This window comes from Dipteris shenzhenensis, chromosome 1 (assembly GCF_047967505.1).
Source record: "Dipteris shenzhenensis isolate YYH24624 ecotype China chromosome 1, Dip_SZ_1.0, whole genome shotgun sequence".
In the NCBI taxonomy this organism is placed as follows: domain Eukaryota; kingdom Viridiplantae; phylum Streptophyta; class Polypodiopsida; order Gleicheniales; family Dipteridaceae; genus Dipteris; species Dipteris shenzhenensis.
Window position 1 is genome coordinate 66,730,909 of NC_141596.1, and position 72,089 is coordinate 66,802,997.

The following is a 72,089-nucleotide window of genomic DNA, read 5'->3' on the forward strand; positions in this document are numbered from 1 at the left end:
CATAAATAGGGAGCTGTGGGTCGGTTTTGGTCGGCCAGGGGCAGGTGGCTGAACCGACCAGCAGTCGGCCCTTTCTAGGGCTGCTGGGTCGGTTGGCTGGCCAGGCCCTTGAGGGCTATATAAGGAGGACATTCAGGCCTCATTTCACATCACTTGCAGCAGCAGATCCAGAGCAGAAAGGAGCAGCAGGTAGCCACCCTCTGGACCTACATTCAGGAGGATAGAGAGGTGCTAGCAGGGCTGCAGACTTAGCCAGGAGGCTGCCCACCTAGGCTGGTTTCCAGACAGCAAGGTGGAGTGGATCATTCTAGACAGAAAGTTTACTTACGCTCGAGGTGGAGCACGCGGACTCTAGTCTAGAGATAGCCAGCAGATAGGAGAAGGACTTTGTGGTAAGATCAGAGGACCACACCATTGGTGGGACTGTGGATCTGTCTCTCTTGTATTGTGTCCATAGTTGTGGATGGAAATATATTATTTGGTGGTTTCTCTATCTAGTTTGGTTCATTGTCTATTGATGAGTCTGCACACCTATTGAATGCACATAAGTAAAGAAGTTTGTGATTCCACACCCACACCGCACACTGTGTGAGCTCCTGGGCATTATTTCCGCTGCGTGTACCCTCTGTTGGGTCATTTCTAACAAAAATCTTGTCATGACCTACATATTATTTAGAAGAATCTGAAGAAGGGAATGTTGGTATTGCTATAAGGTTGGACTTTTGAAGACAAATCTCAAACTCACATGGAGTGGACCATAGGTTGATTGAGGTGCATAGCAATGGTATAGTTCAATTGGTTGACTCGCAAGGTCAAGTGATTCCTGAGTTGATTAATGGAAGCCGAGTCAAGCTATACCAGGCTATCATAGTGAGTTTAATACAGTGTGCAATCCACAAGTTCTTAAGAAGGTGCCACATGGCAAAGAATCTTTTTATCGTGCCTCCACTAAGGATAATCATGATAGTAATAGCAAGTTTCTTTTGATCGAGGTGTCTTTCACGGTGCATCTTCTTGAATGAGCTGTTATTGCATGTACAAGAGAGGGGCACTTTGACTTCATACTTCATGTTGGAAAATTTTATCACTTGATCTCTTTGCTTTTTTCCATCCGCCTACACCCTTCCTTATTCGCTGCATTCTACTACTTGCAATCACTCCTTTCTTTGCTTCCAATATGGCTTCGACTCGCCCTAGACATGGAGAGAAACTGGCCAAATGAGCTATCCTTTGCAGCTTATTGATCCTCACACGATCGAGCAACCTCCCACCGCAGTGAAAAGAACTATTTTGCATTCCTGAGGTTCTCTTTAGTGTACTTCATGGTTCTCACTATTGAATCTAGGCAAGTATGTTTGGATAAGTGGTTAACCATTCACAAAAAACTGTCAACTTGCACCAATGCCAATAGGGTCATCAAAGCACACTCTAGTGTCGAGTCCAATGCACTATGACAGGATTTTTGAAGTGAAGAACTTTCATCAATCACAAGGCTATCTGATTATTAGGCTCTCACTGCAAAGATGCAACCCTTCTCAAAGAAAGGAACCTTCTATTAATGCTTGAAAGACTTCAAACAACATAGCAGCTCTGAAGGTGCTGAGTATGGAAAAAACCAAAAAAGGTTGAAAGAAAAGATCGGCTTGTTCCTGAGAAACCCAGCTCATTGCTTAAGGGATCTCTGGTACTGGGGCTAACATCCAGGTGGAGGGACTATACAACCAACAAATCCCTTGTAGAGTGAAGATGTAGAAAACTCTTGTAGGCCAAGCCTTGCAGAATCGAGCACGTGTCTTGATAGTCACCCTAGAGCCAGGGGTCCCACGCTCCCAGGTGGAGCGTAGGGTATAGATGATATCCTGCCAGATGGTGACCAAGGTAGCCGAGGGTGGAATTGGATGCAGTTTCGAACATATTTTGACATCAACTTTAAGCTTAGGCCGAAAGAAGGTTCTTTTGATTAGATCCAAAGTTTATTGTACCCCAGACAGGATGATCGGCACTAGGACTATCATGACATTCAAACAAGATATGATGCCTCGTATCTCTCATCCAAAGTACGCAGAGCTTACCCTTTTGGAAAAGCAAACCAACCAAGAGGGCATTCCTAGCTTGTACTTTATCTAGACACTTTGGAAGAATTCATCTTCGGGATAAAGGCACATGAGAGAGTCATATATGTCTGAATGGGTCTCTATGAAGCAAAGTTGATTCACACTACTAATTCTACTCAAGGCATATGCTATCTTTTTTTTAGAACCCTTTCAAGAACGGATTTCGAATTCAAATTCTTGCATCAACTCTAACCAGTACACTTTCTTGCCCCTTAGGTCAAAAGAGTTGTAGAAATACTTTAGAGAAGATAAACCCCAAAAGTAAAGCCATACAAATAATGTCTCCACTTTTTCAACACATGAATAATATCATATAGAGCTCCTTTTCATGCGTTGGCCACTTGTATTGTGGCTCGGTTAGTTTTCTACTCTCAAAATCTACCAGTATACTAGGCTAGAACAAAAGCTCCTCTACCCACACAATGAGTCTATACTTTGTGTATTTACCCTTCTCCACCCCTTTAGACAAGTTTGATAGGGGATAGTACTATCTTAGCATAATTCTAAATGTGAGTCTTGAAGTTCACAAATCATAAAAAAGATTTGATCTCAATAATTCTCAAAATTGGCCACTTAGACACCTTTTTGACTTTTTCATAGTCTGTATAGATACTCATCTTAGCATGAGTTTGGTTGATCATCCAAAGTTGGATAGACAGACTAAATGGGTCAATCAAAATTTTGAAGACCTCCTAAGATCTTATGTCTCCCTAGGGCAATCTAATTGGGAAGACCATCTTCCTTTGCTCTAATTTGCTTACAACAATGCTAAGCATCCAACAGTCCAAAACAATCCATTCGTACTGATTCTGAATACTAGTCTAGAGCCTATTGGGTAGTTGGCTTACAAATACTCAAGGTGAGCTCAATTGGTGATTGGTTGCAACACCAACAAGATATGTTGTAGTTGGCCAAGGAAAGCATAAAAAGTGCTCAAGATAGAGTACAATTTTATTCTAATTAGAAGCACTCATCTCGAGTTTTCTCAAAAGGTTAGCATGCATTTCTTGAGGATCCCAAAGGATTCTAAAGTAATGCACACTGGCCTTGTGTACAAGGTATAAATTGCTATTGTGGTCCGTTTTTAATACTAAAAAAGATCAATGATGTGCTTACAAGCTGTAATTATTGGAAGGAGTTCAGGTTCATCCAGTCTTTTATGGCAATCGATTGAAAGAGGCTATGAGTTCAAGAGATCACTTGGTTTCTTGTAAAGATTGGAAGATTTATACACTTATGTACCCCATGATCCAAAATGTCTTCAGGATTATAGAGAACAGTCGCTTGTTCAAGAGATACTTGGATGAGGATAACAATTGCGAACATCTTGATTCTCTTCTATACCAATTCCCAAAATTTATGTCTCATACGTTCTCTAAATAAGGGGGGGAGAATGTTATGTCCACACATGGACATAATGTGGCTAGTGTTATGGAGGTAGTTTAGCCTATGGTCAAGTATCCTAACCATGGGACAATTAGGACAAGTTGTACCTTGGTAAACTAAGGGGAGTCCTAGGCTTGAGACACCTAAGACAGCCTACATCTATATAATGAGAGCCATTGCTCGCTTGGGTCATTCTTGGGGGTGAGGCCTCTCGAGAAAGCTAGCTACGTTGAGAGCCTCTTGTGTCTTCCTAACAACATCTTGTGGAGATGGGTCTCTTGAGAATAACTAGCTACGTTGAGAGCCTATCCAAGCATGTTTCTTCTTAACAACATCTGTGCAAATGGGGTTGCATAGTATGGGACACATAGCCTTACTTGGGATGGACTATGGTCGGAGGTTGCTTGACCTCTAGCTCAGGGGTGATCTTGAGGGATCTAGGGTTGGGTGGTGACTCACTAGCCATCACCATATGTGTCCCTATGTTTGTATACAAATGGTAGGTTATGCTTGCAGGTTAGCAAGGAGAGAGTGGAGATACCCAAGCTTGGGGGTTGTTTGAGGCATTGAGAATGCCAAGACAAGAAGCAAGTAGCTCGATTCAAACATGACAAGGGCAAACCACTCCAAAAAACTTTGGATGGAACTAATAGGCCACAAGTCACTATCCCATAGCCCCTTGGAAAGTTAAGAGGCATTTGTGATGGTGTGTCTCGCATCTTTGGTTGAACGTTTGTGCTTTTCTATGCAAGTGGTTGGTGAAGCTTGACTTCTTGGGTATAGATGGCTATTTGCTCAATTAATAGAGTAATTGATAAATGAGTGAAAAGCACTCTCTTTCTAGTTAAAATTTGGAATTTCGATGGAGGTGGATTTTGAACAGGGATGCTGCCTTAGGGGACCACATTTGGTGGTTCAAGACTTGCATGGTCAATGAAAAGCATTTAAGTCGAGTAGATGGCTTAACATAGAAGGCTCATTTGCTCACATGACACATTGGCTCAAGGTCTTAGCTATTGCATGGCATGGCCTCATGTTAAAGCTTGGACTACCATTGTAAACAACTCACCGAGCATGGCATGGCCTCATGTTGAAGCTTGGACTACCATTGTAAACAACTCACCGATTTAGAGGATGTAAGCCAATGGTAGCCCCTTTTGCCAAGGGTATATAGATGTAATGATTAAGCTAATTTAAATTAGGGTGGTTGTTTGCTTGAATAGACATGTTGGAAAGATTTAGAAGGCTAATTACACGGTAGTTGGCCCAAAAAGGGTTTAGCGCATCATTGCTACTAAACAATAACAAATCATTAACATAAACAGAAACAATGATCAGACCAGCTTTTCTAAACTATCGAAATTCTTGCAGGATTAAGAATAAACACATTGTGATATTGTTTTGGAATACTTGGGTGCTCACCTTGCGTGTCATGAATGCTCCAGCGTCATGACGCTGCTTGTATACCGGAAGGAATTAATTGGCATGGTGAACCGGGGCTAGGCCATAAACTGGGGTAGGGATGCCTTCCATGCGGGCCTTGATCAGTGGCGAGATTGGTGCAAGTTGCCGCCATGAAACCAGAGGCCAGACTGTTGTGTGAGCTTCCACATATAGCTCTCATTCCCACGGTCCAGGGTCGTTGGTGGTGCCGGAACCCAATCCCCAGCACTTGCCCACCTTATTGTATGAGGAGGCTAATCTTGGAACTTTTGGCTTATGTGCCAAAAAGTTTCTCCAAATCTTCCCAGGCCTCAAAGGATGCGTCTTTCTCATCTATATGATGAATGAATTCATCACTTTATCCTAAGCCAATAATTTTAAGTGCCTTCTCATCTTTCCCTACCCATATTTCTTCTACTTCTCGTGTGGCTAGTTTCTTCTCTTTGCCATTTGCAATGTTCCAAAGTCCCTTCCTCATGAGAGTGAACTTTACCTTGATCTACCAAGTGTGAAAAGAATTCCCATAGAATTTGTCTAACTTTGTTAAATTGGCCATAGGAGAAGGTCTTACCACCATAAAATGGCAGTGTCTGATCTCTCACAAAATATTTTTCTAATATGGGTGTATGAACAGAAACCTTGAGGTTGAGTATTCAAGAAAATACCCCACTTGCAGGTGGTGAAAATATTCACCATGAAAAAGGTGAATAAATACACTGGAAGTAAAAATAAATATTACTTACCTACAAATTAGATAAAAGTCCATTGAGTTATCACGAAGATCGTGGGTTCAAGTCTTTCCAACTTCGTAAAAATTTTGGTCCCCCCTATTTTAAAGGACTTTTTGCCATGTCGCACTTCATGGTGCTCTATCACAATTGATAGTCTAAAATAGTGGTGTAACCTTCAATAGAGAAGCAGTGATGCTGACCACAAGAGATGGTAGCTTCTCAAGAATCTTGACAACTCATTTTCCTTCAGTATTTGACCCAGCTTGAGCTCCACCAGAATTGCTTGAGAGGCGAAATTCCAAAGAAGCTTGTAATGTTATCCAATAGCATCAACGTAGTGGAGGAGTTAGGTGAAGTGAGATGATTCTAGAGACAAAAAGCAAGCCAGCTACAATGGGCAACCCAATTGACATTCCTTTTCTATCTTGACAGTAGGTTAACACCTTGAAGACACAACAACCATTCATTGCAGAGGTGTGTGGCCTTTATAGCTAAGCTCCTCTTCATAAGAGATTGCAAGCACAAGTAGCATTAACGCATATCCCACTTAGCCAAGAATCTGATACCAGTAATTTGTTAGCAAATGCAATATCCACAGCACAAAATCATTGCAAACCCACAAGAATTGTCAAGCTCTAAACCTAAGCGAACTGCCATAGTGCTATGCACACTTAATCAAGGCTTTTCCAAAAACACCACAAAGGACTATTGCATGGGTAGATGAACGTTGGTTTGCATACAGAATTGAAACAATCAAGCATTGCATGTTGGCTCCTCTTTCATACATTGATACTCTATGCAATTGTGGAAGCATGAGGAATTTGTAGTCTCTCTCTTGGGGAATGTGACGGTAGACTTTCAAAATTTTGAGATGGCAACGCATATGGCAATGCTTATAGTAATGAGCAGGGGCAGCAGAGTCTGGGTAGCTAGAGAATATCCATGGGCTTCACCTTCAATATCCAGTCGTCAAGAAGAGATAGTGATAGCGATAATAGAAAAATAATAAAAGAGTAACAATGTCACTCCCAAGATAGCAAGATTGTGCTCCTTTTGGTATGCTTGCATATGCAAACTCTCTTCCCTACTACAATAACAATGCAGGAGTGGCTACAACCAAACTGAAGTGAGAAGTTAGGCGATGCCAAATATTGGTAGTAAGAGCGATCATCAACAGCTCTCCATGCTCTACTCCATGTGTCATGATAGCAAGGGGAGGGAGGCATTGTAGGATTAGGCTCTGATACCAACTAGAATTGGAAGGTGTAGTAGGAGTTAGATAGCTCGAGGAGGATGGAGATAGGAATCCATAGCTTGTAAGAGTAGATGAAAAAGCATATCTATTACCATGTAGAAGTAGCCTAATATAGATGTTGACCTCATGGGTGAGGACATTGAAGACTTAGTCAACTCTCCACCATCCATTGACTATGACTAATCAAATCTAGATTCACACATATATGCTCACATACACACTCATGTGTCCTGTAGTTCTATCCTAATTAGATCAATTTGACCAACACTTACCAAGATCCTCCTCTTTTATATCCAGCAATCACCTCTCAAGTGGTTCCAAATGCCTCACCGATGACACCAGATGGGAATATGCCATAGGTTCATAATAAAAGACCTAGCATGCATAAGGTCCTAGCACTACTTCTCCCAAGCCATTGTGGAGTCCCCACAATCTGCCTCCAAACGATGTAATACTAGTACTAAAATTTGTGAACAATACTTTTGAGTAGAACATTCCTCCTATATGCTTAATTTGCTAAGGGAATCATAGGATAGCTAGGACTCAGTCATCACCTCTGAGCCCTAGGTTGAAATCGATTGAAACTACCTATATGTTCAAAGGCGTACATATGCTAGTGAGTGCTCGTGAAACAATCTAGTCCTAACTATGGAAGACTTGGGACCCCCAAATCTTCATTATTGTCAGGGATGGCTTGCATGTTGATGTAGTAGCGCTTCAGTCGGTGGCTCCCTGTTTATTGTTGTTGTGAATTGGACTCCATCCAATGTTTCTAGTAGCACAACTCTGATGAGATTCATTTTTTTGACTCTATAGGGTCCTTGACCTAGAAATTTGAGCTTGCCCTTATGGACTTTGGTATTGTACATCAGAACGAGGTCACCTTCCTTGATGTCTTTGTCTTTGAGGTTTCTATCAAGGCATGCCTTCCTTTTTCATTTTTCTGTTGTCATGGCATGGTAGGCAACTAATTTGGTCTCTATATGTTTCTCTAATTGGTAGAGTCTTTCTTTCAATGATGCATGATCTCCCATATGTTCTTGTACTGCTATGCATAGACTAGGTATTACAAATTCCAGTGGGACCACAACTTTAAGGCCGTACACCAATTGAAAAGGTGTATTTCCTGTACTGACCTTGAGTGTGGTTCTATATGCCCATAAGGCTACATTTAGTTTCTCTGCCCAATCAGAATGCTTTGGTTCTACTACCTTGGTGAGGACAATACATAGAAATTTATTGGTGGATTCGGCTTGTCCATTCCCTTGGGGGTAGTAAGATGTGCTCTTTCTATGGATCACCATAAAGCTAGACAAGAGTTCTTGCATGACCTCATTGACAAAATGTGTGCCTCTATCTGACAAAATTTCATTGGGACATCCAAATCGAGTGATCACATTCTCATATAAGAACCTTGCTGTGCTTTTGGCATCTACCTTTCTGATGGCTTTAGCTTCAGCCCACTTAGTAAAGTAATCTGTGGCCATGATGATGTAGCATGCCAATGTTCCTTTTGCTCAGCTGGATGGATGGGACCCACAAAATCAATCCCCCATTTTTTAAAGGATTTTTGTGTAATGACTGTTGTTAGGGGATTAAAGTCTTTGTGTTGTGCTTTATGGTTTAGAAGTTCGTTGGCATACATCACAGCTTTTGACATATTCATAGGCATCTGACCAAAGTATTAGCCACCAGTATTCTACGAGAAGGACTTTTCTTGCTGTTGCTTCCCCTTGGAAATGTCCACTTGCAATGCGAACTACATTAGTTGGCAATGTCATTTGATGGATAATGGTAAGTCCATAGAGCTAGGATTATGCCTTGGATCCAAATAGGCCCAAGATGATTATAAAAGAATGAGGAAAGAGAATGGTGTAAAGAGATTGTGCCTTGAAGCCAAATAGGCCCAAGATGGTTGTAAGGGAATGAGGAAAGAGAGTGGTATAAAAAGATTAGGGTTGTCCCTCCCTTCAAAAAGTGACATGTATAAAAGGCCAAATAGTTGATTTTGGTCTTCACTCATTGGTTGCACACATGGGAATATAAGCTCTCCTTCTCCTCTTTGGAGTTGTCTCTTTTTCCCTCATAGTGCCTTTCATGAATGCCATGTTCTCTTCTCCTCTTCCCTTTTCCTTCTCCTCTTCCCTTTTCCTTCTCCTCCTTCCCTCCCTTCTTCATCCCCTCCCTCTTCTTCTTCTTCTGGATTCATGATTGCAATAAGCCGAGAGTGGCTAGAGTAATATTAGTGGACTGCATTTACATGCATTGATCTCAACCTAGAGTAGCTTAAAGGAGAACTCCATCGGTGTTCTCACAAGATCCCCATGACATGTGAGTCACCACCAGGCTACACATTTTTAGAACTATTGCAAGGGAGTTTCAAGCACACTTTTGCATTGCATTTTCTTCTCTCATTATCCACCCATTGCCCAATGCTGCATATTGTACAGAAAAGCTATTGGCTTTTTGTTTATAGGAAGGTGTGAGTGAAATAGAGGTGTTGAAAGTCATTTGGAGTGATTTTGAAGTGATTTTTGTGTCTTTTAGTGTTCAAAGTTTGTAGAAAGGTAGATCAAGTGATTGCCAAGGTGTGTGTGATAGCAAATCCCAATAAAAACACTAAGAAATTATGCTCTGATTTTTGAGATGGTGTAGAAGGAAAAAACTCTCACTTTTTACAAAACACCCGATTTATCCTTCCAAAGTTTTTTTTTTGGGTTTTTTGCATTGAGTAGGTAGATCGGGTAGTATAGCAGCCCCCACACACAAAATCCTAAACAAAAACTCCAAAAACGAAAGAAATGCTCAAAAGCCAGTCGGTGAAATTGTGTGTCTGTGTGTCGTTGCGTTAAGCTTAACATAGCGAGTCATTAAGTCTCTATGTTACAAAGTCACCGTGTTAAGAAGTCTCCACATTATGAAGTATGCACGTTATGAAGTCTCCGTGTTATCAAGTCACTACGTTACAAAGTCCAGCATTATCAAATCATTGCGTTAAGAAGTCACCGTGTTATCAAGTCATCGCATTAAGCAATCATCACATTATCAAGTCGCCTCGTTAATAAAGTCATCGTGTTATTCAAGCCGCTGCTATATCTAACCCACTACATTATCAAATCATTGCGTTAGGAATAACGCAGTGATAAAAAATTGGCAGTTGGCCAGCTATAGATTTAAACAAAAATGATGAAGTTTACATGCAGATTGCATTGAAACAAACATCAATTTTCAAAAGATTAATGGGGCGCTACCCTTGCACCATGTTGAGATGTTGTCCTTGGACCCTGCAGTGCAAGGAAGCCACAAGGGGTTGCCACCCCTTTACCCTATGTCAAAGAGAAATCAACTTAGAATTGGGGCCTCAACTTTGCTAATCAGCACATGCACTTGAGATTAGAAAGAGTCTAGAACCTAACCCTAGGCTTAAGGATAGTGCCTCAAATACCCTCTTGTTGACCTACACATCTAGCTCTACATCCTTAGGGTCAACGAGCTCAATAGTTGGTTCTTATGCCTTACATAAACCATCACAAGCTAACCTATCTAGATCAAATGAGACCATGAGCCTAGACAGAGACATGGGAGAACCCTCCAAATGATAGAGCCTCACTTGCTCCAAGCACCAGCTTTAATGATCCCCAATCTCCTACCCCTTCTGCAGCAACTAGATTAACGAAAACCTTCTTCAACATGATGGGGAGGCTTGGACTAACTTGTCCAACAGACATGGTGAAACTATTTGCTAGGCAGAATAGAGAGCCGATAGAACCTCCAGTATCAGCCCAGCCATTGGTGTCTAAAGCAATATTTAAGGAAGCCAGTCTCATTGTAACTACTGGCAATGAACTTCCATTATATCCATCATATTTGATGAATGCCAATCATGTAGGGGTGAGTTTGTCTCCAGACTCCCCCAAGAGTTTCAAATGCCAAAACAAAGTGGACAAAGGAGGGGTCTAGAAGATCCACAAGTAAGACTCCCTACATCTGAAGTCCCTTCATTTCCTCACAAGACATAGGAGGTATGCCATACCCAACAGCTAGATCTTATAGGCCTATGCCTGGGGTGAGCTTGCCACTCCCCAAAAGACCTCTAGCCTAGCCTCTTAGGCCCAACCAATCCCAAGTCACAATGCAAATGCCTAGTGGATCAGAGTCCTCTATTCATACATTTGAACAGCAATATGGAACCCTCCATCGAGATAACAAGTTAACAGAGCAAGATCACCAATGTACAAAGCAGGGTCACAATATCCTCAAGCTCTGCCTATTCCACAAATGAGGCAATGAGGATCCTAGTGCAAGCACTAGGAAGGGGGGACACATCTCTAATATTTGCAGGCATAGACCAAAATCCTTTTATAAGTTCACCCATCATGATCTCTAAATTAATCACTTACCTTGTTCTTAGGGGAAGGAGACCTAGTCTCCAGTGTTGAGTGCTTTGAACAGATCTATGAGACATTTGGTGATATAGGGGATCTAGAAAAGGTCAATGCTTTTGGCTTAAGCCTTGATGGGAAAAGTTTGGTAATGGTACAGAGCACTAAATCTAGAGGAGAAAATTAATTGTTGAGACATGTTGCAAAAGTCCTTCATGATGGGATTTGCCCCCAATGGACCCAAGTGGAGTCCAATCAACCAGCTCTATGAGGTAAAGCAAAAAGAGACCGAGTCTCTTTAGTGTTATATTGCTAGAATCAAACATTTGAACTCTCGTTCTGAACCTCATGATTGAAGGAGTGATGCAAAACGAATACCATGCTTCCTCATAGGTTTGTGGGACTGTAAGCTTCATGACCATCATTTTACAATTTCCCACATCATATGAGTTATGCAACAAGATTGTTGTGCTCTTAGATGACAACATGAAAGAAGAGGCCCACATGGAAAATTCATAGGTGGCTTCATCCGATGTGTCCCACACTAGTAAGACCGTTAGTGCGGGTGAAGGGTAACTCCACTCACCCCAATGACATAAGTATAGATGAGGTGGCATCCAACATTTTGAATCGGGTGAGCCAACAACTTAACGGAGGATGGGGTAAGTCCCTAGTCATCCCCACCTATTACCAAGGCATGATAACGTATGGTGTGGGATTTGTACTAGGAACCATCCCACCAATGAGTGCCCTCATCTTAGGGCAAGTGCAACACTCTACTACGCACATTGTGCACGATGGGAGAACCATGATACATCCCACTGTCATCATCCCATGGTCATTCCCCAACCGGAGTACCAACAACAATAGCCACCTCCTACTTTACCCACACTGCCATATCCATCCAACTAGGGACAATTAGCAATACAAGGAGCCAGTCCTACCATCCCAAGGTAATTTAGGGCTCAAAGTCTCCCGTTAGCCCCACCTATATTAGGACCTCAACCATCTGCACCGCGAATCATTCCTATGAACCAAGTCTTAGTGGAGGAACTACCTGGTAATTGGGAAGAACCGGATCATGCCCTTAGTGGAAGTACTCATTCTCAATTCAGTAATACTATGAGCAAGTCCAACTACATAAGTCATTGTGTTATGCAAGATGACCAATACATTCCCATCTACCAAACGGCTCTCTCTCAAAATGCAAGAGATATGAACACCTAAGGAGACTGCCGATTCGATGCTATGCATGTCACGGTCCTCATTCCTTGAAAGACTATCCTTACAAGGACACCCCATCCATCCCAGCTTAAACATACAAGCACCCTTGTGCATTGGGTGTGGAGTTGACCACCTGTATAAGGATTGCTCAATGTGGAGACTAGCATCACCAGCTACTACAACTAAGAATGTGACAGGGTAAATACCCAAACCGTGTCATTGAGAAACAACACCTTGCCGAGGCACAACAATTAGTGTGTGACTGCTAAGCAAAGTTTGAGCAACGTCTCAATACAAACAAGGGGACAAAAACCATCCATCTTGACTACCAAACCTTCAATAGAGCCCCTAAAGACTCTCCCATGATACTCAATCGAATGGCCGAGGAACTATCACAAGGTTCATCGTCAGGACGTTCACTCCTACGGGTAAGATGTTCGAGGAGGACCCTACATGGCACCAAGCAAGAGAAGAGAACAATATGTCCTTTTACAGGTTTGAAGAGCCCCGATCAGTTGGCAATGAACCAATCCCACAACCCGAGATGTAGTCGTACTAGCTGCATTCCTGTCCACTGAGATGAAGATGCCCATCGCAACACTATTACGAGGTAATCCAACTCTATGGAGAGACCTCTTAGATTGGATGAAGGGGCAAATAGTAGCTCTTGAGTCCACTAATCTTGAGATAATCAGACCCTCAGATGACCCCCAACACTTTCCCAAGGTACCCTCAACAAATTGGGCTAGTACTCTGAAAGTGATGACACCAATGCAGTACTTCCCATCTCCTACCAAGGTAAGAGCATGACTACAATCTTGGATGGTGGAACTGGTGTAAGCATAGCCACTAAGTAGTGCTAGACCAAGTGGAAGCGACCTAAAATGGATAGCACAAACCTTGTAGTCAAATTGGCTGATGGAGCAATAGCCCAACTAGGAGGAGTTCTAACAGACATCACAATTAAGACCTTCAGTCTGACATACTGAGTGTGGTTGTTTATAATGGACTTCCCCAACCAACCGGATGGCTATGACATCATATTGGGTAGACCTTTCATGCGAACTGCAAGATTGGTCCACAACTAGAGCTCAAATAGAATATTTTACGTAAGGATGAGCAAGTCATGAGGATGGATCTCCAAACTTGGAAGGCTCACCCTATATCAGGGAATCTATTCATAGCTAAATTTGGCACCACCACTAGGCCAGCATCAATAAATGTATACTAAGCTCTTCATAATAACCTGCTCAATAAGCTTAAACATATTCTCGACAAACTAGTCAGCATTAAAACGATTCTCTCACGCAACATTAAACTAAACGAACTTTGGCTATAGATGATTTTGCGATAAAGAGCTTCTTAATCTATAGACTGTAGATCATCAATCTCTTTTTCCAACTCTTCTATTTCAGCCCTATTCATCCTATAAGATGCTCTACACGAAGGAGAAAAATCTTTATTCTCCGTCTATACTCTACAGACTACAATGAATATGCCTACTCTCTATACACATCCATACACCAGTTTTGGCTGAATGGATAGCATTTACTCTTGGTTCTATGTTCCCCGTAGAGTCCTGGGATGAGGAGGTACAAGCCTCACCCTCCTGCTTGGATGCTTTGCCTTTCCCTTTTACACAATGGTTTTGGCAATTTCGGCTAATAGAGTATGACATTTATGCCATGGATGCGCTGGCTTATGTTTCTTACATCTGAAACACTTACCCTCCTTAATCAGCTTTTTCTTCTCATCATCAGTCATGGAAGGAAATGGTATCCATCCAGGACGTGATTGGATGGTAACATTTTGTACAATAGCTTTTTCCTTTCCTTTGTTGAAGGGTTTACCACGATTCAATTTCCTCTCAGTAATCTCAGCCAATTTAGTGAGGTTTTTCAGTGTGGTTGGGTTGAACATTTCATCTCATACCTTTTCATCCTCACTCTTCTTAGGTAACTCTAAAGAGACTTTCAAAACCTAGTTATAAATTCAGCGTTACTCTCATTATCGAATTGCCTGAACCTTTCCCAACGGAACATCAATTCTTCTGCATGCCTCAGAGGCATGAAAGTGGCCTTAAGCTGCTCCACAAACTTTTACCATTGAAGAATAGGCTCTTTTCCCGTTTGTGATAAGGACCACCACATCAAAGCATCCTTCTGTAGATGCAGTGTGGCAAGAGCAAGTTTCTCATGATCGGTCTTATCTTGATGGACAAAATACAGCTCAAAATGGTGAATCCAATTGAGGATTTTAGCTGCCTCTCTTGCTGCATCATGCTTTGGGAATTCTATTCTCTCTCGAGGTTGAAATTTGGCTCTCTTCAAGGGGTACTTAAATCTCCATCCCCAAAATTCAGCACTCTCTTAGTCCCTAATTTTGTCATAATGGACTATTCAATCATATGGCTAAGCTGAGAAACCAGCTTATCAACAGGAGACTCCTCTCTCCCTCTGGCACTTGAATTATAATACGTGTGTACGAGATTTTGAGTTAAAGACTAAACTCAGAGCCTTGCTCTTAGATGGACTCGTTTCTCCCTTCATTTCTAAAGGAAAACTCCCTATCAAGAGATTCTTGAAGGAGAGATGAAGGTAATTCTATACATGGGTTATCATACTCAATAAATGTATAACTCTCATCTAAATTATCCTCTTCAAGAGGAGCTGATGGTGTTCTCTCCCTATCTCCTTCTAGTAGTGGAGGAAAAAGGATAAGTTATCTATTAAATATCTCTTCCCCTTCCATTCTTTCCTTTTAGTAATACAAGAGAAAATGACTTGCTATAATTTCAAAAAAGGAGTTTATTTTACAACAAAAATGACCTCTTCTTCCTTCTATTTTAGCCTTTCTTCCTTGTTTTTATGCTGTAAACTAGTACACACCGTTTGGGCTACTTGTTTTGAGTGGATTGGAGCTCTAGATACCGTTATAGGGGGTACTTGGTGGGTGGATCACCCCCTTAAAATCTTGTTTCGATCCAACTTTCCATTAGGGAGAACCGGGGGGGCCTCTTTTCCTCACAATTTAAGGGTTTTAAGGATCTATTTGCACTAGGGGCATCACCCCTTAGGACACCCCGTTTCTCGTCCAAAGACCAAAAAATCCAAAGAAAGTCCTTACGTCATGTCTCCAAATTTCAGGTTTTCAAGGACCTGAGGTTTGCAAGCCACCCTCTAACGAGATCATCAGAATTGATGTCAAGGACAACAAAACTACCATCGAGGTCACCTTTCAAAGACCTAGGGGTTTGCAATAGAGCCGACCATAAAAGCTTGTCCTAACATGCAAATTCGCACGACCCTGCGTCCCAATACGCCCACCCTCTCCTTCCGTGTGTCTCTTGGTCGTGCACCCTTCCACTCGCACCTCTTTCGCAAGTGCCACCTCTTCTCGTGCACCCTTTCCATGCGCTCTTTGCTTGCATACACTGGTACTACCCGTTCATCCTTCGTCCCGCACAATTCCGCTCTCTTCCGCCTCCCATCCCGACATGGATTGTTGCTGCTCTAATACCAAATGTGAAGAACTAGACTTGCCAAGAATGCGAATGTGTGCAATGCATGCAGAATTTGAATGCCAATTGGCCCTCCAATGGGGAAGAGTACCCTCGTGAGAGTAATTGTTTCTCTTTTGGACCTACATGCAAGGTGGGAGAGGGATGGTGGATGAATGCAAAGTGAATAGAGAATGCTACATGAGATTCACAATGAAAGGGTAATACTCTTTTCATTAATGTCCCTTGAGATCACTCAAGTTTCATCTTCCCATTTACACCTACCCTTAGCCTATGACCCATGCATCTACCAATCAATGCACCTTAATGCACCCTGCCCTTACTATTGCCCCTAGGATCTAGACATGTGTGTGCACATTTTTATCAATAGAATAAGTGTCATATGTCCAAAATTTGATGCCGTCTAAAGCAATGGCTCCAGCTCGACTAGTTCTATCTACTAAGATGATCTACCGCCATAACAAATAGACTGGTGTCCATCATAAATACAACTACATGTTACACCATTGGCGTATAATATATAATAATGTTCTAATGTCGACTAATCACAGATTAGTGATTTCTCTTGTCATGACATTGGTGACGACGCACCTTGATCTAGTCTATGTGCTGATACACTTGATCTCTATGTTGTGTGGCCTCCTCATGAATGAAAGTCACCAAACGTCTCTGGTCTGAGTGAGACGAGAGATTGCACAAGGTATGAGTTCATCCTTGAAAAGACAGTGGTAACAACCTCGGATCTAATAGTACCATAGTGCATCTGAAAGCAAAATGCTCCTCAAACTCAAATCTTAATCTCCCATAGATCACACAGAGTACAAATGTGGCCCTCTCTATGTATGCCCTCATACCGTCCAATCTAACTGCGTAGTTAGCATGAGGAATATGGAACTGCTTTATCAAAATCCCCTTAAGCTTAGCAAATCGATAAAACCCTTCTGGCAAATTATAAACTTGCTCCAATCAACGATAGTATCTTAACACACTTTAACCAACGCAATACTAAAAGATTACTTTGCGATCTAGCAATGAGCCTCGCACGTTCCAGAATAGAAGGACTGCCTATTTGTGCATAACAGGTCCTAATCCACAGTGAAGCTCTACCAAGCCTTGAGTTGTGCATAGTAGGATTCAGCCTGTCCAAGGATGCACAGTAAGGGGGGTGCAAAAGGGAAATCTTATAAACAGAAACCCGTTAGCCGTTGTCCTTCACAAGTACACTGACCTCCTGCCTCCATTGCCTAGCAGTCAGCTGGGCTGACTTCCATGGCCCAAGCCAAGGGTGTTAGTCCCTTAGCCATGGAGCATATTCAAGGGAACCGGCTCTATCGACATGCTGCTCATGAACTAAACAACAAGAACTATATAACTAGATGAATCCAATAACATTCCCAAACTCATCCTCTAAAAACACAACATAGTGCAGTTTAATCTCTCGATAGTCACTCATAAGATTGAAAACCATAAACTCCATCACGCACAGCATGGACTAGCTACTATGACATCCCCTCAGCGCCCAACACTAAGTGTAGACCATGGTATAAAAATATGCTCTCACATACAAATCCACACCCACACATACTTGAGCATACATTTACACAAAGTCTTCGTATTGAGTTTCAATCGGCACTCCGGAGGTGAAGGGCAGATTCAACCATGACGAAGGCTAGCACTAAAGGAGAAGGCTAATAAAAAAGTAGTCCAAAATCTCTTCATTCAAGCTACAACTGCTTGTGAAGTCTAAACGATTACATTTTAGTCTCTCCCAAACGAGCATCTAAATCTAGTTGATAGGGCAACGCACCATTTAAGATAGAAAGAATTATCGCAAATACCAGCAGGCCGCAACTTGGATGAAAACAAAAAGAACTGACTATGTGCTGTGCCAGTCTATCCAACGAACAGGGACAAGAGCAGCACGTGGCAGATCAAAGCCTGCTCCGATCGACAATAGTAGCAGAAGGAGGGCTGTCTATTGAGCATAACAGGTCCTCATCCACAGTGAATCTCTACACAAGCCTTGAACTGTGCGGAGTAGAATAGCAGCCTGACCAATATGCACAGTAAGGGAGGTGCAAAAGGGGAAGCTGAAAGACAAACCAGTCAGCTGTCCTTCGCAACTACACTGGCCTCCCCTTCTCCATTGCCTAACGCTAGGCCGAATGAGAGAATTTTGTTGCTCCAGTAGCACAGCTCCACCGGCCTTAACATTGTACCTTGCTTGTATCAAAGGGGAAAAAGCGCCCCTCTTTTAACTCTTCATAAGAAAATAAGTACACAGTTTTGAGGGAAGTACATGTTCTGGCATTCCATGTATAATTAACCTCATAATTAAGGCTGAAAGTCAGAAACTAAGGTCACAAATTACTTAGCACAGTAATCATAACAATGTCTCTATCAAGCAGTACATCGCTATGCATGTGCAAAAAAGTAGCTTTTCATACTCTCTATCATCTCTTTCAAAACAGTTTGTAGCTTCAAAATGCTTTTTTGTCTGGACTACTCACATGCATGGTTTAGAAATACAATGAGGGGTATTTGCACAGTTTGAGGAGCTGTTTAATGCCTCTTTAAACACATTGTGTGATGTGACAGGTTACTTTTACAACTATACTCTCACGTGCCCTTTGTTGACGTTGACAAGAAAGCAAGATCCAATTGCAGAACTCTGGGAAACCAAAAGAGTAAACTCTTCCCCGGAGAAGTCTTCATCATCAGGGTCCATGCTCAGTAGACAACTGCTTTAAAAAGGCTTCTTTGATGGAGATATGCAGTTTTGTGGGCTATCAGAAATGAATCCAAGGTGTAATGCATCGACCTTAAGTTATCAGAAATGAATCCAAGATCTAATGCATCAACCTTAAGCTAAATCAAGTGTACTTTCCACCAAATGTATCAGTCATACCAAGAGTGAGCAATATTTCTCCAACTTGCGATAACTATTACCTGTGCATGTGTATGCCAAGCTTGTGCATTGAAAGGTTAGGATGCACATTCTTCTTTTGGAAGAGAATAAATTTTAACATTCCTGGACCTAGCTTCAGTTGCCTTGTACAGCATATTGTAATGAATACTCATCTATGAAGAAAGGCCTGAAGGAGTCCATGAACAACTATGGGACTTCATTGGGGAAAGTCTATTCTGCGGTAAGAGAAGGCACACCATTGCACAGTTGCCACCACATAAATAAAACTTGTGGTCCATAGTAATTGTATTTTGAAAGCTGTCAGTTTCATGTGGCAACATTTGCAAGTAGCATTGCAGACCTTCAATGCCCCGATTATATCTCTGATCTGATCAAACAAAAGTGGTGCAATTATAAAATGATGATAATTTCTTCCCTGGTAAGACAGTGGGAAAGAAAAGGTGCTTGGCCCTTGGGACCAGACATGCCCTGATCATCCTTAATTGATAACCCTCCTTTTGGATTACCAAAGCTAAACCAATTGATGAAGATTCTGCATTTGAAAACATAAAATTCTCACTTTTTCACCTGCTTTGCCACAATGTTCATGAGTCTATGATGTTGGGCTTCATCACACTGATCACCCCACTCATACAAAAATTGGATGGAAATGACTGCCGTCAACTTCTGTGTTCTTGCGCTCAACAAGTAGAAGAGGAACTCTGTTTCAGAGTATCTAGAGGTGCTACAAGACACTCATCTTTACCGATATTCAAACCCATAATTTGTGTAGTGCTCTTATTCATAAAGAACGCTGAAGAGAAAAATGTGGTGGATACCAAATCCCGCTGACCTGAAAGCATGAATCCCCATGAGTAATAATAACTCTTGTTTACTTCAGCAACTTTGCAGTTTTCTGTTTAGTGGCATGGCTCACCCTGTCGATCAAGCCTGATCGATTGTGTCCTCATTTGCAATAATAAGGTAGTCAACCACTATCGGCGCCCATATCCATGCAGTTGATGCTGAGAACCTGGTTTTCCACGAACCATTGGAGAAGCTTTAGCTCGCTTTGGCCCTCCTTTTGGCAAGTCTTGTAGCTCCATCACTTGTATAGTGCGCTGACGTTTTGCTGCCAAACAACATTCTGAATTACTAGAGCAGCAGATAGAACAATGGTAGCCTATATAACTAGATGAGTCCACCAAACTCATCCTCTTAAAACACAACATAGTGCAGTTTCAATCTCATGACAGTCACTCATAAGGTTGAAAACCATAAGCTCTATCATGCATAGCATGGACTAGCTACTATAACATCCCCACTGACATCATCAGCGCCCAACAGTGGGTGTAGGCCGTAGTATAAACATATGCGCTAACAAATACAAATCCACACACTCACCTACTTGAGCATCCATTTATACAAAGTCTTCGACTGAGTTTCTGTCGCCACTCCGGAGGTGAAGGGCAGCACCCCGAAGGCTAGCACTAAAGGAGAAGGCTAATCAAAAGGTAGTCCAAAATCTCTTCATTCAAGCTACAACTACTTGTGAAGACCAAACGATTTCATTTTAGTCTCTCCCGGACGAGCATCTAAATCTAGCTGATAGGGCAATGCACCACTTAAGATAGAAAGAATTATCGCAAAACCAGCAGGCCGCAACATGGACGAAAACTTTACAAGGTGAATTTTGAATGTCCCCCAATACTATGGTAGTCTAGACCATGCTATGGAAAAGTACCAAGAAATAGCTCCTGTTCAAGACAAGTATTATTTAAACCCACCATTTTCAGCCTGCTGGTAATTCTCTTGTAATTTCCTTTTGCTAGCCAATAACTTCTGATCCAACTGTGGAGAGTCCTGAATAAAATAAAACCAAGTATCAATGAAAAAAAGTGAAACTGTCCGTTGTGGAATCTATTTCTCAGGAGGAAAGGCTCTCTTGAAACCATGTAAGTGATGCAATATTAAAAGGAACAGAAGAATACTTACCGAAACAGAAATGGGAGCATTCGAAGTCATCTTTGAGGTCTCTGTTCGTCGAATACTCTGCGATTCAAGTACTTTCTCAATGGTGTTCCTTTTGAACTTTCTTTCCCCATTTTGGTTACACTCCCTCCCACTGTCATACCCATTTATCTGGACATCACTCACTCTTTTGCTATACCCATTTGAGCTCGTGATTGATGCTCTATCCTTCTTCTTGCTAGCATCAAGTTCGCTTTTCTTCCTGTCAGAGCTGGTTTGATGCACTATGTGTTTCCTTGAGGGTTGCAAATCGTGTGTGTCATCAACACTGGTTGACTTCTTTGATGACACTGGCCGAGGATTATCCACTTGGTTATTTGGGTTACCAGAGCCGGCAGCTGCCTTAAAATAAGGTCCAACAATTAACTTTAAAAACTTGGTAAAACCAAAATTTTAACATTCCATGAGCATCATCAAACTCTCTCTCTCTGAATTTGCCAACAAGTATGCGCAGTTTCTCTGATATAGAAGAAGCAATATAAACTGACAGAGTCCATGTATCTCAACGTCCCTCAGCCTTGCTGTAAGAATGGGGGTTAGGCAGAAGTGGAGAATCTAGAGATAGAAAAGTGGAAGGGAGCAAACAAAGAGGAAGAAGAGAGAGAGAGAAAGAGAGAGAGCAGTGAGCTGGACCACAATGAGGAAAGTAGAAGGTCACAATTACACGAATACAAATGGGAGGAAGACTTAACTTTTTAGCCCTCTTCATTTATGTATATCTAGATGAATCCAACAACATGCCCAAACTCATCCTCTGAAAACACAACACAGGGCGGTTTCAATCTTATGATAGTCACAAGGTTGAAAACCATGAATCAAGGACTAACTACTATGACATTCCCACCGACATCATCAGCGCCCAACTGTGGGTGTAGACTGTAGTATAAGCATATGCTCTCATACGTACATATCCACACACCCACATGTTCCAAGAGGAAACACTCTCCTCAAGCAAGAACTAGGTTGCAGCTCGGAAGCTCCTCCCATTGTAGCTAGGTCCTTACAGATCTAGGACCTAGCTGTGGTCTGAATAAATTCACACATCACCTTATCGCCTCCTTCTCTCATCAAGCCCTATGCAGTGAAAGGTATACTCTAGCCATCTAGCCATCTCTTGAAGCGTGAGTTGCCCACACATACGAGGAAGGTATCCACGATGGACCAAGCTGTTGCTCCAGAGTTTCTCTATGGAGGCGAGATGCCTCCTGCATGCTCGCTCTCACTCATAGAGAGGGCCTTGCCTGCGTCTAAGTGCCTACAAGCTCTACACTGCTCTATTGAATTGCATCTCTAGTCCAACCTCTCATGGAGAAGCCTTTCCAGACTCCAAGTTTCTAGTCCTCGTAATGTCTTGTAATACCTTTTTGTTCACCTAGCTTAGATATAACATATCCTATTCGCCCCTATAAGGGTATATATTAAGTATCAGTTCGAAACCTATCCGTTTCACCTGAAAAGTTGAAACGAAACAAAACTTGTCGAAACGATGAAATGACGAAAGGGACGAAACGTTTCTTGTGACTCTGGTAAGTATCGTCCCCAATATTGTAATAATAACCAATAAATTTTGCATCCTTGTCACTGACAATCTTCTAGGGTAACCCATGGTGCTTAAACACATAATCAATGAACTACTAGACAGCTTGAGATGGTGAATACCGCAACTTCATAGAAATAGAATCAGATTGCTTAGAATTCATGTTGAGCACCACATGAATCCTTTTCATGTGAGAGATTCACCATGCACTTATGCACAATAGCAGAAGCAAACTAACTCAACACTAGCTCACATGTATGAAGAGGAGAAAATGAAAAAGAAAGATCTCATATAGATGCTCCCCAAACAGACTAAAACGAGCCCCAAAAAGTCAACAAGAAGGTTCTCACACTAGATTTATCATTTTCTGATAAGATCAGAGATAAATCAAATCATGCACCCAACATGTGCTCACAAGTGTTTGAAAGGGTGCAACCCTCTTTTATAGCCCCCAATGGAGCTAGATATCACCCAAACCAGATGGGTGCAGAACCGAGCTACACTGCAAAAGACTGCCACATCGACAATTGATTGCAAACAGTTAAACAAATCGCAGCCGATTGTCATAGTGATAGTCGACTACTGCCACATCATCATTCACCATGTTATCAACCAACACTACCACATCATCAACTAATCAAATGCGACTTATGTAAACACATCCCTTGTTAATCTGCATGCCACATCATTAACCAATAATGCCATCGTGACAATGTCTCCCATGTAGATGCCATATAGACCATAAAGCATATTTTGGGCTTTTGCAAGACCCACCAATTGCAACTGAAGACAATTGAATCATCTCTGCAAAGGATCCATATCATCTAAAAATCCATCTGAGAATATTGCTTCAACATTGCAATGCAAGCAGCCCCATACTATATACCTAGATGAATCCAGGAACATTCCCAAACTCATCCTCTAAAAACACCACATAGTGCAGTTTCAATCTCAAGATAGTCACTCGCATAGCAGGGACTAGCTACTATGGCATCCCCACTGACATCATCAGCGCCCAACAGTGGGAGTAGACCATAGTATAAAAATATGCTCTCACACATACAAATCCACACACCCACTCATACTTGGAGCATCCATTTATACAAAGTCTTCGTACTGAGTTTTTGTCGGCACTCCAGAGGTGAAGGGCAAACTCAGCCATGACGAAGGCTAGCACTAAAGAAGAAGACTAATCAAAAAGTAGCCCCATACTATATCTCCATTGAAGAAATCCTAAGATCTAAAGTAATTTAAATCATTTATTTAGTCCAAGTAAATACTTTCTATTCCTGAAGTCCATCATGGCGAAGATTACCAAGTTGGCTTGGTCACTCTAAGCTCGCAATCCATTATGACTTGAAAAAATGGATTCGCCATTGTCAACCAATGTACGATATTCCTCCAAAGTCCTCATGTACCATTAAAAGCCCATCTTTTCTTGCAAAGAGGTTGGGCAGCATTGGATCATGACCTTTGGTTCTTTATCCACGAGATCGACCATCACCACCCCCAAGTGTGTAGCAAGTTCTTCCATGTGTGACAGCACACCTGCTTCTACTTCTATTTCTACCTCCTTGTTTGGGAGTAGAGCTTCATCTGCACATACAGAAGGGGCTACCACTTTGCCAGAACCAAGAGCCATATAGGCTAGCCTTATGGCCTCATAGCATCGTAGGAGAGGAAAAAGATAGATGTGGTTGTGGGCCACTTCCTTTATGGAGTAGACGTACTCACGGTACAAGCCTGCAATCCTTACTTCATTGATATGGTGAAGAAGATTGCATCCTTTGGACTATCATACTCCTCCCTCATGTGAGGCCCTACACACCATATTTTTGGAGATAGAAATCTGCCAAAGAGCTTTCTTTGAGTCCCATGAAAGGCATATGGATGAGATGTGGTGTCATAGTGATGGAAGATGGATGGAGTGACAATAGGAGACGCTCTATTCAAGGCATCATTGCATACTCTAGAGGGGCCAGCTTTTTCATTAAAGCTATTGACAATTCAAAGGAGGGAAAATCAGCCGATAGGTTGATTGATAGGGACAATTATATTGCCACTTTCATTACTCGCTACACAATTTGGCTATTTTTTGCAAGATATTCCCGAAAAATCTTTTAGAAGCATTCTGACACGTGCTTTGCTTACAATTTCATCGTGTTGAGGCAGATCTTTTCCTGAGTGGATGCAGAGCATGAACATAACTCTGCAAAGACCTAGAGATGTAAGTGACAAGTCCATCGTTTTGGATCACATTTGTGGGATGATGTTGGCCTATTGCGTCAAGTCACAAAGCCTATTCTCATGATATTGAGGCTTCTTGATGGCAATGATCCTTGTATTGGGAAGGTGGGTAGGATGATTGAGATAATTCAATGTCTAGATGCTTTGTATGGTTGAAGGGACACTCAACTTCTTCTTAGGGGATAGAATATCCTTCATCCTTGGAATCCGCAGCCTTTGTTTTGGATCCAAAATGTCAAGTGAAAGGGCCGAAACGGATACAGAGATGGTATGCTGTCACCTGCACCCCTGCACATGGGTACAATGGGACACACTGGCTACATCGACAAGTACATAATAGTTCCCTAATAGGAAATTTTGCCGTATACTGTGAATTGTCCAGGGACAGTCAAGCACAACCTACATAAGTCAGTCTCTCAGCCTTAGGTCAAGTCAGAAGATCAGTTCTTGTTCACTGGTACCCGCTGGAGAACAGTAGGTTAGTGTTTCCATCTTAGGATTAGTGATAGTCTAAATCCAGCCTAGGATAGGAGCCCTTCTGGGGCCCCGTCAAGGCTGGAACATGTGAAGAGGAATGGGCTGGGGGAGGGCTGCCTTTATAGGCTGCCCTGCACCCCATATAAAAAGGGCCCTTGCTGCCCTCATTTCTCATTCAGCTCCCCAACCTTCAGCACTCCAACCAGCTCCCCTCCAGCCTCTTGTGTGCAGCCCGGAACACCTTCGAAGTTGGCCCTGATCAGCCTCAGCCTTTGGCCTTCAGTTCACCCTGTTCAGAAGGTGTATACGCAGCACCACAGTTGAGAGGATTTGGACCAGCAAACGAAGTAAGGTTAGTGTTCTGTTTCCGCAGCTCTTTACAGCTTTCTTTACAGTTTTGCACAGCTCACTTCTCAGCTCTATGTTTCAGTCATCTCTCAGCTCTCTTTTAGAATCTATTACTCCTAGCTTTCACTCTCTCACTCACGCAGTAACCCTGCATGCCGGGGGACAGCACAAGCCTCTCCCTTGCCTTGCAGAAGTGCCCTACATTGCCAGTGTGGACAGCATCAACGTCTCGGTATTGGTCGGCGTTGCCTCTCAAGTCTTTGGGTCTGCAAAATACGTGTGCAAAGTGTACTCTTCAGAAGCGTGTTTCTGTGCTCTCTTGAAGAATGTTATGTGTCTTTCTAGTATAAAGCAAATTCTCCCCTGATAGGGGGAGGGGAACTTCAGTGAGTATAGGGACCCAATCGGTTGTCGACTCCATTCTCTCTCTACCCTTATCTCCTTTCTCTCTCTATGGTGCATAACGCTAATTCCTAGCAAAAGATTTGAAGAAGGTCTTGCTATGATTACACGATCAGATTACTGCTGCATGTTCCATTGGTATCAACGCTTTGGTCTGTATCCAGCTTGACTACCGCAAGTATATGGTTGTGTTGAGATCCGGAAAGGACACACAATCAAGCGAAATGGAAGGGTCAGGAAAAGACGTCAACATTGAAGACTATGAAGAGGAGAAAGACTACCAAAAAGATACGCTTCCACCAAGTGCTCAAGAAGTGATGGCGAATCTTCTGGAGCAAAATCGGGTCCTCCTACAGCAACTCAAAGAACATTCCTAGCAGAAGAAAGCAGAAGACAACTGGACCACACGATTGCAACGTCTGGAGGAAAAAGAAGCAGAAAAGCTGCTGGAAGAAAGAGGAACCACAGATTTTGAAAAACTGCTCTTAGTGATGCGTGAGGAACGCAGGAATGAGGAGGCACTGCGACACGCAGAGCTCGCCCAGGCAGAGAGGCAACAAAACATGTTAGCTACTATGCAGGCAAGTTTGAGTCCAGCAGCAGTCACCACCACATCTTCGTCATCAACAAAGGTAACACTACTCACCCGGTCCACTCCAAATTTTGTTAAGTATGATGGTAAGTATGACCATTCAGCCATTCTTAAATTCATTCATCAGTTCATAGCTCATTTTCCGTTAGCAAGGATTCAAGATGAGCAAGACAAAGTCCACCTAGCAGCCCCTCGTCTTACCGGTGAGACGGTTACCCAGTGGCAACATTGGGCTAGTAAGTATACAAACCCAACGACTTTTGAGATGAATTTCATTTGGACAACGTTTGTTACCGACCTCGAAGCATGTTTTCTACCACCACAATATATGCTTAGCCTGGTGAATCAGTTTTCTCGTCTCTCCCAGACGGTTTGCCTGTGTTGACGTACAGTAATAAGGTCATCACTCTGGCGCAGCAGTTGGGCGTGTCTAAGAGCAACAAGATGAAGCAATTCATTTGAGGATTGGACACTAACATCCGAAAAATTTGACCCGCCCGATTACGAGCGGGCGCTGACTTCGCCCAGAATCAAGAGATGATGCTGAACGAGGGAAAGCCCAAGCAGATCCATAAGGATTCCAAAGCCCCGCAGCAGTCAAACAATACAACAGGTAAGGATCAAAAGAAGGACAACCAGTACCAAAAGAAAGACGGCGAGGCTTCTGGTCAAAACGAGTCCAAGCCAAAGATGACTCCAGATGAAAGACTGAAGCAGGCATTACGGGAGGCTATCTACAGCCCGACAAACAAAAGCGGTTCCACCAAGAACATCGCTGCTTTCATTGCCACCATATTGCTAGGCACGGCAAGAAGGATTGTCCTAAGTGGCTTGCCAAAAAGGTTGCGAAAGCACCTATTTCTTCCGTCGCCTATGTACTGGCTCTTCCAGTCCCGCCACCAGCCTCAACTACAAATGCCATCTTCCCTGCTTTGAACATTGTCCCCATGGTGGTCTTTCAAGGTAAGGAGGGTGACCTCTCAGACCAAAAGAAGGCGGTGGGGTGTACTTTGGTACCTCACGAGCTTGCAGTGAACGGGTTCACATCCGGCTTGCGCACAAACATCACGCATAAGGCCATCCATTTTACTTTTTGAGTTCAGAAGACCATTTTTATGCGTGATTTCATTCTTGACACCTTTGATGGGGTGCGACATGATCCTTGGGATTTGGTGGTTCCGTGAGCATGTACCGACGCCTGATTGGCGGCAGGACATCTTCACTATCGTGGAAGGTTTACATGAGCCCGCCAAGTTACACGGTGATCGAAGCATACCAGGGATTCCGTTAATATCTCATATTCAAGCAAGTCATGTCACCCGCAAGGGTGCCATGTGTGCACTTGTTTATGTTCAGTGCCAGATCACTGCAATTCAAGCCGCTCCTCCAATGGGGCAAGTCATGGTGAATCTTCTCCAAGAGTTCCAAGACATCATGCTTCGGGATGATCTGCCACCCCAACTACCTCCCAACAAACAAGAAGACCATCGCATCCATCTGATTCCGGACCATCGCATCGATCTGATTCCGGACTCCACACCTCCAAGTTTTCTTACCGACTTTCCAAGTCTATGGAGGGGGAGTTAGAGCAGCAGTTGTCTCAGTTTTTACATGCAAGGTTTATTAGACCGTTGTCTTCGCCATTTGCTTGACCCATTCTATTAGACAAAGTTTCATCTGGGATGGCATGTGGCGGGATCTGGTTAAATATGTCACTGAATGCTTGCCTTGCCAACAGAATAAGGTGGACAGCCAGCTAACTGTAGGTCTCTTACAGCCTCTCCCTATTCCAGAAGGCAAATAGACTCATATCGCTATGGATTTCATCACAGGGTTGCCTTCTATAGAGAAGGGATGGGATAGCATTTATGTGGAGGTGGACAGAATGACAAAACAGGCTCATCGCATACCCACTAAGACCCGGTACTCAGCATCACAGGTTGCTTGGCAGTTTATTAAGCATGTTTTTAAGCATCATGGCTTCCCTCAAGAAATTGTCAGTGACAGAGATGCAAAGTTTATGGGTCACTTTTTGCAAGAGTTATTCACGGCAATGGGTACTCTCCTCACACCTAGCAATACTTACCACCCAAAGACAGCTGGACAGTCAGAGAGGGTGAACAAATGGGTGGAGGAATCCTTGAGGCACTTTTGTCATGATACACAGAAGTCCTGGGATAAGTGGCTAGCTTTGGCTGAATTTTGCTACAACAATATCAAACACCTTTCCATTGGCATGAGTTCTTTTGAAGCAATGTATGGATGCAAGGTTGGGGTGCCCCCTGTAATGGCAGACATAGCTGTGAAAAATCAGCAAGCAAGGAGTGACTTGGAAAGAATGGATGCCCTTCTGCAATTGGCAGGATGCCCAAGCCAACAGAAGAAGTATGCGGATGAACGCAGGAAGTATCTGTCTTTTGAAGAAGGGTATTTTGTGCATTTACGCCTCCATAAGAACCGTTATGCCTCGCTGAAAGGTAATACCAATACAAAGCTTGCTAGCAGGTATTACGGTCCCTACAAGATCATCCGCAAAGTTGGAGAGGTGGCGTATGAGTTGGAGCTACCCAGTACCTCCAAGATTCACAATGTTTTCCATGTGTCCTTACTGAAGCCGCATGTATGACACCATGTCCAAGTTCTTACTGAGCTACCACCTATGGATGAGGAGGGTCACATCCTCTATGCCCCGGAGCGCTGATGGGCTCTTTTTGTGCGACTAGTATCTTTTTGTATCGGCTAAAAATGCTATGTAGATCATGGATAAGAGCACTCATGTGTAGGAGGCAGTAGCACTTATAGGCGCACATGTAGATAGCATGGATAGGGTAGAAGACAGTAGCTAGAGAATACCATGGCATTGGCCCCCTCTATTTTTTGAGATGATACTTTCTATTGAATGTATATTTTGGAAATAACTATGCGCTTGTATGAAGAACACTAGTTGCAAGAAATGATGACAAGAACTTTGCGACCAAATTGATGATTGGATTGACAAAATATGAAGAGAGGAGAGGAGAAGAGTGGAGATGAGGAGAGAGGGCACAGCTAGAGAGCATACCACAAATGACTAATTGTACACTAGATTTAGTTGAAAAAATAGAATATATACAAACCCATTTAGGATTAGGGTTAGGGAATCTAACCCTTTCCTTTATAGCACTCTATAAGGTTAGTGCTATGCACATATGATCACATGATGGTGCTATGCACACCTGATCACATGATGTTGAGCGTGAACTCTCAACACCTTCCCTCAAGATCAACATCATGAAGTAGGCCTTCCCTCAAGATGATGATTCTAGGGAATCGAAGAAGGACTGAGCATTACATTCCATCACACCTCTTTAATAGGAATGTCCTTTCTCTGCGTCAAACTAAGAGCTAGTCGGTGTTTCTCGAATAGCTCTTTACTGAGTGGTTTGGTAAAGATGTCTGTAACATTCTCTTTGCTATCACAATGCTGCAGTGTGATGTCACCAAGTAACACTCCTTTTCTGATGAAGTGCTCTCTGACATCAATGTGCTTTATCTTGGAGTGATATACTAGATTCTTGGCCAATGCTTGAGCCGATTGATTATCACAGTATATTGTTGTTGGCTTTGACTCATCAAAGTAGTCTGTTTCTGACAATAGTCTTGAGCCATATAGCCTCACATGCACCTGAAGTGAGTGCCCTATATTTTGCTTCAATCGAAGACAAAGAAACAGTTGCCTGTTTGTTTGACAACCATGATATAGCACCTTGACCAAGGAAAAATGCATATTCCTGTGTCGATCTCTTGGTCTCATGATCTCTGCCATAGTCACTGTCACAGTATCCATGCAACCGTGGATGACTTCCTCTGTATTCTATCCCAAACTGTCTTGTACCTCTAATGTATCTCAAGACTCTTTTGGTTGCATTCCAGTGAGACTGTTTTGGATTTGCCATAAACTGTGCTAGTGAGCTTACTGCATAAAAAATATCTGACCGTGTGATTGTCAGATATATAAGAGATCTGATGAGTTGCCTGTAGTATCTGTCATTGACTGTAGGCTTTTCTGAATCTTTAGTAAGGTTCAAACTCTGTTCCATGGGAGTGACTGCAATCTTGCAATCTACCATATGAAACTTCTTCAGGAGACTGTCAACATACTTGAGTTGACTCATGAATGTGCTATCTGAATTTCTCCAGAACTCAATTCCAAGACAATAGTGCATAAGTCCAAGATCTTTCATGTCGAACTTTACAGATAAGTCTTGTTTTAGTTTTCTGATGAAGCTATCCTTGCTTCATGTCACAATCAGATCATCTACGTACAAAGGTGCATTAGTAATGTCTTCCCCTTGAACTTTGTAGTAGAGAGTATGATCTGAATTGAATTTCATGTATCCCAGATTAGCAAAATACTTATCAATTCTGTTGTACCAACTTTTGGGTGCTTGTTTTAAGCCATAGAGACTTTTCTTGAAATGACAAACCTTATTCTCCTTTTCTGGTCCAACATAACCTGCTGGTTGTTGCATGTAGACTTCCTCATCTAGATAACCATTGAGAAATGCATTCTTAACATCGAGCTGATACATATTCCATCTGTTGAGTGTCGCTAGTGATATCAAGAACCGTATGGAATCCATCTTTGCTACTAGAGCATAAGTCTCATCATAGTCTTGACCATATTGCTGTGCAAATCCTTTTGCAGCTAATCTGGCTTTGTATCTTTGAATACTTTCATCTGGATTGTCCTTCACTTTGTATACCCATTTGTTTGCTATGGCCTTCTTTCCTGGTGGAAGGTCGCATAATTTCCAAGTACTATTCTTATACAAAGTATCTATTTCTTCATTCATAGCAGTTTGCCATTCTGGCTTGTCTACTGCGTCTTCGAAGTACACTGGCTCTTCTATAGCCATGATGGTAGTCATAAGAGCATAGTTGGTGATTTCAACCTGAATTGCTTTACCTTTCTGAGCATATGTCAATCAAGCTGCTTTCCCTAATAGACCGTTTGAGCTGCTGTGGCTCTGCTTGGGGTGTTGTTGGCAATTCTTGCTCTTCTTCATCAACCTGTTCTGTAGATGACTGTGAGGTCGATGCTTCTATCTCCTATGTAGGTGAGGTTTTCCATTCTGATTTCTCATCAAAGATTACATCTCTAGAGATAATGACTTTGTGGTTGATGGAATCATACAATTTATATGCTTTGCTTTCTTCACTATAGCCAACCATGATGCATTTGCGTGACTTCGTATTCAATTTTCTGCGATGATCATCATGTATGTGGACATATGCTATGCAACCAAATATGCAGAGATGCCCAATGTGTGGCTTGTGTCCAGTGAATGCTTCATAAGGAGTCATACCTTGTATCGGTTCGGTAGGAAGCCGATTAAGCAAGTAGTTTGCTGTAGCTATTGCTTCTGCCCAATACTGATTCGAAAGATGCTTTTCACTAAGCATTGCTCTAGTACTGTCTGCTAAAGTCTCATTCTTCCTTTCAGCTCTTGCATTTTGTTGAGGAGTATCTGCACATGTGAATTGTCTTCGTATACCGTGACTTCTGCAAAAGTTGATGAATGCTGAAGACATGTATTCACCTCCTCTCTCTGATCTCATGACCTTGATCTTTCTGCCTGTCTGATTTTCTACCATGACTTTAAATTCTTGAAGTCTGAAAAACACTTCAGATTTCTCTTTCAGAAAGTAGACCCAACAATATCTGCTGTAGTCGTCGATGAAAGTCGAGTAGTAAAGTGAACCATTGATGCTACGGGTCTGGGCATAACCCCATACATCTGTATGATTATCAAATCAAGAATACCTCGTGCACGAGAGGTACTTCTGATAAAGTTGATTCGCTTTTGTTTACCGAAGCAGCATGTTTCGCGAACTTTTCCAAGAAACTGTAGCTTCGGAATCCCAATTGCCATATTCTGATTCCTGAGATCTAACAAGTACTTAAAGATAACATGACCATATCTCTTGTGCCATTTTACACATAGTCATATCTGTTGTGGTTGAACTGATATGGCATGCTTATCTGGTACTGTAGCTAGCATTCTGTATAAGCGTCCTTCCTTGATACCTTTTGCTACTAGCTGACATCTTTTGGATTTGTCTCTGATATTGCATTCATCACCGTCAAAGATGACTCTGTAATTGTGTTCCGTCATTTGACCTACTGACAAAAGGTTCTTACCGAGCTTCAGAACATAAAGCACATCTTTCACCAATCCTTTCGTACCAGTGAAATTGTTCATAGGAATAACACCTGTCCCTTCAACTCAATTCGGTGTATTGTCTGCTATGTAGATGACATTTTTCTGACCTTCTAATGACTTTATTTCTATGAACCATTCCTGATGATTTTTCATGTGAGATGATGCACCGCTGTTGATATACCAAGGATCCTGTTCCACTTAGTCGACTTCATAGCTGTAATCCTCTTTGGGATTGAAATCAGTGTCTGGATACACTATATCAGTCTAATGTATTTCCTCGCTTGCAAGAAACGTATTTCCATGTTCATTTGCAAAATGACTATGACTAGAATGTCCACCACGATGATTTCCTCTGCCTCGAAAATTTTCTCGATTACTGCTGGATTGACCGCCTTAGTCGTACTGCTTCTTGCAACAATCTCTTTCATAGTGTCCAAACTTGTGACAGTAGTTGCATTGAATGTTTGACACGTTGGTGGATGTATTCCCTCGTCCTTGAAATCTTCCTCGGTTGGAATAATTTCCTCTTTGCTGATTCTGATGCTGCTGAGGCTGATTCTGATGCTGCTGAGGCTGATTCTGATTTTACTAATGACTCTGTTGCTGATGATGACCACTTCTCTAGTATGATCTGCCTCTCCCTCTGCCTCTACCTTTGCCTCTGCCTCTGCTTCTTTTTAAAGCTATGAATGCCTGATCATTAGAATGACCTTTTTGTGCTTGAATCACCAAGTAGAACTGACTGAAGTTCTTCCAGTGTCGAAATTTACTGTTGAATGGCAATACTATGGACTAGATTCTCATATCCCTCTCCTAGTCCATTCAGAATGACTTGAACCATCTCTGCGGGGTTCATAGTCTCTTCTACTGCTGCAAGTTGATTGTTGTAGTCTTTTATGCGGCGTACATAAGCATGACCGGTTTCACTACTGTTGCGAAAACTTTGGCTGATTTGGTTTCTCAGGTGAGAATCATGGATGTGTTCTTGAACTCATAGAGAGCTGCGAACATATCCCATGCTTCTTTCGATGTCTTAACTATGTTGAGCTGTCCTAGCATGACATCTTGCACATTCTGCTTGATCAAATGATAGGCGTGCTTGTCTTTCTTATCCCATTCTGCTTGAGCTCGGACAATGGCAGGATCTGCTACGGATGCGAAAATTGTTTGTGTAGCTGTAGATGCCGTTGTAGATCCCATTGTTGATGCTGTGACAACAGGTGGAGTAGAGCTACTGGTGACTGGATCGTCCAATGGTCTAGGTGTAGACCCATCGACATACTCCCATTTGTCTTGAAGTACAAGAATGGTCTCCATTCGGTATTTCCATGTACCGTAATTCGAGTTGTCTAACTTAGCAGATGCCTCCAGATTGAGGTTGCTAGTCGTAGACATGGTGCAAGAAATGTACTCAAAAGTATCGTGAAAATCTCTGTATGAATCAACTGCAAATACACTGACTATGTCAAGTGAAATCTCTGAACCGTCGGTAAAGATAGAACTGCAATATATAAAATATGATATGTATTACAAGGCTTGTGGCAATGATGCCAGGATTAGCCAAGAGACTTTACAAGGCTGAAATGATGTGCACGATGCCGTGAGATAGCCAAATCGGCTTTACAATGGTGGCATGTGTGTGTGAAATCAAGTGCTATCTACCCACTGAAACAATCTGCAATGCCTCTGTACTCTCTGAAGTCTGCTCACTGAACTGATGAGCGTAAGGTTTCAGGTAATGTAATGATGTGAAACCATATGTGAGCGTATGGGCTAACTCCGAGTAGGTACTAGTCGGGAATTTCGAGCATGGCTTAGATTAGCAACTTGGAAGAATTCAAAGCGTCCCCTCTATGGCGATCTAGTCTACTCTGATCTAGATCTATACCAACCGTCGAGCGATGAAAGAACAGCAAATAATTCCTTTTCTTTTGTTCTTTTTAAGTGCTGGGTCAGATGCGTCGATGTAAAGGCGAATGTGCATGAAGGAAGTGGTTTTGTCGACGAGGCTCAAATGTGAGTGTAACTTGCACCGAAATGTGCGTGTGATGTGACAAGCGCGTAGAGCACGAAAAAACGAGTGACTTTCCTTTTTGGAGCGTCCTCAAATTCTTATGGATCAAGAGATACGACTTAATCTAGGTGGAGGGACAAAAGGAGTGCAAATGGTGCTCAATGATGATGTGTCACTGTGGGTCACATGTAGTGATGATGTGGCACTGTGCCTAGCAAGAGGTGTGCCACTGGAGCCCTGTGTTGAGGTGACAGGAGTGGTCACATGCAGTGACTATGGAGCACTGTGTGTGCTTGCAGAGGTTCAGTGTGCCACGTGGCACTGATGATGTAACAAATGATGATGTCAACAAAGGTGACGTGGCAATGATGACGTGATAGATGACGTGGCACTGCTGACGTGTCAATGATGCGTGATTGATGAGTTGGTCCTTTGATGTGGCAATGATGACGTGGCTAATGAGCTGGCAAGATGACGTAGTCCTCTGATGTGGCAATGATGACGTGGTTGCCACCGTGGCAAATGACGTGGCACTGTGGATAAGGTGATGACGTCACAGCCTCACGGCACTGCTAACGTGAGTTGCTGAGGTGTCAAATAAGATGGCGTGACAATCGACTGCCACGTGTCAAATTTCTAACCGTCTTACTGGGAATTGAAGTTAAGAGACTGTAAGGTTCTTCAGGTTCCCATTTTGTATCATGAGAATACTGTTGTATGTGGTCAAGCAGGGGATAAGGGTAGCCCCTTATCTGCCACATGTCGGAGATAATGAGGCCGAAATCTTCTGAAGATTCTGACGAAGATTCCGTTTACGGAGAACGTTGAGCTTGCTGTTGCCAGCCCATTGGCGCTACCTCTGCAAAGCTCGTTGGAGCGGTGCATAGAGCTGGATCAGTCTTGGCTCTTGGAAGCATTGCTACAGTCCGCTGTGGAGCTTTGACGGAAACAAGCCGTGAAGAAGCTATTAGCCGGTCTGCAGTACAAGGATGTGGCCTATCATCTATGAAGCAAAGAAAAGGTGATGGCCCGCTGCCGCAGATAAAAGAAACTAAGAGCTATTCGTTGGAGTCTTGCGTGGATGCTACAGGGTCGCGCGGAAGGTGTCGTGGAAGTTAGGAGCTCGTTGAAGCTCGTTGTGCTCAGGTGCATGTGTTGGAGAGGCTCTCGGAGCCGTAATCTAAAGTGCTAGCTGATCCTATCCTAGGAGTTGAGCACCTTGTCGTCCATTTGATATGAAGCATGGGCTTTGGATAAGCCGCGTCGTTTAGAGAAAGGTCGTTCGGCTATGGCACTGTGGGCTCAAAGGTTCATCGTGGCTGCTGGATGCAGAAGCTGAGAGAGTCCGAGCATTGCGTGTTGGCATCTCTGGATTTCGGGCAGCTTTGCAACGTAGACGTCGGCTAATTCGTTGGAGCGTGGCCATTCGTCAGCGCTATTGTGGGAGCTGCTTCTACGACGTTGGTGGCGACAGAAGTCGTAGGTCTATGGAGGCGTGGAGACCAACGTTTGTTGCTAGCCTACGTTGCATGAACCGCCTTTGCTGCAATTCGTGTAGGAGCATCGAATGGCGAAGGAGCTGAGCTCGCTATAGAGGTGGTTTGCTGGAAGGTAAAGCTACAGCTATGGAGCCACCGTGTGTAGGAGATGTCTAATGGTTGTTTGTTGACAACGGCTCGCTTTAGATGTATGCTACTTGTTCACTGTCGCAGCTACTCCTTGGTCGTTTAGTATGGCGATGGGGTACTGGTTAGGAGCTGTGCCACTGTGGCTCCCTCCTCACGTTTTCATCACCAAATTCAAGAACTCGATGATCAGCTTCCGACTGTAGATCTCGCCCTCCTGCTCCTGCAAGGTCTTCTCACTCTCAATAGACTCAAAAAATCTCTCTTTTCTCACAAGTCTTTCTCAATGAAGAATCTCTTTCTCTCAACTCAAGAAACACTCAAATAAACTCTCTCAAATGACGGAAATTTCTTTCAATGGACGGAATTTTCTCTCAACGGTATAGAAAACTTGATCTCAATCTCTCAATCACTACCTCACTCTCACAAGGAGGATGGCGCCTCAGCGGAAGGCAGAACCAAGCTCTGATACCATGACAAAATATGAAGAGGGGAGAGGAGAAGAGTGGAGATGAGGAGAGAGGGCACAGCTAGAGAGCACACCACAAATGACTAACTGTACACTTGAAAAAATAGAATATATACAAACCCATTTAGGGTTAGGGTTAGGGGATCTAACCCTTTCCTTTATAGCACTCTATAAGGTTAGTGCTATGCACATATGATCACATGATGGTGCTATGCACACGTGATCACATGATGTTGAGCATGAACTCTCAACATGGATGACCCATGGAGTTTGGATGTGGACCTTGGATCTTGCACAGGCACATGGAATGGATGATGGAGTGAGTGGTCACTAAGGCACTGAAAAAGGACTGGTGCTTTTCGAAAAAGACTACACGTAAGGAGCGCTTTGCACGACCACAGACCAAAAGAGTGGGCCACAAGGAAAGGAAATTAAAGGGATGGCTCCCATTGGTGGTAAAAAAAGATCCAATCAATGAACAAAGATTTGAATGGAAAAGGAGGGGACATGAGCTAAGAAGCATGAAAAGAAACTCCCAATTTGCGCATCGTTAAGAAGGCTGGTGGCATTGATTCATAGTCATCTTCTTGCTTGTCTCAAGGTGAAGAGAGCAGCTGATCTTTTAGAAGCTCCACATGATTTTAAGGGACCGGATGTAGAAGGAGGCAGGTCGCAATCGATTATCCAAAAGGATAGTGTGCATGCTGAAATTCTGAGTATGCGTGACGCTTAAGAAGGTGCATATCAACCAACTGCGACCTTTGTGAAGATATACGCATGATCGTGGAAGTCTCTGGAGACAGGCGTGAAAAAGCTACGGCTCTTATGTTTTTGTGATCAAGCTGCAGGCAGCAGTAGATGTTTTTGTTTGTGGGCTCAATGGTTTTTTTGGCAGCGGATCTGGTGGCTGGAGAACTCTGCAGAGAAGAGCAGCATTGTATATCAGTTCAAGTGTAGACAACTTGTCGGTGTCTCAATAGAGGAAACTTAGTTGCGAATTCGGAGGTCGTAAAGTGCTGCGCCATTATTTGTAAAGGCGGCTGAACGCAGTTTTGCCTTGATCATCTAAAGGTTTTGGACGTCGAGGATGCTCATGGGTTGAGGCAGTATTTTCCACGTCTCAGTTCTCAGGGAGCCTTCGTCTTGCGCATCTATAGTTCCTAAATGAGTTGACAGTTCTGCTCACGGGCTGTGGAGAGTTCTTTACGAAACTGCTCATGTCATACTGAGCTCGTGAAAATGAAAGGCTTTGGGTCGTGAGGATTGCTTTGGTGGCTGCATATAATTGGGTTGAAGGCATTACTTTCTGGTTGCTTGTGCATGATCTGAGAGCCGTTTTGGAAGAGAAGTTAAAGTGGGCAAATGACCAGCGACCCTGGTTATGGGATCCAAAGGAGCCGCGCGCAGTAGCTTATTGTTTGTTGCAGATTGATAGTGGGAGGTCGTTGTGCTAGTCAAGTTGACAAGTTGGTGTTTTGGGCTCTGCATGATGATGCCGTAGATAGAGGAGGACATCCAATCTTATTTCATGACCTTTTCAGTACTTTCCAGAAGTGGTGGGTGGATCAATTTCTTTGCTATTGTGAAGTTGAGTTAATAATAGGGATATCTCTCGTTAGAGAGCTTGAATAGCCAATTGTTCGGAAATCAATATTTGAGGCAAGGTCCAAGGTTCCATCCGAGTTCCAAATCCAATCCAGTCGATCATTGGCAAGCAAGGTTCTATCTGATCCTACAGGGGGTTCTATCTACGAGTTCATGATTTCTTGGAAGCAGTGATTTCTATACATTTTAGTGATTTTGATATTTTCTACAATTATTGGTGGCTATCAGTATATGGTATTTCTCGGTGTTTTCCCAATTTATAGTGTTTTGAGTTCATCTTGGGATTGTGTTTCCTCTCGGTGTGTTTGCAAAAGTGACTGTTCATCCAGCTATAAAGGCATTTCAGTGTAGCTCTGCCAGTCTCATCAGCGCATCGTAAGTTTCAGAGACTATGTGCTCTGAAACAAGATCTACGTAGAGTATCTTATCAAATGGCAAGGTCCCCCTGAGGATGAAATTTCATGGCAGCCAGAAAGCATTGTCCAAGACTAACCCTATTTCCTTCCAGGCTGATTAGTAATTGCTATTTGCTGCACCGGTTGGACAGCCAGGATGTAAAATTTTGTGGGCAAATTTCTATGGGAAGTGATGGCTGTAATGAAGGGGGAAAATGGGCTAATTTAGAGGCCCTTTAGGGGGATTTTAGGTGGGACACGTGGAGGGACTATATAAGTCTCCATCCACCACCTTTTGATGTGACATCTAATCCTATCTACTCCCACCTTCTTCCTCCTATGTGCTGCCTATACTCTCTCTCCAATCTCTCTCTCTCTCTCTCTTTCCCCTCACTCTTTCTCTCTCTCTTTCTCTCCCTCAACCCCTTTCCCTCCTATCTCTCTCTCTCCTCCTCCTTCTCCCCTCTCCTCTTCCCCCTCTCCTGCCATCTCTGGCCTTCACCAATTCAGCCCCTATCCCCTTCATTGCAGTCAATAACAAGTTCCCTATGCCCCACTTTGAGTATATCTTGGAAAGGCTCAATGGTGCAAAATTTTTCTCAAAAATCGATCTCAAGAGTGGGTACCACCAAGTCCGGATTTTTGAAGCTAACATCCCAAAGACGGTTTTCCGAATAGAGCGAGCTCATTACGAGTTCGTCATCATGCCATTTGGTCTAAACAATGCACCACCGACATTCAACAAGATGATGTCTCGGGTATTTGCAGATTATATTGGAAAGTGCTTGTTCATCTTTCTCGATAATATTCCTCTCTTCCGCTATAGCAAAGCAGCATATTAAGGATGTGTGATGTGTTCTATAGTTATTGTGCAGAAAAGTGAGTTTGAGTTGCTGGAAATTCAGTATCTAGGATCCATTATTAGTGCTCAAGGGATTCAAAGAGAAGATTCAAGCTATCACCAGTTGGGCTGTCCCCACGACAACTCGGGAGATCCGATCCTTTGTGGGGTTGTGTCAAGTCTACAGCTCGCATATGGATGGTTTCTCGACATACGCAACTCCTCTTACAGATTTACTCAAGGGAGTAAAGACACACAGACAGAAATTTCAAGTTACAGGCAAAGCTTTGCAAGCCTTCCATGACTTGCAACCGTTTGCCACAACAGCACCAATTATGAAGATCGCCTCTTGGGATCATCCATTTTTTATAATCACAGACGCTAGCAATGTCGCCATCGGGACAGTTTTACATCAAGAGAATAGGCCCGTGGCATATTAGAGCAGAAAGCTCAACAATGTCGAAAAGAACTATTCAGTTTATGATAGAGAGCTCCGCGGTGTCATCCAAGCATTAAAACATTGGAAGCCTTTCCTCTACGAACGGACTTTTACAGTCAAGACAGATCACCAAGCCCTTAAGTAGCTTCAGACAATGCCTAGTTCACAATGGAGTGATCGACAGCAGTTTGGGGGAATGATTGAGTACGTCCCCACCAAAAACAACCCTGTTGCCGACACTCTTAGTCGGAAAGGCTCAATGCAGACCATTGAGAAGGCCACCGTGCTTGAAATCCAGGGAAAGGATCTTGATAGTATGAAGGCACAATACACGAAGTCAGCAAAGTTTGGCACACAGTTCCAGTTAGCCACGACTCTTGCTCCAGGCCATTACTCAGTAGAGGACGGTTGGCTTTTCTATAAGAAAAGATAATATGTACTCAAAGACAAACGACGGTTACTTCTTCATGATGCCCATTACGCCCTCACTGGTGGTCATCAAGATATCAATGGTACTTTGGAGAAGTTAGAGCGCTATTTCTATTGGCCAAAAATGTGGAAGGACGTATACGGTATACGGCTATGTTCAAAATTGTCAGATATGCCAAAAGGTCAAGGCTTCCCACAAGAAAGCGGTTGGCTTACTTATGCCATTGCCAATATCCGACGGTCCTTTCCAGGATATAGGTATGGACTTCATGGAACCACTTCCAACATCCGCATGTACACGTAACACTCAACGTCTTACTATTGTTTGTCGCTTTAGTAAACATTGTGCAAACAGACAGCCAGCGCTGAAGATGTAGCTCGTTTGTTCATAAAATATTGGTACCCCATTGGAGGGTTGCCAAGGACCATCACATCCGACAGAGACTCCAAATTCACGTCAAATTTTTGACGAAGCTGCACATGTCCAGTGCTTTCCATCCGCAATCGAATATATAGACGGAAAAGTATAATGGTATGGCATTTGATATTTTAAAATCATATTGTCATGATGCTCATGGAAAGTGGGAGTAGTTTCTTCCGCGTGTGCAAGCCATTTTGAACGATACCTATTTCTCAAGCATTGGTCGCACACCTTATGAAGCGACGTTTGGACGACGGTTTACATCACTCCTCCCCATGGTGTCTCCATCTCTTGAAGCCAACAAAACCACTGAACCGATGGCAAAGATTACAAAGTCCCTGAAAACCTGCATCGCCAAAGCTCAAGCATCATACAAGCGCCAGGCTAAAAAATCTAGACAAGATGTCCAGTATAAAGAGGGTCAATGGGTGTATTTATGAATTATCAAGCAGAGATTGAAGCAGGCGAGCAAGCGATACTCTAAGCTGTCTTTCGCGAGCTTCGGACCATTCCCTATCATTTGAAAGATCAATGATGTCTCAATGAAGTTACGCCTTCCGGACAGTTGGACTATGCACGAAGTGTTCCATGTTAGCTTGGTTGAAGACGTATTTTAGACGTCCTCGTACCGAGATTTCCGACGAGCAACAACCTAAAGTTCTTGATGAAGCCGAAGTTTTGCAACCACCAACAGGTCCTTCTTCATAGATTCAAGCATGGGTCAGAACGCGGGATCTGGAAGTTTTACATCAAGTTCGGATATCGAGATACCCATGAAGCAATGTGGTTGGACGAAGATTTTTCCCGATTTCCCACAAATTTTGGCAGCGTAATTCGAAGCAATGAACCTACCACCAAATTAAGAAGGGAATGTAACATGCACCCCTGCACTTGGGTGCAATGTGACACACTGGCTACATCGACAAGTGTGTAATAGTTCCCTAATAGGAGATTTTGTCGTATGCTGTGACCCCTTTGTGAGCCCTTGTCTAGGGACACTCAGGCACAAGCTATGTAAGTCAGTCTCTCAGCCTTAGGTCAAGTCAGAAGATCAGTTCTTGTTCACTGATACCCACTGGAGAACAGTAGGTTAGTGTTTCCATCTTAGGATTAGTGATAGGTCTAGGTCCAGCCTAGGATAGGAGCCCTTCTGGGCCCCCTCAAGGCTGGAACATGTGAAAGGGTATGCGCTGGGGGAGGGCTGCCTTTATACCCCACCCAATGGGGCCTTTTATGGGGGAATGAGCCCAACCAGCAGCCCAAAACAGCCAACCCAAAAGTCGGCCAGTTTTGGGGCTGGTTGGCTGTTTCCAGCCCCAAAAATAGGGTCCTTGCTGCCCTCATTTCTCATTCAGCTCCCCAGCCTTCAGCACTCCAAACAGCTCCCCTCCAGCCTCTTGTGTGCAGCCCAGAACACCTCCAAAGTTGGCCCTGATCAGCCTCAGCCTTTAGCTTTCAGTTCAGCCTGTTCGAAAGGTGTATACGCAGCACCACATTTGAGGATTCGGACCAGCAAATGGAGTAAGGTTAGGGTACTGTTTCAGCAGCTCTTTACAGCTTTCTTTACAGTTTTGCACAGCTCACTTCTCAGCTCTATATTTCAGTCACCTCTCGGCTCTCTTTTAAAATCTATTACTCCTAGCTTTCACTCTCTCACTCACGCAGTAGCCTTGCATCCCGGTGGACAGCACAAGCCTCTTCCTTGCCTTGCAGAAGTGCCCTACATTGTCAGTGTGGACAGCATCAAGGTCTCAATATTGATCGGCGTTGCCTCTCAGGTCTTTGTGTCTGCAATATGTGTGCACAATGCACTCTTCAGAAGCGCGTTTCTGTGCTCTCTCGAAGTGTGTTATTTGTATTTCTCAATTCTCCAAGTAAAAAGCAAATTCTCCCCTGATTGGGGGAGGGGGCCCTCAGTGGGTACAAGGACCCAATCGGTTGTCGACTCCATTCTCTCTCTTTATCTCCTTTCTCTCTCTATGGTACATAACGCTAATTCCTCGCTAAAGGTTTAAAGAAGGTCTTGCTGTGATTACACGATCAGATTATAGTTGCATGTTTAGATTTGCAAGGATGGGAGATAGCATTGAGCCAACTTGTCTCAGATGATAGAATGAAAGTGTGGGAGGAGCTGTCATATTACAAGCAAACAAAAGGGTTGTTTGGATGCAAAGAATGACAAGTTTAAGATTTCCTCAGTTCGTGGGTGGAGGATTCTGGGATAGAGCTCCATTAATGCAGCGTTTGGCCATTCCCATACTCAACCAGGGTGCTAGCTCTTCGCTGTTGAGCACTTGTGGAGCAATTTTGGAAACATTGCATCTAAGGCTTGGATAATGCAAAACTTATGTTTGCTTAACAAGAATAGGAACATTGCACTCCTAAACCATATATTGGATTTTGAGCTCACAAGGATGATGACAATGATGTAGCAGACAATGCTCCTAAGCATAAGGATGATCACTTTGGGAAATTGTTGTCTTATACCTGTAGTTGTCCATCATGCAAGGACAGATCCACAGTTGCCAGAAGACGTTTGCAGTTTGCAAATGTTTGCTTGCTGGTCTTGTTTGAAGCACATGTGGGCACTCCACAGGCCTACAATTTTTGAGAGATGCATTTAGTATTTCAACTCTAGGCTACTAAAATTCAAACATCCTCATAAAAAACTACTACCAAACCGCATGCGAGGGCTGAATCTTGCAGGCTGCAGGTCAGCATTAATACTGAAGTGTCATTGCCTTGTGGCCTTCATCGTCCTCATATTGTTTGCAGGTGAAGCATGCCCAAAAAATAACAAATTTGCAAACCCATTTTGAGCAAACGTTTTCTAAAGCATGCAATTGCATTTGTTTGCAGCTATTAACAGATCTCCAGTAAACTAAAGATGGTATGTAAGCCTTGTACCAGTCAATTTCTCTGCATCTTACATAGAGTATCCATCTGTAAATGTCATGCCAATGCTAGAGGCTGTGGTTTCCTAGGCAGTAAAAGCCATCATTTTGTAGAGACCATTTTCTCACACCTTTTGCAATATGTTCTTGTCTAAGATACATACACTTCATGATCAACCTATAGTAATTGCATGAACAGGAAGAAGGTCTTTGCATAACCATTTTCTCACACATCTTTTGCAACTATGTTCTCGTCTAAGATGTGCAAACCTTCATTTCAACCTAGTAAAGTAATTGCATGAACGAGAAGAAGGATCCAAAAGGACATCAAATAAAATATTGGTCTCACCTTGTCTTGTAGTAGATGATATATTAACTTTTCCGTTCATTGGATACTTGGGGTTGTCCCCAAAAGTTGTTCAGATGACATTCATCCACGGGTTTGAGATACCACTCCCTCTTGTTTGTAATGTGCTTAGGAACACCATTGTCCACAAACTATGCATCCATTGTACTTGTTATCTATTGACTTTGATGGGACCTCTCAATGGTGATGAATAGGTCGTTAATGACAACGTTGAGTCTTTGTCACCTCTTGGGACTTGTTCTTGCCTTCTTGATGCATTGAACTTGTTATCTCATTGACTTTGATGGGACCTCTCAATGGTGATGAATAGGTTGTTAATGACAACGTTGAGTCTTGTCACCTCTTGGGACTTGTTCTTGCCTTCTTTCTTGTTGGCAGCTCTAAACTCCACCTGGCAACTCCTCCGAACTGCAGTGGTCCTCTATGAACTTCAGTAGCTCTCAGTGAATGGCCCAAGTGCACCTATTTATAAGTGGGGAGAGGCCAGGTCTGTCCACCCCCAGGCTTGTGACTGGCAGTAAATTCAGGCCCTACCAAGTCTGTCATATGGGAGACCCATTGCAGACCTGCCACATGGCAGGTCAACTGGTCTTCTGGCTCCACTGACCCTTGTAATTCTCTGGCCAACCAGGAGCTGGGCTATATAAGCCCCTTAGCTATCCATACTTTCACCACTCTAGGCTCCTGTTCTGGGCCTTTGCTGCCCAACCATTTGCATTCCAAGACCTTTACGGCCTGCGTACACACCTTTATTCAGCTGATCTCTCTCCATCAGATCCAGCCTCTCCATTTGCAGATCTGCCACCCTAATGCGGCCTTTGCTGCCCATGTGGCAGTCCATCTACTGCCCTAGTTGCTGCTTCAGCTAGCCCACAGTTTAATATTTGTACTCTGAGATTTCCATAGCAACAGCAGTATTGTGTTTGATGATATTTCTGCCATGGATAAGGTGAACTGATCAGAGATCTGTTGAGATTGCCTTCGGTATAACCTTCATTATTCTATGCATTTGACAGTCCCCCAATTCACATTGTTGAATTTTAATTATGTTCTGTGATCTCATCATAAATGTCGACTTTGCTAACCTTGTTGTCCGCTTCTGCTGCCATCTATTGTTTCATTTGATTTCATTTGAGTGTTGATCATTTCATGAACAGTAGAAACAAGCTGCGGTGCAAGAGGGGATGTATTATATTTTTGTATTTTTGTATTACCTCTCGAACAACTGGTTGCATGGAGTCCTTCATGAAGGCAGCTAGGAGGATGTGGGTTAATAAAGGCATCTTGATACTGGATTATTTGTTTAATTGGACTTATTCTAGTCTTACAAAGGTATATATCTTGATACTGGATTATTCTTCATTGGTAAGCACTCCCCTTTCAGGGTCCGCTCTGGGCTTGTGAGTATACACCTTCTAGGCTTTTTGTCATGTGGGTTTGCTTGAAGGCATCCTGCTCCCTGCCCCCTTCTTCCCCCCATCTCTCTCTCTCTCTCTCTCTCTCTCTCTCTCTCTCTCTCTCTCTCGTTCTCTCTCCCCCTCGTCCTCTTTTCAACCCTTTCCTCCTTCTAGCTTCTTCCATTCCTTGGTCCCTCCTCACTCTCTTTCATGACCCCTCCTGCTTTTCCTCTCTTGGAAAGGGTAAGGGAATACTTCTATTCTCAGGAGTGCAAGAAGAAGGGAGATATTCAGCATCCCACTGAGCATCCAAAAGGAGATAGCAAGTGCTGCAGGTGTTGGACATCTGTAGGTGCCATCCTTTGTAAGGTTTATGACCTATTTGGGTGCAATATACATTGAGACTTTAGGCTGTCTTTCACTGCTCCATATCCGAGTCTCCAGGTCTGTTAGTCTTGTGCACACGTACCACATGAAGTTGAATCTACTTGGCATATTTGCTTTGGTTCAGAGTTCTTCAGTTAGTTACAATTATTCGAGTTGCATGAGGTTTGACTCTCAATCGGCAAGACCCTCTGTGTTCTAACAGGTTATCAAGGCTAGGTTTGGTGCATGCCAGATTCACCAAGAGTAATTGCTGGAAAATGACATCTGGAGCAAACAAGTAAAAGTCTGGCCTCTCCAATGCCTTTGTAGAATCACTGTTGTGCTACTTGCTTGTATCAAGCCTTTTTTGCTTAAAGCACCTCCACAAGTCAGTGCAGTTTGAAAACTCCCTTTCTAGGACGCATGCAAGAGAGGAGTTTGTATCCATAAGAGGGTAGGAGAGCTGGGTACAAAGTATGGGTAGATGGCTTCAGTAAAAGCAATGGAGGTTGCCCACTCCTACATAGATGAGAGAGAAGCACATGGGGCTCCTAGACAGACATGGTGAACATGGCGAAATGTGATGTTACAATCTTAATGCCCTGTGTGCTAATTATCTCTAGAAGGTATTCTTGGAGCTTCTTCTAGCGAACTTTCATGTAGAGTCCAAAATATATTTGATGATGTGTCAAGGATTCCAAGTGTCATGTTGCTTTGTCAATGACATTTCTAAGCCCTTGACAAATGTAGCTGCATGCCACTAAGCTAAATGACAAATAGAAACAGGAAACTGCTTTGAATGTGAAATGAAAATGAATATGGTTTCAAACTCAACCACATTCATACATGTCTAACATCACAGATTGCACAGTACCAAGCAAAGAGATGGCACAATAGGCTCCCAATCATAAAACTCAGAAGATGATGCAATAAAAATCAACAGTAAACAAAGCGTAGAACTGGTAGCCATACAAAGCATAGAGGTGATAAAATCAACTTACATGTTTCATCATCCATAAAGTCGAACAGCTTCGCCCCAACCACATGCAACAAAACCGAAATACGTTCGCTATTAGATTTCAACTTCGCAAACATCATAGAAAACGCACATTCATCTAAAGCATGGCAACTTTTGTCAATGATGAATAAGGTGTGTAATCTGACTCATGCTGGCAGGGCCATTTAACTTACAACCCAGAAAATAAGCTAAATATCACAGTGAGGTGTACCTGAGACATCTCTAACGAGGCATTCCGTGCAGCCAACAAAGCACCTTCATCCATCGGTGGTGAAGGCAGACCATCTTCCTCTTCATCAGCTGGTGAGTCAGATGGCATTATACCTACGAGACAATTAAAAAAACATAAGCAAAGCAACATCAACACAAAGCATTCTACAAATTGAAGAGAGAGAACTGAAAATCAAATTCAAGTGCATGCCTTGATGGGATGTGCAACATGAACAACTCATGCATAGCAGGGGAGCATCCTAAATACCTTCTGTGGCAGCTGCAGCAACATCCTCCGCACTCTTATACCAGTGCTCTACCGTATCCTTCCACTCACTGCATTTTTAGCAACCAAGAATTTACAACGGAGCAAAAGCAATCTGGGTTAAATGATGGTAAACCATGGTCCCCTGAAGCTCTACCATAAAAATGGATACCCAGAGACTCTTTTTTGTAAGTTTCAGGCTGCTATGGCTGTAGATGTATGAAGAAAGAAGAGGCGTGGGGAGTGGGGGCGGGGGGAGGGGTGGGGGGCGTGTATGACTTTTTTTGTCTTGATAATCATAAATAGCATTTTCATTGTTCATCTCTTAGGCTATCAAAACTCGAGACTCCAGCTTACCTCACGAGCCGTTTTGCCAAAGATCGGACTCTTCCAGAGGAATGCTTGCGGAGGCTATTTACAGTTTTCCCTATTTCAGTTTCCTGAGGGCATCTCCATGCATTCAGGAGAGCAGACAAGAGGATCCTTCTCCACAACCACGAAGCATACTAGAAGTGCTTGAAGAGGGACAAGATGCACACTAAAATAACCCAGCAGCAAAGAACCAAGCATTTGTAGAGCAATGGCATACCTTCAACCCATCAAATGATAGCTGCATAAGCTCCAACCTTTGCAAGGAGTCAAAAATCTCCCGTTCTGACTGTAGGCACACCACACAGGTTTGGTGAAATTTAAAGCATCCTCTTTAAATCACAATCTTTCAATACACAATAGTAGATGAACTCAATTGACCGAGTAACATCCAACCACCATACAAGATACTTGAATCCTCAATCAATGATGTGAAGTCTGTTACCTTGGAAAAAATCCCCCCCTATCAAAACTTAACCGTTGTTATGCTGAGTTGCAACGGTATGTAATTGATATAATGAGGCTCGCTTGGCAGGAATTCAGACGTATCTAAATCTACGAGGAAATGCCCAAGATTGGTACACCCTTTAAACAGGGACTAAGAGGACCTAAAACGCTTTACCATCCAGCACAAGAAGTCACTGAAACTAGCACACTTCAAATTTGTGCCATCAATGCCTAGCAGCAAATTAAAAAGCATGGGGATCTGCCCATCAAAGATCTTGCTCTGGAGGCAAGCTACAATACGAATTTTGCAGTAGAAGTGATTTTCGATCCGCTTGATGCGGTCTACAGAAACAGCCTACTAATGCAAGTCTTGACCCATAAAAGGGGGCCAATCACAGACGCTGCCTTCGGATCCTCTTATCACGGCAACCTCCCTTGGAAGCCGCCGGCTACTGGCAAAGCCTCTTTGTAGGAGACCTCGCACTAAAGTTTCTCACACCACAACTAAGGTATTAACAGTTAGGTGCTCATTGTCTACCTGATCAGGGTCAAGGAGAGTATCTTTTATCCTCAAAACCTCTCTTTTCAAGATACTTTCTTCCTCCATTTCCTCTGTTAGAGCTTCGGCCTCGTCGTAAATCCCATTAGGCGTATCAATCCGATGCTCTTCATCGCTGCTGGCTTCGCTTTTGCGTGGAACGTCAGCTCCACGACACTCGTCTGATTTTGGTGCATCGTCTTCGCCCGCTAGCAAATCAAGTTTTTCCGGTGCAAAGAGCTTCTGTGCGAGTCTGTCTCGTTGAGAAGGGAAATCATCTGGATTGTCCATATAGGCGATTGCCAAAGCCCGCTCACAGATGGCCCATAAGTCTACTCCCGCACTTTGGAAAAACTCTCGCCACCTCTCCATTGATGCCTTCAAATCTACAGCCCAATCACCCCGAGAATACACACCTTCTCTTCTTCTCTAAAGCCCTCCCGCGGCAACTCCTAAGTCTTCTGAACTAACAGCAAATCTTGAACACGGAGCCCGCAATTGTGCCTTGCCTGGGCCCTCACTACGTGCACAAATAACGCTGATGCCCACTTTACAACTCCCAGAGGACATCATCCGCAAGATTTGCGATATTCATTTTTGTGGAGGAAAGGCCGATTGGCCATTCAATTAATTTCATTGGCAAGAAAGATCTAAAAAGTACTCTTGTCTCATCAACAGGCGTAAATGAGAGACTCCAGGAGGTGAGTTAATTTGCTGGGGCGTGGAGCGGAGGACTAAGAAGCTCTAGGTAATCGAAAGCCAGGTAGATGAGAGGCTTCCGGCCGAAATGTTGGGTGCTGCAATCTGCCCAAAAAAGGCAAGCTGAAAGGGAAAGGAAATGGCTGAAAATGCAGAAGGGGAGGAGAGGCCAAAGGTAAGAGAAGCAAGGGAGGGAGAAAGGTTATGAAGGAAGAAGAAGACGGTGTGATTGGGACGAAGGGTCGGCAGAGAAAGAAGAAACAAAAAAGGTATGTCGGGTAGAAGAAGAGGAAGAAGATGAAGATGATGATGATGATGATGATGATGGTGATGATATGACAGAATGGAAGCGTTGCACAGCACCAGAGAGAGACCCCTCCTCCTCAAAGAGAGACAGAGAGAGAGAGAGAGTGCACAAGACGACAGTTAGCTGGTCCTTGCTGCTCAAGCTTTTTAGCACCCACCTCGATCTTCATATTCATTTTCTCACCTTCCCATCTGTGGGTGTTTGTGTGCCCCCACCCTTGTAGTGCTTCAGGAATCAGATTGTGAGCGAGAACTCGCATCCCTGTTCAAGATTTGATCCTGCCTTGGCATCTTGCCATTTCACAGCTCTCGTCCTCAGTCACATTGGGTCATTACAGCCAGTTCATACCCCTCGTAGTTTGTACATTGGAATTGCTCCTACTCCCATGACCTCACTCTTGTTTGCACCACCTCCATCTCACAATTGGTTATGTCATCTCACAATTGGTTATGTCAGATCACTTCTTCTAATTGTCGTCTTCAATCCCGTCTCTTAGTCATTTCATTTCATCAATATAACTTCACAACTAGAAATAGAAACTACTCAATCCACGAGTGCCTAATGTGGATCTCAACTTTCACATTTCTCGACATCTCACCTCTCTTCAAACTTTCACCCGAGTGAATAATAGGGGGTCTTTACAACGGCCCAAAAATTCCGAGAAAAAATGTCTCAAATTTTTTCTCTACCCAATAATTTCTCAAAATAGTCCCTAGTCTGACACTCCTAAGGTCGAATCAATTCCCCTAAGCCTTTCCTATCACATCCAAAAGGGCATCTATTGTCACCCTCAATTCCAAAATCCCAAGCTCATCACCCTACAAATTGCAATGCATGCAAATCGCCATCATCCGAATACTTTGCCCCGTCTCCACTTAAATTCAAGCATACCAATCTGTCATGGCCTAATTTGAACCATACTTTTCATCTCCACCATGCCCATCTCACCCTCCATCTCCATCCCCGTCAAAAGGCTCCAGTGGACTGAAAATGGATCTCATCCATTAGATCAAGCACCTTTCATAATCATAATTCGAGGGCCATGGTAAATATCACACAATCATTGCCTCCTCGTCTCTACCAAAGTTATAATCTAAGGTGTCAGTTGGTTATGGCAACCTCCCTAAAACTCTAAGGCCAAAAAACTATTGAAGTCCACCTTTCAACTCATGTAGTCCATCTTTCACCTCATGTAAAAATGGCTAGCGGCATCCATTGCTCGCTCCATGAAAGATGTCCTCCAATGATTCCCCTATGCCATCTGTTGTGACTGACAAACTCGTTGTAGAGTGAGGATTTCTCATATTACACTTGGATTGAAGATTCTCCCTTTCACCTCACATTTTAAGCATTGCTCAGACCATTTACCCTTGCTTCATTCCTACCTTCTTCATCATCTCCATCTTCATATTGCCTAGTCATCACTTTACAACCTCATTGCACCTTCAAATTGTTGTGCAGGCACATCGCCATACAACATTTTTGCCTATCCCTCATTTTATCCTGACACTAGCTATCCTAAAGAATAGTTGTTGGCCTCACTGGCTGGGACTTCCTTCAACATTTGGCAAATCTATGAATACCATGGGAATTCTCACCTTCCATCACTCTACTTGCCTTGTAGTAGATTGTCCACACATTGTTTTGCAGTTGTTGCTTGTGCTAGATCATAGCTTCTTTATCATCTCCATCTACACCATCAGTACTATGTCTCAATTTTTAAGCTATACTTCTAAGGCCAATCCCCTATCATCGAAAAACCTTGCCCATGTCACTTCCAATTCATGAACAATGCACAACCAACAGCTACACCATATTGCTCCTATTATGGAATTCCCCAATTCCATCATTGGTATCTCTGTCTCCAGATTGGCGATGTGATTAGTGTTTTCAAAATCATGTCCTACTTTGATAAAACAAGAGACAAGCTGCACCTTCTGCTTTTAAGTTCTTACCTTCACGTTGCATTGTAATGCCATCACTATATTTCACCATTCTCCATTTCAATAATAGCAACCACTCAAACCTATTGTTGCTGCTACCACGCTTATGGTTGTGGCACTACTATGGACCTTCGTTTGCACCAATGTTCCCTTCGAATATCTCCATCTGCATGAATGAGAGAATCCACAACATTAGCAAAATTCAAATTCTCACATCCGTGGACCCTACCTCTCTCTCTTCCTATCTCTCTTGCCACCTTGCCCTTTCAAAAATCATCCCCTCAATGCAAAATTGTAGCTTCTCTCTAACAATGAGAACCTTTTTTCTTAATTTCCATTGCACAAATTGACGAGGCAAGTGTACAAGATGGGCTTGAAGTCTCTTATTGTGACATTATGCATTGTAGTTCATGTTCGCATACTCTGAAATCCATGCACCATCTATGGCTTTGCACATCCGTAACTCCCTCCAATGCAAATTCATGGAGCTAGCTTCAGAGAACTTCACGCCAGTAACTCTTGCAAGACGCTTCATTGTGTCTCTCCATGTACCAATCAAATTTGGGCCTTAACTTAACCTCACATAAGCTTTGGCTCCGATTGCACTTTGTGGTGTAAGCATCAGTATTATGAAGGGCATGCTAAGAGCCATTGCATAAAGTCAAAAGAAGAGGCATTTGGTGGCCCATTACATGGTTAGGAGAAGTGGCACCTACTTGAATATATCTATGTTTGCGAGGTTTTAGACCTAGCTGGCATGAGCTTCGAGCATGGTAGTAAATACCTAAGCGCATCCTTTTGATTGGCTGTGATGCCCCTATCAAGTTCATAAATGTGAGCTACAAGCTCCATGGTAGGTCTTCGAGGACTTTCGATGAGCATTGCATATTTTGGAACTGCACAATAAACCTCCAACTTCTAGCTTCAACTTTCAAGTTGCGTATTACCCCCCTATCGCTATAGGCAACTTAAAAGTATTTAGTCCAAGAGTACAAAATTACAAACATGTCCTTGAAGTTCTTTAGTAGAATGGGAGGGCGATAGATATCTCTACTATGCAAAGGAGAAAAGTAGTATGAATTGTTTGAAAATGGAATATCATATCTCCCTTGAAAATAATCCCTTTTGCCAAAGTTGTTTATGAACATCAACATTCATGCATTTGACATGATGCAATATAGAAAATGCATCCATGAACGGTATTGGTTACAAAAAGGTGTGCTTGTATTAGGAAAAATAGGAGTTGATTATGCAACTAAAATTATAACACTAATCAAAATGGAAAGTAAAATTCCTATGTAATGTGATGTTTTAAAACATATTCACACTCGCCCACCCATTTTCATTCCCATTGGAATTGTAATTTGAGCACCAGTAGGTCCTACGAAAAGCAAATGCCTCTACCTCGATTTAAGAAAATCACACATGGATTTGGGATGTGTCTAAAACAAGGATGGTAAATCTTATTTTCAACTTGAAGTACCCTTTTCCATGCAAGTTATTTAGATTTTATCTATCTATATATGTATGTATGTATGCATGCATGCATGCATGTATGTATGTATGTATGGGGGTGACAAGAGAGAGAGAGAGAGGCAGGAGAGAAAGAGAGAGAGAGAGAGAGAGAGAGATTTTTTTTTGGGGGGGGGGGGGGGCAATGGTGGGTGGGGCACAAGGATAGCACATGACATGCTATGATTGCTATGCCATGCTCCATAAATATTATACTTTTGGAGAAAGATGATTAGGTTTAAAAGGAAATTGCACAATACAATTGATCAATCAACCATCCTCATCCATCAATGTAAGATTGTATAACATGATGATGGCCAAGAAGGCTTTCTTATTGCTTTAGCTAGCCTAGCTATGCATGAGTGTCAGACTTATTTTGGCTTTTACTTGCTTTGAGAAAAAATAGGAAGAACTCTAAAACAAGAGGTAGAATGATCATAGTTATCTACATAGGAATATCATGAAAATGAAAGAAGATTGCATGCCAAATCAAAAGATGACAACTTCCCTTCCATTGTGGAGCCCTTTAAGTGATTCCATCTATGTTGCTTTGTATTTAGAAATTTTTTTTTGATTTGGCATATCAATCCATTAGTTAAGGGAGGTATAATCCTCACATAATCTTGGACCCCTTTCAATAAAATTTAAGGGAAGTTTTATGTTGGACCCCTTTCAATAAATGTTTTGAAGGATTGTCTCTATAGCATGAATTATTATTGGTGGATGCAAACCCATACCTAAAAGATACTCAATGTAAATTGTGGATCTTAAATTAAAAATCTACTTAGAATATGGATATTTATTACCAAGAATGACTTTTAGGTATGTCCTTGTGTTTGATATTGTAAGGGATTATGCTGACATTTTTCACATTTTTAATAATGTGTCGTTCCGATCCTCATTTTGGGTCCCAAATGGCATGAAAACAACATTGCCACATGGTTATCTGAAAAAATCACCGATGAACTAGATAAATATACTGATGGTACTAAACATAATACCAATGGTTATAGCATCAATATCAGTATAGCAGTAATACTGATGGGCTATTGAGTAATACGAATAGTAACATTTTATATGCCGCCTATATTATGTCAAAATACACATGATCTTAGGAAATTTCTTGGTGGTAATATTCTATATACGATTTATATTACGACAAAATATCAGTGGTCTTAGGGAATTTATGGAAGGTAATATTCACTGTGCTTGCTGCCCATTTTTTCCTTATAAAGAGCTTTCAAGAGCCACGAGCCTCTTCATTTGGTAAGATTGTAGTCCATAGCTCTTGCACTTAACATGGTGTGATAAGGAGGACCACTGAGTCATGTGGGGAACAGGTGAGGGAGAGAGTGTTCATCATGTCTGTAGAAGTGGTTGACTGCTCCAATATCTAGCATATTGGGGTAAGGGTCAACCACATCTGTAGGCATTTGAGGGTAGTAGATAATATGGGAAGTGATAAGACTTCTAAGAGGTTATTTTTTGTCACTTTTTCTATGAAAAACTATAAGTGTGCTTTACCTAAACTACTTCCCAAGGCAAGGGCTAGAATGCAGCCATTAGGCTCAACTGCTATATTGTTTCCTTCAAGATTGTAGGGGCTAAACATGGTGGCTCTTCTTTTGGCGCTCTCTTCTGGCCCACATGCCAAGTGTTGTTAGAGGTAAAACATTAATGTGTTGTGTACAAATGTGTATGTGTATGTATATGCTTGCATGCTTGTGTGTACATATCCACACCCCATGCCTATATGTATGTACACATGGATATGCATGCGTGTGTCTATGCATGTGTGCACGCGTGTGTCTATGTGCACGTGCGCACGTGTGCGCATGCGTATGAGTGTTTGTGTGCGTGTGTGCACGAGTATATGTGTGTGTGTTTTGTTGCTTAGTTTCCCATTTGTTGTTTTTTCCCAGTTGGAAGCATAGACGGATTTTGGGTCACTACCACTACATTCCTTATAGTATTATGAGTCAGGAGCATGTGCACTACTGCGACATTAAATCGATTGAACATGTCCACCCCTACCTATGTGTGTGTTGTGCACAGATGTGCATGTGCAAATATATGCTTGCACATGTGTGTGAATATGTGCACACCCTGTGCCTATATACATACATACACATGCACATGCGTATTTGTGTGAGCGTTTTGCCTAACATACGATCTAGCCTACTTCACTAATGGACCAATTTCCGTTTCAAACATAATATTTAAGTAAACCAAATGCAACCATATGCTAATTTTCTTCATAGTAATCACAAGTGGGAGTAATCCATTATTATCAGGCCCCTTCTCATAAAATGCAAAGGTGGGAGTGAACTAGATAATCATGTTAGTACACTGTAAAAATACCAAAAGACTAGTCTCCAACAAATAACTCATTCCCATTGTACCATAGTTGAGATAATCTGTCACTACGTGATCCTCGAAGTTGCCAAAGCCATTTCTTCAATCTCTCACATGATGCTGAAGATTTTACTGTGCAAATTCGATGGAGGGGAATGCCAAATCAACTTTGATATTGATAAATTTTGAGAAAGGTTTTGACATCCAAGAAAAGAAAAAATAATAAAAGACATTACAAAAGGTTCATGATCGGGTAATTGCATGAGTAGTCGATTCCGTAAGTATCTCTACTAAATATATGAAATTGCAAATACGTTCGAGAGGTGTGTCAACTCACCTGGCACCATCACAACAAGAGGAAAGTTAGAAATCTCATACATGTTGTGGAAGCCAAGCTTCAATAGCTGGCACACAGTTGTTCTCCATGTCACTTAAACTAAATTAGCAATATTCCAGGGGCACTCTGAATTCTAAAAGATATGTTGGCCCCACAAAGGAAAAGATGTATAGGGGAATCTTCAAAAGTAAAAAGATCTAATCAAAATTCCAAAAAGGAAAAATTCTAGATCCATCCTTTTATTTACTATAGAAAATTCTGCTAAAGAATGTTTTCAAAGAAAATCCCTTCCTTTTTTGTGTCTCTATAAATGGATTAAGATAATGAGATAATTACAAAAAAGATAATTTCTACAACATCATCAATCTTGATGCCATGAATCATCAAGGGGGCTCCCCAAGGTTTCTCTATAGATCATAGTCCACTTGCAAGTAGAAAGAAAGCAAAGACATTTCTCCTAGTCTAACCAACCAATCAAAGCTAATTATATGGTTAAACCATAATTATACAAGGAAATTTTTGTCAATCATTTAATCTACTTCTTAGTGCAATATATTAATCAGATCATGTATAGATAATGAGATTATTCAATTATTACTATTGAGCTCTCACATCTAACTAAATAGCCTAATAATATGAAAGCTTAATACGTAAGGATCTCACATATACATGTATTCCCATTAAGCTGAGAGCTTAATTTTAAAAAAGAAGACCTGCATGTAAAATTCTTAACGAAACTATGTAGAACAAAGGTCTCATTAAAGTTTGCTCCAGTTCTTCAATGTAGAGCTTAATGTATAACTTTTGAAATCAACAATCTAGTGCATACCCATAGTTCTTGATTTAACAATCTATCAGAGTCAATCATAACAAAGTACTTATAAAAGGATTGAATGTTAGCAATCTATCCTTTTTTGTTTTACACTCTTTACTAGAGATATTACAAAATAAGGTTGAAGGAATTGACAATTATTAAGGACTTCTCTAATAGTCCACATATTCCTAATGTTGTCTTAATTTTAGGACATATAGTCATAAAAAGTCATAAGGATGCTTCCTATGGTCCCAAGGGTGGTCTATGGTACATTCTAGCTAGCAGACGAACTTTCCATTGACCATAGCATAAAAGGTCCAACTGCATTTAGAGCAATCCACTATCGTACCCACTTTTCATCTTTTCTAAGGTTAGCCATAGTTCTGAAATAAATAATCATGAGAATAAGTCCAATTTTATACATCATACGTCTTATATAATTAGCTTTGAGGGCAAAAATTCATCTATTCAAACAGTATTGCAATATTGCAAATCATCTTGCAAGTCAAAGAATACAACTTATATCGCTTTTGTAGTGAATCAGAGCTCATCTAAAGGGATGTGTCTAAGGAGAGAGCAGGGGACCAATATCCTTGTAATGGAAGTTGTAGCATATGAGACACATCAATGTAAAATCTCAATCTAAGTTTTTGGCTTGCTCTCAGGGTAGCCTTAGCAATGCTTCAAATTTGGCAAAGCAGAAATTAGGCACTTTTAGAATTTTAGGAAGTGAATTTTTATATTGGACAATATGTTGACTCTTCTTCATTGGACTTGAATGAAGACTTTAAAGTAGTTGACTCTCTCTCTCTCTCTCTCCCCCTCCCCTTCTTTATCTCCTCAATTCTTCTTACACACCATCTCCACCTCCCTCTCTCTCTCTCTCTCTCTCTCTCTCTCTCTCTCTCTCTCCCTCTCTTTATCTCCTGTAGTCTTCCTCCATACCATTTCCTTTTTGTTTGCTTTTTTAATCTTGGGCAGGTCTTATGAATGATTAAATATCATTCACCTTGTTTCAGTATACTCTTCATTGCCTACATTATTTTCCACTGCAATGTTTAGAATCTTAAAAATTTATAGAGGAGCACTTTCCAATGAAATAAGGTAGGCATTGCACTTACTACATTCCAACGAGTACCAACATTAAGGTAATTATTTGAATTCTCGTGGCTTTGATCATGACTACGTGGACAAGCATAAAAATAGGGACATAAAACAATACATATGTCTTGTACAGAGTCCATCACCTCAAAAAATTTAGCCCATTGTACATTACCGGACTTGAGGATCTTATCTTGAATGAGTATCACCATCCTTGTCCTTAGGCGTGGACAAGCTATACAATTGGTTGTCATTGGAGGATATCCAATGCTACATCAAGATTCACTAATCATGGTGAACGAAGACAATAGCAAAAAGCCTTGTAAAATGGAGTCTACTCCTTCCGAATGGATCACATCTCATCGCAATTTACCATATCAATCTTTGTAGAAGATCAAAATCTATAGTAGACTTCATAAAGCACGCTGCCATCATAGAGGTCGTTTTTTCAGTGTTTGCTCTAGCCAAAGAGCTTTTGAGAGTGTATCTAGGTACTGCTTATTCTCCGAATAAGAACAGATCAGATCATTATGTTCAATGTTCCCAGCAAGAGACACGCGTGCGTGGAGGGGGGGAAACAGAGAAGTAATGAATGCCAACGTAGCACTCCCTCTCAAGTAGGAAAAGAGTGAATCCAAAGTCTCCAGGAAGTGTTAAAGCTGGTATCATAGAGGGAGTAGTCGTCCATGGAGGCATTCACAACCCAAGTCCCCCTCGATACATATACTTGTGGAAGCTCCCAATCAGAAAGAAACGTCCTCGCACTTCCTTTCACTATCGTGGAGATTCCCAACCAACGAGAGACTCAACGTAAATATCATTCCCAACGTATAAAAACATTCTGACATAGCTCTAGTCGAAAATGGGAGAATCAGTAGTCGTTGTATGTGCAATACGCAGAGTTAACGTAGGGATGGGTCCGTCAAACTCCATTTAAAACTGTATATCACCAAAATTGTCGTCACATCAAATGGGAGCGATAAGGTCCCATACGAAGAAGAAGGATCGTAGTTGCATACAAGTCGCATTTTCATGAAGATGCACTGGTTTATATACAACTACGATCCTTAGGAGGACTTAACTAAAAGCATCCATCACACTAAATCTTACTTGACGTTAGCAATCCGGGTGTAGAATCCTGTGATCTACCTGCTTTCTCAAACAACCATCAACCCACATTCATTCTCTGAAATCAGAGCGATCTCAAAATCCGAAGTCCTATGAAGAAGCATCGCTCCAATAAATAATCATATCACCTGTACAATAGAAATAACCCAGTGCTCGGATAACGATGATAATGGAAGTATTTTGCAAGCCAGGCTGCGTGTTAACAAATAAGTCAGTCTGAGTACGAGAAGAATGAATATGGTGAGCCAAGCTATGCGCAAGCAAGTAAGCCAGGCCGTGCAGGCGACTCCTACTTTACATGTTTTTTTTTTTTTCAAAACGGCAGGGTACTTAGAAAGGCACCATCGCTACTCAAGCTCCCAGGACCAGTAGCATCCGTTAGTACTCGTATGATTTGTTTTGAAGGGTGAGCTCAAGCTTCCAGCATTGTGCTTCCGAGATTGGTCATTTGTCAAGAGGTTTGTAAACTTCTCAAGCCGCAGTCCATGAAGAGGCATGATTGATAAAGCCTTAGTTTAGCCGTCCTCCTCTCCCATATCAGTATTGAATGATTCGACAGGTCCTTGGAAGAGGGGAGAGCAGTGAGCACAATGCCCTCACGGTATACATTGGATACCCTTTTCAATTTTCCAGCCTTTCTAGAGAGATCCTTTACGAGTCCTTTACCACAATCTTTGGAGAATCCCTGGTCGTATCTAGTCATTAAACATCCACCAATACTCTAGTACAAGGTCGAGCTTAGTAGCTGTACATCCACATCATCCCATTATTAGTGCTTGTACCCAAGGGGTAAGCTACCAATTTAGTCCCAACAATGGGTCATATGCTAAAAGCTACTAAAGTAAAGAGAGAAAATAACAAATCACTCCCAATTGTAAAATTATCATCACTCCCAAAAGCATAGTCCTATGTTAAAAGCGACTAAAGTAAATAGAAAAAATAACAAATTACTCAATGGCAAAACTAAGCTTGTAAAGAAGAGCTCAAATTCATGACAAACCCACCTCTACTTAAGGGGGATTCCATGACTCCACTTCCATTAGATAAATCATCAAATCTAGGTGATATGAGTCATGCAAAGTATCCATCAAGGTGTTCCCATTAATTTGATCATGTGCCTAATACATATATGTATTATTAATATGGGAAAATAATAATTCCAAAAGTATCAATTTTACACGAGGGAAAGAAAGTAATATTATAAAATCTTTCCGATTTCAATGGAGTGTCTAATCCTTATATATCTATGACTTGTCCATCCAATCACCACCATCCAAGGAATCTAATTACACCATATCGCGAGCAATATCAAAGCGAGGGGAAGGGTGTGTGTGGCCCACGAACCGCATTTGAGAGGGTATAGAGGCTAGCTGCTCTTCACTTTTAGCCAAGAACGTAGCTCGCCCAAAAGCTGTTGCAACCTTCTTTTCCCAGCTCTTAGCCCCATTATGACACGGTGATCTGATGCAACAACCGTACTCTTGTGCTTGGCCCATACACTCGTCCATTGTGTTAATTTGAAGACATCAAACCCTTGTGCAAGAATAGGATCTGCATTGCATGCTTTGTTGAAGCGAGTCTCTGCATTCCCAATAAAGCTTGATATCAACCCAAAGCATGGCATCTGTCTCCACAATGTCATCATGACCATCAAACTATAAACTGGTCTTAGCATCATCAAGAATCCTCCTCTTCATAATGCTAACTCCCTCTGAACTAGATAGGGTTGATTCCATCTCACTCTCCTCCATGTTGCACACCCTAATAAAAAAAGCCCTAGGTAAAATCACATCCATTATAAGAAATACATCTAACTTTCTCATTAACTCCATATCTTATTACCATTAGGATGAATACAAATGGGCCTTCTAAGTATCATTCAAGTATGACAGTGAGTCCTTATGGGTCATGCTAATGCCCATTACTCATAGCAGTAGATCTGTAATAATATTAGAAAATAAGTGAAAGTATTAGCCCTTCTGAACTAGTCAGTGGAGGGTATCAAAGTGTTCATAATAATGGAAGAGTCCTTCGAACAATTGGTCGAGGGCATCCATAAGTATCAAGTGAAATTCCATCGATCAATTAGTCGAGGCCATTAAAAAATATATATCAAAAGTAAAACCTTTGAACATATAAACATATTATCCCTAATAATTAGAGACTTTGCTTGAAAATCAAGGAGAATTCTAATATTTCTCATGACTAATTGGTCTCCTACTCATGAAAACTTCATGTCAGCTAGCTAAAAATAATATGGATACTCTCATAATACTCGTAAGCCACGCACAATGTTTGCATCCAATAACTTCATGCTGGTCAGAGCATTAAGGCCTAGCAACAACAAAGGGAAGGAGCTAGTCCTATAATCCTAGTACAAAAATGAGGTGTGAAACCTACTCTAATCAAGTATATCCATTAGTTGCAATATTTTTTGTTATCTTACAATGGATATACAATTGTGTGTTTTGCCTAATAAACAATCTAGCCTACTTCACTAAGGGACTAATTCCCATTCAAACATAATTTTTAAGTAGACTAGATGCAACCATATGCTAATGCCCTTCATAGTAATCACAAGTGGGAGTAATCCACTATTATTAGGCCCATTCTCATAAAATGCAAATTTGGGAGTAGACTAGACAATCACACTCATATTAGTACACTGTAAAAATACTAGTGTCCAACAAATAACTCATTCCTATTATACAATAGTCAAGGTAATATGTCCCAAAGTGATCCTCAAAGTTGCCAAATCCATTTCTTCAATCACTCACATCATCTTGAAGATTTTACAGTGCAAAATTTGATGGAGGGGAATGCCGACTCACCTTTCATATCGATAAATACGTATAAAGGTCTTGATATCCAAGAAGAGCAAAATTAATAGAAGATATTACAAAAGGTTCATGATCGAGGAATTGTAGGATTAGTCGATTTTGTAAGTATTTGTGCCAAAGATATGAAAATGAAAGTCCATTCGAGAGGTGCATCAACTCACCTGGCACCATAACAACAAGCCGAAAGCTAGAACATCTCATACAAGTTGTGGAAGCCAAGCTTCAATGCTAGCACATTGTTATCTTCCATGTCGCTCAAAATATTCAAACGTTGGCACTTTGAATTCTCAAAGATATGTTGGCCCACAAAGGAAAAGATGTATAGGTGAATCTCCAAAAGTAAAAAGTTTTATTAAGAATTCCAAAAAGGGAAAATTCTAGATCCATCCTTTTATTTCTCAATAAGTTACTATAGAAAATTTTGCTAAAGAATGTTTTCAAAGGAAATCCCTTCCTTTTTTGTGTCTCTATAAATGGATTAAAGCTAAGTAAGGAGATAATTACAAAAAATGTAATCCCTAAAATTCTCAAATTTCTACAACATCATCAAATTGATGCCATGAATCATCAAGGGGGTTCCCCAAGATTTTTATCTAGATCATAGTCCACCTGCAAGTAGAAAGAAAGCAAAGACATTTCTCTAATCTAACCAAGGACCATGATTATATGGTGAAACCATAATTATCCAAGAAAAAAATTGTCAATCATTTAATATAATTTTTAATGCAATATATTTACAAAATTATGTATAGATGAATGAATGAGATTATTCAGTTATTACTATTGAGCCACATCTAACTAAATAGTCCAATAACGTGAAAGCTTAATAAGTACGGATTTTACATATACATTTCCATTAAGTTGAGAGCTTCATTTAAAAAAAGAAAACCTACATGTCAAATTCTTAAGGAAACTATGTAGAACAAAGATCTCGTAAATGTTTGCTTCGGTTCTTCAACTGTAGAGCTTAATGTATAACTTTTGAACTCAAAAATCTAGTGCATACCCATGATAGTTCTTGATTTAAACAGTCCATCAAAGTCAATCATAACAAAGTACTTATAAATGGATTGAATGTTAGCAATCTATCCTTTTTTTCTTTACACTCCTTACAAAAGTAATAATAAAATAAGGTTAAAGGAATTGACAATGAAAGATATAAAATAAGAATGCCTGGGTTCTTGTATAGCCAAAGGAGGGTTGAATACTTTGGACCAATAAATATTCTCAACCCTGTGCAGGATCCCTCTAGAAAGGCAACAAAACTAAAATGAAAAGGGTATCCAATCTATACCCCATGAAGGTCTTATGCTCTCCCCTCTTCCAAGGACCTATTGAATTATTCATTACTGTTGATATGGCAAAGGAGGACGGCTAAACTAAGGATTTCTCAACCATGCCTCTTCATGGATGGCACAGGCTCAAGAAGTTTACAAACCTATTAATGAATGAATAATCTTAGAGCAACAGTGCTAGAAGCTTGATCTCACAGCGTGGAAGCATAGTGTTGAATAGAGATATTTTGTGGGATGACATTTCTCTCAGATTGGGAGCTTCCACAAGTATGTGTAGGTTAACCCTGTGGCAACAAGGGCCAGAAGTACAGTCAAGGGCAACAATTATGAGATCATTGTGTGTGTAGAGTAGCAGCAAAGCTCCGCTTATAGTATCTTGAGCCTGAAAGATAGTATGATAAATCTTAAAGGATGAGGATAGCCAAAATCCTCTCTAAGAAAGATCCAATCATACTTGCAAAATCAGGATCTAGAGAGAGAAAGACAATCTAGAGAGAAAAAGACAAAGCCTACACTTTTGGAGATCCCTCCACTTTGTGTAGAGACCCAAAAAGTCCCTCCACTTTGTGTAGAGACCCAAGGTCCCCCCACTTTGTGTAGAGACCCAAAAGGCCCCCCCTAAAAGTGAAGGGACTCCTGTCCAAAAGGTCTCCTGCAAAAGAGGTCCCACCACAGAGGTACCTATACAGGTTGCGTAGAGACCAACATGTATAAATATCTCTCAATGGAATGAAGCTTAGACTCTTTGGGGTTCAGTGTTCAAGCTCACTATTGTGTTTATGTGATTGATCTCCATTGCGTCCATGCTCTCTTATACTATCATGTTCTAGCATGCCCTTACCCTTGCACTCTCTACCCTTGAACTCCCTCCTCCTCCTCCCTCCCTCTTTCTCCCTCCACCTCCTCCTCCTCCCTCGTCCTTCTCCTCCATCTCCTCCTCCTCCTCCCTCCTCCTGCTCCTTCCTCCCTCTTCCTCCTCCCTCCTCCTTCTCCTTCCCCCCTCTTTCTCCTCCTCCTCCCTCCTCCTTCCTCCACCTCCTCCTCCTCCCTCGTCCTCCTCCATCTCCTCATCCTCCTCCCTCCTCCTCCTTCCTCCCTCTTCCTCCCTCTTCCTCCCTCTTCCTCCTCCTCCTCCCTCCTCCTTCCTCCCTCCCTTCTCCTCCCTCCTCCTCCTCCTCCCTTCTCCTCCTCCTCCCTCCTCCTCCTCCTCCTCCCTCCCTCCTCTTCAACCCTTACCCCTCGAATCTGCGAAGGAGACTAGCTCTCCACTCCTCAACCTTGGACTCCTCCTTAACCCTGCAACCCCCTCTGAACCCTAGAATTCCTAGTTAACTCTCTCAACCTTGTCCCCCTTTCTAACTTTAAAATCCCCTTCTAAACCCTTGAACTCCCGTGGAGACGAGAGCCTCCATCAATCATTATAATCAAGCCCTCTTTCTCATTCACGCATGCATGAGATCTCCTTTCCACACTTTAGCATACCTCTCACCATCGGAACACGACCCGAGGACCTATGCTACACTTGTGAACACCTATGCTACAATGAGCAATGACACAACTATAGGTGACCAACACCCTCGAAACTTGCACATTTTTAACACGATGGTCCCTACGAGACTAACGCATCTCTAACCCCCCTAACAAATTTGACTCCTTTTTTGGGAGCTCATATCACGGCCGTTTAAAGATCAAATTGCACCCGAATTGAACCCAGATTTCATGCATGTAAAGATCTATTGTAAACAAAGTTTTTCAAAGTGTTTAGCCATCAATTTTGGGCTCCGGTAGTCGCCTCACATAGACATTGATTCGACCTACCGCTTGCTTATTTTTTACCATTTTCGGGTCCATGAAGGTCGAAATCATAATCGGACTTCGCAATCATATGCATCCACCTGAAAATCACAAATTGGACTTGTTTATGCACGTGAGATCAGGAAAAAGACTAGAACCTCCCGACTTCCTAGAGCTTTCTTTGACCCTCGCCGCTCTTCAAGAATTCAACCTCTCACCATCGACAAGCAGCATGGAGGACATAACAATTGAAGAAGCAATAAGTAGCGATGATCAAAGTCCTTCAGAACACCTTAGAGAACAACACAACCACAACAAAAACAATAATGGCAGACGACACTTTGGTAAATTGGAAATGCCAAGATACAATGGACGAGGGGACCCCACCAGGTTCCTTCAACTCTTTGACACAGCATGTTGTGCTGGAGTCGCGACTAGTCAAATGAAACCAAACCCGCTTGGTTCCAGATGCCCCTAATTGATGAGGCTTCGAAATGGTACCTCGGCCTTCTCGTAGAGGAGAGAGCCACATGGGCACTGCTATCTGACCAGTTCAGAAGAAGATTCCAAACAGAAAGGCTACAAGATGACTCCGCATTACAACTCGGCAATATAGATATGTGCAAGAAAGAAAAGGTCAGAACATACCTGAGAAGAATGAAAAGATTAATAGCAAAATGTAATCCCCATCAGGATAACAAGTACCCCATAGCATGGTTCATCTCTGGCCTGAAAAAATCCATTTGCAAGGACATGAAAAAAGTCAACAACAGTTATGCACATTTCAACGATGCTCATAAAGCTGCAATTGACATTGAGGATGGCATGACCGATTCTGACAGCGATAGTGATGGCTATAAATCAAGTCATTGGCGACGTCAAGAAATCTTCAAAGAAGGGAAGCACTTCCCACAAAGATCGCACCACCGAGGACAGAGTGGAAGCCATGGCCCTAAGAGTAAAAGATGAAATGATGCAAGCCATCGAGCAAAACCTGCATGTCTCTCAGTCGACCATAGTACCCATGGAGAGAAAATGTTCGGTGCCCATACTATATGGCCAACCATACAACCAATGAATGCCCAATCTTAAGGAACAGACTAAACCCACCAAAAGTGGCTTAGCCCCCATGCTTATGGTGCCCCATTTGCAATGCTACAGGGCATGATGTAAATACTTGTTTCTATAATATGAGGGTAGCACAACCTCAGCCCCAACAATACCAACAACCGCTGTAAATCCCAGTGTACAAACAATTGGGACTGGCACCTAATGCACAAGTGCCACATCTCAACCCACTCCCGGTGAGAACACAAGTGCCTCAACTAATGAGGAATCCCAATCCTCTGCAATATCCATAGGCTCCCAATCTTGCTCTAGCAGTTCCGATGCAACATCTCCAAGAGCTAGAACCTCACTATGAGTATGAAACAGAAAGCCATGCATGATGAGGGTAATAACCCATTGGATGTTAATCCCTCAAAAATTTGACTGCGCTATTGCAGTCTGTAAGGGAAGACCCACATGATGGTTGATCATCTATCTCGGATCCCAAATGCAGAATCACCAACAGGTGTTGAGGATAATCTTCTAGATGCCCTACTCTTCCTTGTAGACTTGGTACAAGAATGGGATGAGGAGATAAGACACTTTCTGACCTATGGGTTCCCACTAAACAAACCCAATAATAAAGATAGGGCTCATAACTCATTAAGGATTTTGCACCGTACTAATTAGCTAGCCAACCCTACCATATGGAAAAGGACAACATCATGCATCGATGCATGTGAGAGGATGAGTTTGTAGAAGTGTCGATGAAGCTCACTTAGAAATTGTCAGTGGACACTTCTTTGTAGATGTTATAGCATGTAAGGTATTGCAAGTAGGACTACAGTGGCCCTTGCTCTATCACTTACAACATTACAATAATCTCTATTAGTGAGTTACCTCATTGTGAAAGTTGATTTACAAAGAAATGTGAAATATAAGATGGCCCCAATTCTTGTAGGCTACCTTACCTATTCTTTTCAAAATCAACCATATCCCACAATCCTGGGGTGCTATTTTGCCTTATTGTTTAAGGACTTTTGGTGTGAAGGAAGTCTAGAAAAGCCTCTCCTTCTTGAAAATCCTTGAAAAGTTCTATTTTCAGTTGCATAGGTTTTCTCTCTATCCATAGGTTGGTGGATATTTTCTTCTACAAGTGCTAGCATTTCTCGCATTTGGATTGTATAGTCTACTAACCTTGACACTACTTGAGGTATCTTAACCGTATTTGGATTTCGTGGTCTAAATCCATCAAATTGGTTCATCCTTGTGGATGAATGTTTTATGCATGGGAGATCATGAATCCTTGAAAGAAAGGCTATCAATTGGAGAAGCATACAAAGATAGGATTAGTCACCTACCATGCCATGACAACAACAAAATTCAAAAGAAAGGCATGGTTTGATAGAAATCTTAAAGCTAAATACATCAAGGAAGGTGACTTGGTCTTGTTATACAATGCCAAAATACACAAGGGCAAACTCAAGTATCTAGGTCAAGGACCCTACCAAGTAAAAAAGATGAATCCCATCGGAGTTGTGCTACTAGAAACATTGGATGGAGTCCAATTCAACACAATAATAAACGAGAGCCAACTGAAGCGCTACTACCAAAACACGCAAGCCATCCCTGACAAAAATGAAGATTTGCAAAACCCAAATCTTCCTCAGTTAGGATTAGATTGTATCACGAGCACTCACTTGCATATGTATGTCGGCACACATATAGATAGCCTCAATCAATTTCAACCTAGGGCTCAGAAGTGATGCTTGAGTTCTAGCTACCCTATAAAATCCTAACAACAATAAAAAAAAGCATATAGTTAGTCCCTACCTAGCAACTAGGTCACGTGCACTCACACGCTTTCGCTTAGACACATAGTCAATTGCATGAATAATTGTGCCACACACTTTCATTCCACACTCTCAAAGCATATGTACAAATAAGATCTCTCACAAACACACACACATGTTATACCTGCATGCCAACTAATCTAATGATCAATGGTACACCATATGCACATGGATGCAGGTTCAGAAACAATGCCGCCACTAAAGAGGATGTGCAACCATGAGACCCCCTCTAGAGTTCACAACCATCTACCTCCTCTCAATCATAGCGATCACAAGAATTTATGGTCTAAAATGATAGCTCTGAGGAGGATTATGTGCATGATATGGAAGACCAAGAAGAACAAATGCCACCCCAGTCACCACTGGCCTACACAGCCATTGATAGGGCCCAGTCATTGAAACTTGTGTGGCCACCTACATTTTTTCATGCAACATCTTTCTTAGAGCAAAGGGGTCTGGGTAGTTTGTATGAAATCCTTGGAGGACAGTCCTATAATGACCACATACATTAGGGACTTTCTCCAATCTTACCACTCCAATGATGCACAGGTTGACAAGTATAGCACCATCACTATACATCAGAGCCCACTCAACATTATCCTCGACAGTATAGTCATTCAAAGGGCCTTCTCACTCCCAACACAAGGTGCCAAATACACAATCCTGGGGGCTAAGTGCGGCAAGAATTGTTCCCTTCCACTCTGCACATTTGTTTTACTAAGTAGGAAACTAAAGCAAGACTAGATCCATCACTTAGTCATCTTCTTCACAAAAAAGTTGGATGGTTCATCAGACCAAAAATGTAAAATTCCACACTTATTGGTTGTAATAATAAAAAAGAGCTACAAAAACGAGAAATGACTCTGCCCCAGTCACCAAAAACCTTTTGAGGAGTTGGACATTCCCTTCTCACAAGCATGGGAGCCGTCACCAACTTCTCCAACTATTATATTGGCAAATGTAGATACCTAAGAAGAAATGCCTATTCTGGAGTTTAGAATTGAGGAATCCCCATGAGATGCTATAGCTCCGTACACAACTGCAACAATATATCTCCAGCAGTAGTAGCCAAGAGCCTAAGGAAAGATCAACACCAGAGCTTAAGGCAAGATCAGCACTAGAGCATGAGGCTACATCGGCACCAGCATTGCCCATCGATGCCATTCCAGTCCATGATTTAGGAGGGGAGCTAGTGCCAGATCAACAATATGACTATTGTACCCAAGTGATTGAAATACCATTGGAACAACCCCCAACAAGTACTATAGAATCATCAAGATGGCTACATGGGCACCAATTATAGCAGCAGTATTGCTAGTCCTCATCACCGTCTGTCATTATCTATCATCAAGCTAGCCAAATGATCCAAATGTTTAAACTATTCACTAGCTTGGAACATGCACAAGAATTGCACAGATAGACTGCAGTAGCAATCGAAGACCAATTCTAGGCAATCGCCAAAGAGGTCAAGGCACTTTGGGTACAAATAGATGAGAAGGAGGTTGAAGAATTATGCATGAACCAAGCTCTCCAAGCTCAAGAGAAGGCAGTGAGGGATGTGACCTCCAACCTCCACCAAAGCCAAACACAGCTGATAGTAGAGCAGTACAAGCAACGACATCCTACAGACTTGACCTCCGCACATGCTCAATAGATGGAGGCACTTGTACAAGCTCGACTCACTCTAATCCACAAAGAAGAAGAGCTCCAGGATTGCCAAGACAAGCTTGAAAACATGCAACAGTCTTTGGCAGTATGCACGTTCAGCATGAAGAGCTTACAAGGGAATGCAAAATCTTAAAGGACCAACTTGCTACCTCAAGAGGCCAGCACTTCACAAGCACAAGTATTGGAACAATGGTCCAATACCACTGAAGACATTCCTCAACAGGCGAAGGTCACCTTGCAATGAGAAATCTTAAGGAGGCATATACATCCATCTACCATAAATATAAAGAAAAAATGGATGAGATGCAATCCCAAAAGATAATCATCTCCAAGCTTGAACTCCAATTGCTAGTGCACAACAATGAGGCAATGGAAGACAACACTTATGAAGCCCCACTACAAAGCACAATTGGTGGTCTACCAAGAGCTTGTGGCTGCTCTACAAGTGGAAGATCACCTCAACACATGAGTGCTTATCCAATGGAAGCAACTCCAAATCATGATCATATCCGCTCATCCAACAATCAAATGGGAATGTTCCATAGGGACCAAAACTCTGTGCATAATTTGCCAAGACTTGTCCGAAGATGAGAAAAATATATTCTGCCTATCTTCACATGCCAGGTTTATAGCACTCAGGACAGATGCTTTCATCGCATATGTATGCCTCATGGGTAGTCCTCCCCTCAAGGTTATTGTTGGTTTATTGCCATTGATACAAAGGCCATTACTATTATTTGCAAGGCATGACATAACCAATATCACACCCTTGCAGTGGATGATCCCATCGCACCAGTAAAAAGAAGTGTCAGAAGATGACAAGCCTATCTCGCTTCTAACTTTCCATATCTAACTACTCTTTGTGCCAACCTCATAACCTCACTTACCCTTGCTGCTACCACCCTCTTAACCTTCTCGGAGCTCCATCCTAACATCTAGTCCCTTCATCGTCTCTTTTCTCATGCCTCTCACCATTTTCAACTAACCCAATAGTCACAAACTTATGAGCCCCTCACACCTAGCTTCTTTCCTTTCCTTGCTAATCCTACCCTCGAGGATTACCAAGCTACTCAAACCATTTTCCTAGCTCTTCCCCCCCTCCCCTCTGCTCCCCCTTCCACAACTAATACTGTTCCATATTTCTCATTCCAATGAATGGATCGATGCTCAGATTACAAGCTGACTCTATCAAAGAGTCATCTATTCAAACAAATGGTGGATACAGGCTACCTGGAAACTAAGAAAAAATTGTATGGTGCCAAGGCTTTATAGCAGAATCGATTGACATGACACAATTTTCACAGCAATTGGTTGACACGCATGGCATCCCAACTCCGTAATCACAATAAGCCATAACCGGAGGATGGGTAATAAAATGGATCTAAGAGTATGTTGTCTCTATGCCAACATGGACTTAGGGAGTACAGAATGTGTGCATAGAGTAACACCAAAGCTCCGCTTGTAGTTGCATAAGGCTAGGAATAATCTCTCTTAGGAATCCTCAACATGCAAGTTCTACTTGCAACTCCAACATGCAAATCCTAATGTGATTCCTACATGCAGGTTCTACTTGCAACTTCTACTTGCAACTTCTACTTGCAAGTCCTACATGCAATTCCTACATGCATGTTCTACTTGCAACTTCTACTTGCAACTCCTACATGCAACTCCTACATGCTATTCCTACATGCATGTTGTACATACGAGTTCTACATCCAACTCCTACATGCAACATGCAACATTCGAGTTCTACATGCAACTCCTACATGCAACTTCTATATGCAAGTTCTACATGTAGAGAGATAATGTCTTATAATTCCTACATGCAAAGAGAGAAGCTCTCCAACTTGTATAAATACTGCATAATGGAATGAATCCCACACTCTTTGGAGCATTGTGTTGAGTTCTCCTTTGGTATTCCAAAAAATTATCTCAAGTATCCATGCTTCCTTGCACTCCACATCCAAAAACATGTCCTAGCCTTGCAACTCCTCCTCCCCTCTCCTCCAACCTTGCAACCCATCCTCTCCCTCTCCTCCTCCTCCTCCTCCTCCTCCCTCTTCTCTCTCTCCTCCCCCCCATGCTCTTACATCTTTTTCCTCTTCCACTCCTATGCTCCCCCCCTAATCCCTTAGCTCCTCAACCCTTAACCTCCATGACCTATGAGGGAGGCAAGTTCTCCACCATGTACTCTACCCTAAACCTTGGATCCTCCTTCTAACCCTTGAACCTCTTCTAAACTCTCAAACCTCTCTCTAAACCTTGGAACCTCCTTCTCAACCCTGAACCTCCCTCCAACCCTGAACCTCCCTCTAACCCTGAAATTCCTCCTAAACCCTTCAACTTCCAATGAAGGCAAAAACCTTCATTACCCCAACCATGATGATGCATGTCCCTTTCACACATTAATGCACTATGTTTTCTTGTTGCCACACTTAAGCCTATGTCTCTCATCAGAATACGACTCGAGGTCCTAAGCTACTT

At 42.2% G+C, this 72,089-nt stretch overlaps 1 protein-coding gene across 3 annotated transcripts; it reads right to left on the minus strand.

Moving 5' to 3' along the window:
- Positions 1–18,547: 18,547 nt before the first annotated feature.
- On the minus strand, positions 18,548–49,987 carry LOC147906249 (putative mediator of RNA polymerase II transcription subunit 26b). Of its 3 annotated transcripts, none has more exons than XR_015541339.1 (10): positions 48,913–49,987; positions 48,148–48,216; positions 47,916–47,998; positions 47,562–47,629; positions 47,295–47,407; positions 47,067–47,094; positions 20,959–21,284; positions 20,751–20,826; positions 19,901–20,095; positions 18,548–19,816 (listed from the first exon to the last, which is right to left on the minus strand). XR_015541339.1 is itself a non-coding variant. In XM_087377417.1 (9 exons), exons 1-9 carry the CDS (start codon positions 49,282–49,284, stop codon positions 19,959–19,961), a joined length of 1,320 nt encoding a protein of 439 aa, XP_087233543.1. In that variant the 5' UTR covers positions 49,285–49,987; the 3' UTR covers positions 18,548–19,958. The 3 variants fall into 3 exon arrangements, 1 of the variants encoding a protein (XP_087233543.1); XR_015541338.1 differs by having other exon boundaries at positions 18,550–19,816; positions 20,959–21,332; XM_087377417.1 differs by having other exon boundaries at positions 18,548–20,095; positions 20,959–21,332.
- Between the last annotated feature and the right edge of the window lie 22,102 nt (positions 49,988–72,089).

Bases quoted from the DNA above. Each gene is read 5' to 3' on its own strand.
- LOC147906249 (XM_087377417.1), bottom strand. From the start codon at position 49,284: ATGGAGAGGTGGCGAGAGTTTTTCCAAAGTGCGGGAGTAGACTTATGG. The intron at 48,217-48,912 runs GTAGACAATGAG...GTGTGCCTACAG, and splicing joins CTCTCCTTGACCCTGATCAG to TCAGAACGGGAGATTTTTGA. The intron at 20,096-20,750 runs GTGGGTTTAAAT...GTTGTTTGGCAG, and splicing joins TTACCAGCAGGCTGAAAATG to CAAAACGTCAGCGCACTATA.